Source organism: Chenopodium album, chromosome 10 (assembly GCF_948465745.1).
Source record: "Chenopodium album chromosome 10, dcCheAlbu1.1, whole genome shotgun sequence".
Lineage (NCBI taxonomy): Eukaryota > Viridiplantae > Streptophyta > Magnoliopsida > Caryophyllales > Amaranthaceae > Chenopodium > Chenopodium album.
The window spans coordinates 11700434-11772522 of record NC_137843.1 but is presented as its reverse complement, the minus strand read 5'-3'; the positions used below and the strand labels follow the sequence as shown (position 1 = coordinate 11772522).

The following is a 72089-nucleotide window of genomic DNA, read 5'->3' as shown; positions in this document are numbered from 1 at the left end:
AAAAATGAACACAAAATGTTGTTGCTTATTAATCAACATTTTTTTAAGTTTCATTCTAGGTTCTAGGTGGATGAGAACTCAGGTGGAAAGAGGCTTAGAGCTTCCCTTTCGGTTTCAAGGGATCAATTCTCATCATGCCTTTGTGAATTGTGGCTCTCTAGATAAGTGAAATTATAAAAAATAGGTTCCAAATAAGTTATGTAATCAGGGATAAAACGCAATGCAATTTGGAACTAGACAACAATAGTATGATAGTAATTGAGGCTTTCATTTGTTCACTCATTTTCACTTATTTCAAGATAAAATAAGGTTAGAAAAAAATAAGGTCAATTTAATTCAGATAAATTCATATAAGTGAAAATCATATGAATACAACGCAATATTGATTAGATTGTATTATAATACGTAGTATGTTAAATTGGTAATAATCTAATCCATTGAACAAGCAAAATTTAGGCTTTTGGCTGGGCGTGAAACGCATGTCAAGTACGAAACCGTGGCAAAAACAGATTGGCAAGTAATGAAAAACACGTGATTAATAGAGTAACAATGACTATCAGAAAATCCACCAACCAAATCTCATTGGATCCAAACACAATTAACATATAATTGATTGCTTTGGGTGTCATTAGATCCTCATGACATAAATAATCAACATTTATTTGGCGTCCATATTTCTAATTGAATTGATGTCCAATTAATATATGGTAGGGTAGTGAAGATTAATCCACCAATAAGCTCTACATATAATTATAATTTCTTTGCTCTATAAGATTTAACAACCATCATTCATATTTATATTACGTGAGTACTATTTTTTATATAATGGAAAGGAGGTTAAGCATTGGATATGAGAAAAAAAACGTGTGTAGACCTGGTTCATAATAATATTGTTGTGCATTAAGGACTGTATGCACAAAATTGATAAATAATTGAACATAGTAACCCTAATTTTAACAAAATAACCTTAATCAAAACTTGTGTGACCTTTTAATATTATAGTGAATCTAAGATATGCACGAGTTAGCTGAAGTTATTTTGAACATAATGACCTTAATTTTAATATAGTGATCTTTATTTTATTCAAATTGGCTAGTATATTAAAACTTTCATTAAAAAAAGAAAAAGAAAAATAAAAACAAAAAAATAAAAAAAAACCTCTTATTACCTTTATAATAACACAGTGACTTTTATTTTAATATAAAAACCTTTATTTAACATAGTAACTTTTTTTTAATTAATAAAACGGTCATAGTGTTTTTAATATTAGAGGTCCACATACAATAAATTAATGTGAACCCGATTCATTTAAGATTTTGTAAGAACGACTATGTAATAAAAAAAAAAAAAAGTTACAAATAAATAGAGATGGGAGCTTCCTAGCCAAGGTCATCACTTGTCATGTTGGTGTGGCTCGTGTTTACGGGAGTCATGCATGCTTATAATGTACTTAGAAAAGGTTGTGTCGTGCTTGGCTTGTGCCGATCTTTTCTAAACGAATCCCTTCCATGACTTGATTCATGTATTGTATTGTGACGTATAGCCTATGTCATGTTATCGACTCTCTTAATAATTTAATAATTTTTATGAATTTTTCAAGTATATATAATTTGGTCGACTTGTCATACTTGTCCCAAATTTTAAAAATGATGCTCATATTATCTTATAACCCCAATGGTGTACCCTATGTACCATATTAGATTTGTGACATGCTCGGACGGATTAGATTATATTTGTGTTTTGCTTAATTGACTCTCATATGGGTCCGTCCCATATACCCAACTTTAGTTACAGATTCAGTGAACTGTATTTGGTATAAATTTTTTTTTTTTTTTTTATGTAAATGGTTGTAAAAGTATGCAAGACTAATTAAATTTTACCCTTCGGCTTAGCTCTTAATTCATGAATTGCATGTGTTAAAACTAGAACATTTTACGTAGTAACTTGTAAGATAAATGTGAGCTGACGGCGGGTCCAGCATGAATGCATGATAATAATTCAAGTAGCAACATCATCATATCAGATACTTGGTTCAGTTAATTGGTGTAAAGCCCTAATTAGGTAGAGAAAGAATTTAGTACCGAAGATCTAGATTTTACCAAACCCTATAACTAACATATCTCACCAATCGATTGCCTAGGATTTTATGGGACCCCCTTTTTTTATTTAAAGTACTTCATAGTTCATACAAAAACTTCTACTTGTATAAACTACGTATAAAGTATTAAGAAAATGACCAATAATTATACCAAATGAAGTTTGGTTTGATGCATGGTACATCAAATGCTTGTATCACACATTAGAGACATTTTGGGATGATATTATCCTCACCCTTTAGGTGTATTGGATAGTTTGGATGGTCGAACTGTCTAGTTCCTACCACTTCTCCGAACTCCAAAAAGTAGGGAAAGCAAGTAAGAGGACTATGATAATACTTTTGTTTTTAAATACTTGTAACACTTTTCTAAAATAGAAATATCATAATATTTGCAATACATTATACTTTTCATAATTTATAAACCCCATTTTCAGTGTGTTAAATTAAGTAAGACATAACTTTTGTAAAAAAATAAATAAATAAATAAATAAAAAACTACGAAAAAGTTTGTGTTATAAGTATTACTACTTTTTTTAAAAAAAAATGGAAGAAATATGTAAGTCAAAATGTTCTACTCCATATGAATAAAACAATTTGATTATCTAATTTTAGTAAAAAATGAGGGCCTGTTCTCATTGACTGAAATGAGCTGAACTGAATATTTTATGAGAGCAGGAAATTAGGAGCTGAAATGAACTGAACTTATTAGAGCCGAACTGAACTGAAAATAATCTGATGAGAAAAGGGTCTAAATGGTGAGAAGCATTGATAAGGTAAGGTGACTAAGCTTAGGAAATGCACGGTTATTAAAGTTATGAGAGATCAAGTGCAAAGGGCAAATAACATTGCAAAGAAGTGTCGTAGCACCCTCTCAGACTTGAACACTTCCTTGTAGTTTTTTTGTTTTCATTTGCCATTGTCAAAAAAAGACTAAGGCCCTGTTTGGTAATTAGCGGTTATCTGATTGGTAAGAGCTGGTTGCATTAGCTGTTTTGACTAGCTGATTTATAAGAGCTTTTTATGTAGAGTTGTTTGGTAAAATTAGCTTATTATTTGTAGTTGTTTCTTAGTTGAACATATGAAATGACAATTTGTGACATTGATAAATTTTTTTTTACTTGACTAGGGTAAGAAATTGGGAGGGCAAAAATGTGAATTAGAGTAACTTTTAGGATAAAATAGTCTTTTGACATCCATTACTCAATAAGGTAATCTAAAAAGCTCTATTTTTTAGCTTTTTACAAATTAGCTTATTTGCCTCAATAAGCTCATTTAAAAAGTTCTTTTACCAAATAACTAAAGTAGATGATTTATGTAGTCAAATCTCTAACTTGGTGAAATAAGCTCATTTTTTGTCAAAACTCTAATTACCAAACATGGCCTAAGGGAGTAAGGGGTCGTAAGGTCTAAGGAAGATAAGGGATTTTATGAGGGTCAAAGGTAAGTGTAAAATGGGTTATACGAATATAGTGTTTCAAATCAGAAATGACCACACATAGCTGTCGTAGGACATGTAATCCAGCCTATTTGTGCTCTTTTTGTCCCTCCTCTTTCATTTCCCTAAGGTACCACGTCAATTCTATTATGCTTTCATATTCATGGAGTACTTGTCAAGTTATAATGCAACTAGAACTCATCCATAATAACTTGTGGTGAAATTACATATAGACATATACGGAGTAGAACTTTTTAGTTCCTACGCTATAAAAAACTGCTTCATACGAAAAGATTCCTATATCTCGTAAAAACAAGTGATGTTTTTGAGTGAAAAACAAGAAAATTTACTGATCGATCAAATTGGCTAATAAAGCAAAAGTATTTATCAAAATCTGAAAATTTTACAAAGCGCAAATTATTACTCATATGACGATAAACATTACATATATCTAATTATCTATTGTGAAACAGTACTAGTATAACGAATGATTGCATGATGCCATGGTACGGCCACGGATATGACTAGAGCTGGGCATGGGCCGGGTCAGCACGCGGGCGGCCCGGGCACGGCACGAGGATGGCCCGGCACGGCACGGCCCGACGGCAGGCCCGGCCCGGCACGATGGCACGCCCCTCGTGCCTCGTGCGGGCTGCGGTGAAAAAAAACCCAAAAGTGGCCCGGCACGGCACGAGCCCGGCCAATAGCCCGTGGCACGGCCCGCAGGCACGGCCCGCAGGCACGGCCCGCAGGCACGGCCCGCAGGCACGGCCCGCAGGCACGGCCCGCGGGCTAACGGCTATAAACTGGCGCTGCTCTTGTTTTTTCCCTCCAACGGCCATAAACGGCTATAAACGGCTATAAACGGCTCTATTTTCACCTATAAATACCACCCTCAACTTCCAATTCTTTCCACAACTCAATACTCATCTTCTCATCTCATTCTCTTACTCTCTTACTCTCTTATTCTCATATATTATAATTTATAAATTATAATCTCTTAATATTTCTTAATCTCTTATTCTATTATAAATTTTACATTTTTAATATTATTAGTCTACTACCAAAAAAAAAAAAAAAAATTGTTATATTTACATTCGGGAAATTATAATTTCGGGAAATTATAAATTCGAGAAATTATAAATTTGGGAAAGCATTGAAGCGTCATTGTAAGATCTAACTCAACTTTATTTTAATTTGTTATTGTTATTGTTATTGTTATTATTATTGTTATTATTATTATTATTATTATTATTATTATTATTATTATTATTATTATTATTATTATTATTATTATTATTATTATTATTATTATTGTTGTATACTTGGAACTACTTAATTACATAAAAACTACTTTCTATTTTAGATCCTAGATCAAAGTATGATGGCACATTTATGCTAATTGATATTTACTATGAATGCATGCAACTCGGTGATGGTGTCGAACAATATAAAAATCATGTGAAAGATAAATTTTTTGAGTTATATAGAGTTTATGAATCTAAATATGGAACCGTCACTCATTTTGCCCCTTCTCAAACATCCAAAAGCGTAAGTAAAACGGGCAAAAGTTTGGCGGCCCAAGCTGCTAACATGTTATCTAAGTTTTCAGGTAGTGGATCATCATCAAGGCGAACACAAAGCGATGTTTCGGAGTTGCAAATGTACTTAAACTACGACTTCATGAAAGGCTTGGACGAAGATTCGAGGTTGGGGATGGACATCCTAGATTGGTGGAAATCCCAAAGCACAAAGCATCCAATTTTGGCGGCAATGGCACGTGATATTTTCAGCATCCAAGCCTCCTCCGTTGCCTCGGAACGAGCTTTTAGTGCTTCGGGAAGGGTTCTAGACGATAGAAGAACAAGTTTGAAGCCCGAAACACTAGAAATGTGTGTTTGCTTGAAGGATTGGATGGATGCCCAAGAACGCATCCAAGATCGTACTTTTACGGCCAACGACAACATCGATGGTTCCGATCGTTCTGGTTCAACTAGCTCCTCCGCATTAGCTAGTGAACATGAAGCCGAAGATGAAGACGAAGAAGATAATGAAGACCTTGATTGAAGATTACCAACAACTCGAGAATTAATATTAATTAGCGAAAATTCTAGTATTTCCTATGTACTCTATTAATTAGTGAAAATGTTAGTATTTCCTATGTTGGCTATGTACTCTATTAACATTAGCCGTATAATAAAATAACAAAATAAGTTATTCATCAATTATTGTTAGTTGTACCCTTGTACTTCATATTATCTTTTACTTAATAAATTTTTATGAATGAATTTTTTCAACTTTTAATTTTATGGAATATGTTATATTGTTATTTAATTTTTGTCTAATACTTATATAGTTATATGAATAATATGATATATAGTAAATTATGAATGAACAATAAATATTAATATAATTTAAACAATATTTAATATAACTTAACTCCATAAAAAATTTAATAATTATTAAATTCAAATATTAAATTGTATAATTATTCAATTCAATTTTTTCTTTCATAAAAAAAATTCAAGTTTTTTTAAAGTTTTTTTTAATTTTTTTTTTTAAAAAAAAAAAAGAAAAAAGGGTAAGCCGTGGCCCGTGGGCCGGCACGGTGGCCGGCACGGCCCGCCTCCACCGTGGGCCGGCACGACGGGCGGCCCGGCACGGCACGACCGGCACGGTGGGCCGTGCCGTGCCGTGGACAGGGAAACCTTGAAGGCCGGCACGGCACGGCACGGCCCGCCTCCACCGTGGGCCGGCACGGCCCGGCACGACACTGTTCATGGCCCGCCTAGGCACGGCCCACGGCAGGCCCGGCACGGCCCATGCCCACCACTAGATATGACTATAGGAGTAGTTTCTGACTACACCTTTACTATGAAACTCAAAGTAATTGTACAGTCGTTGAATTTCTTTCCCATGATTCTCATACCATCTCTTTTTTTCTGAATGAAAACCAACAGGACATGGGGGAAGAGATTTGGATAGATTCTTTCCAAAGATGAAGGATTTCTCAACAAGATAATAATCAAAAGTTAGTTGCTTTTTTAATTTTGCCACTTTAAATTCTTTCATGTAGTACAGGGACCAATGGACCATGTACTCATGTAGGGACTTGCGTAGTAGGGCTAATTGGTACGTATTTGTTGAGAGGAAACGCAGCTAATTGGTACGTATTTGTTGAGCAATATTTCTTCCCCTCATTTAAAAGATTATCGCATTTGATTATTAAAATATATGGTCCATGCAACTAGGGAGTATTTGGTTTACTATTTACTAGTTAGTATCACGTGTTTAGTTTTACTCGTGAATGAATGTAACAAGTACGAAGTATTATTTGAAAGAAAAGTACAGAGTATTATTTATTTATTTAATGTCGTGTATAACAGTATAAGTAAAGTATAAGTAACATTCAAGTTAAGTAATTAAGTACCTATCTCAAAATCACATTATAATAAGACATTTTTCTACATATTATAAACTACACTTTCTAAAAATCACGTGGCTAGTTCGGGATCAGGTTATTTTCGGGTCAATGGTTTCGGACATTCAAGTCAACTTTCGGGTTACAGATTGGGTCATTCGGGTCGGGTCAAGATTGTCAGGTCTACCTCTAACTATAACCTATCAATCAAGAAACAAGTTTTATAAGGTGCACCCAATGTTGCTTAGCGTAAATAGAGAGAGTCTGTTCTGTACCATGCACCTCAATGTATATAACCAATTCTATAAAAATGAATAGATAAGTGCACATATCTCTATACGTACATATCGGATGTGTATAAAAATTTCTCATTTTAAAAGCATTAAAACTTTGGAAGCATAAGATTTAAGAGTATCTATCTAGTTTTTTATTTTTTGTTGTTTTTTAAGGCGTGTGCCCATGTTATTGGTCTCATGGACCACTCACTAGTTCACTACGTAACACAAAAGATCGGGGCCGTGTTGTAATGCTAAAGTATACTTTATGTAATACTAATATTATATACGTAGTATTGTATAGTGTAAGAGGGTTGTTTGTAACGAGTCACGACTCACGAGGTTAAGGAAGTAGCTAGAAAACCAACGGCAATAACTGAATTAGCGGGACATCGTTTGCGTTATTTTGCGGCTGCACAGTTCAAGTGCACACTCTCCTACATACCATTGCTGACTCGCTCACCGAGAACCGTCTCTCACCATTGTGCGCCGCAACTTCGGTCGTGCCTATTTCGCGTTTTCTGATATATAAAATCCAAAATATCATATGTTATTCAAAAAATTTAAGATAAGGTAATGATATATGCTTATCTGTCACTTGAACAGGCATTTAAATTTCATGAGGATTACTTTTTTAATTTATAAATTAACTATCACTTAGACGAACACGAGTGCACTAAAGATATCTATATATTTAGGTCAATACTATATCGGATCTAGGTAGAGTGATTTTCAAAATCTCTCTTCCATAATGAAAATCGTTCAAGGTTCACTTGAAATCCTAGATATACTTTTAATATTTCAGGCACATTATTTGTTTCTTGATGCCTTTCGGAAATAAATATTGGAGAATGTAGCTTAAATTAGTCATGTAGCGTATGTTGCTCATTTTAAATATTTTTTAATATAATAATATCAATAAGAATAACATTCAAGTTTAACCTCAAGCCTAATCAATTTTAAATCGGCATTGATTAAATGAACAAGCCCTAATAATCCACTTAATTTTTATCAAAGTTGCAACTAATATATAACGAATGTAGTAAGTTGTTTTCGTTAAATTTATTGGCGAATTAAGTTTTCAAAGCGTTATGATGAAATGAAATGCTCCGTGATATTCCCTCCCAAAAAAAAAGTACTCCGTAATATAAAATTTTACAAACATGTTTGGTTTAAAGATATATATAAATAGATTAAAGTAGTTTTAATATACTTAAATGAGTTTTGATCGAGTTTGAACAAGCATGTAACTGAAGTTAAAGTTGTTCAATTTACTCCGTATTATTTAAGCTTTGTTCAATTATTTAACGAGTTTAAGATAAATTTTTAAGATTATTTGTTAACTTAGCTAATGAGCACTGATCGAGCTTGTTAGCTAGTAATTCGTGAATGATAATCTCATCAAAGGTGGGACGTGATTGAGTGGAGACACCAGACATCCTAGTGAGAGCACCGTCAGCTTTCTGACGTGGATGATGAACTGGCAATTAATCCATAAACGACTCTTCAATTTTCCAAAGAGTACTTTCAATTATGACCGCAAATTAAAGAAAATAGGAGTATAAATACTCTAATTAAATTAATTTAAAGATAAAAAAAGTTAATGAATTATGCACACGTGTTAAGTGTTGTTTGCCACACCATCACCACATGGATATCTGATACCCTGTTCTTTTGCTCTTATCACGTGCGTCGGTGCAAAGTTTGATGCCTTCCCACACCCTCTAATAAAAAAATACTCCTGTATTAAAAAAATAACTAAGGTCATTTTCTGGGGAATATTATAGATTTAGGGCCTGTTCTCTTCCGTTGAAATTCAGTTCAGTTCAGTTCAGTTCAGTTCAGTTCAGTTTAGTTCAGTTCAGTTCAGTTCAGCTCAGTTCAGTTCAGTTCAGTTCAGTTCAGTTCAGTTCAGTTCAGTTCAGCTCTTATGTCTAATGATATTGCTAATGATATAAAGCCAAATTTCATTCTTTTAAGCTCTTATTACAACGACGCAACAAATAATAATAATAATTATTATTATTATTATTATTATTATTATTATTATTATTATTATTATCAATAAATAATAATAATAATAATAATAATTATTATTATTATTATTATTATCAATAAATAATAATAATAATCATGAATAAATAATAATAATAATAATAATAACAATAATACTAATAATAATAATCAATAATTAATTATAATAATAATAATAACAATAATTAATAATAATAATAATAATAATAATAATAATAATATCGATACAATTCATTGTTCAAATGGTTCTATTTTTTTGATACACATTTCTATTGTTAATCTTATTGAGAAAATTAGAGTACTACACAACTTAAACTAATTTTCATAGTCAGTTAGTTCTTCGTCTTCTTCTTGTCCACCAAGCTCCTCCATTACCTCGGCATTCCTCTGAACTGACTCCCATATCTGATCAGTTATTTCTTGTCGGACAATATCCATAGCTGCTTTTCTGCTACATGTAAGTGTTTTGTGTTCTTTTGTCATAATACTATTTTATTTTAAAATTAAATAGTATATGTGTTTAAAATATTTAGAGGTTTCAAGTTTTTAATATATTTTCCATAAATTTATAATTATATTATAAATTTTATAATTATGTCATATGAAATAGTACATTTGTATATACACATAGGTATAGTAATATATAATCAAAGACCACTAATCCGTAGTTAAAAATCACTAATTAATAAGTTCAGTTCAATTCAGTTTAGTTCAGTTCAGTTCAGTTCAGCTCAGTTCAGTTCAGTTCAGTTCAGTTCAGTTCAGTTCAGTTGATTTCAGTCAATCAAAACAGGCCCTTATAATTGGTCATGTTCATGTCCAACTGACTAGACCTTTGAGAGCTTTGACTATGTGGTTCGTTTGGGTTAAGTATTGACGCATACGGTCTATACATATTAGAAACATATAAGATGGTAAAATATATCATTATAATATAATATGTGATAGGTTGTATGTATTTTAGGAGAAAATAATCAACAAGAATAGATGACAAAAAGTACCACTACATGCATAATAGTACACAAAAAGTAATATTAAGACAACTTATACTTTAATGGTACATTATACATACATAATAATATACAAAAATGTACCACTGTATCATAACATCAAATGAAAAAAAAAATTAAAACCCCATAATGCCCTCCTACATGCATAATTAACATATAGGTGCTATGTGTCTATTTGCACTCGTTGGTTTGGAGGATTATTATTGTTGTTGTTGTCGTTGTAATAATTATTATAAGCGATTACGTAGTAACCCATATAAAATTAACGGAGTAATTCTATAGTGTGTAGCCACGCAGTGTGACATATATAAAAGTTAATGTATAGTTATTGTAATAGCAAAGATTTTGGATTCAGGGCCTATTTCGATTTATTAAAAATAATTGAAGTGAACTGAACTGCACTGATTGGGACTGAACTAAACTGAAATTAAGTTAAATAGAACAGACCCACCAGGTTTAGGTATGATCAAGTCATGATAGGGATATTTTCCAATTTGAAGGAAAGATTCTAAAGAATGCTAGCTTTCTTTCAGTTGTTCTATTTTATTGTGTACATTTGTCAATACCTTGGCCAATTCAACTTTAACTCTTAATATTGTTAATTATTATTTAAATTGGGCGGCTAACACACGCAATGCGCGTCATAACAAAACATATTCGAGAAACTCTTTTAATTTGGTCTTATATCAAAACTTTGGTTGTTAGTTGGCAATATTGAGGAAAAGTATTTAAAAAGGAATTTTTAGGAGTATAAATGTCCGAACACTATTTATACTAGGGTAGTCCACGCGCGTGATGCGCGCGGATGGCTAGTTGTTACATTAGGCTCTTTTGGGTTGCGTTTACACTCCACACATAAGTAATGGATTGGTAATGAAACCGTTCGCTATATGTCTTCGGTTATAATGTGAATATATAAAGTGAGACATATCGTCTTATTAATGTTATATACGTAGTATTACGAAATGAATGGAAGAATCCTTTTGGCACATTAGAACAGAAGCATCACAAGTAAAGCTTAAACTTAGCAGACTTTTTTTTGAAAACAAACCTAGCAGACTTTAGATAAATAATTTATAAATAAAATCTTCTTCACATATAATTTGTTTTCTGTGCTCTTGTGTATTAATTGCTTTTGTATCTCATGAGCAATACTATGTTTCTAATCAATGTGTTTCTAATTGTAGCATTGTGAAACACGTCCATAGTTATTATGTGTAATGCAACTACAAAAACGCTTGAAGATGTGAACCGTAAGTTAACAAATATCATAACCATAATAGGCTATTTAATTGTATGACAAAAGAGTAAAAAAGTGATATGAGTCTTTTCAAAAGCAACTATTACAACCGATGACTCATAAGCAAAGTTTAATGTTGCTAGTACGCAATACATGTATAGTCTTTGCCAATGTTTTTGTAAGAAGCCACACCGTGTAAGTATTCATGTTAGTGCAATAGCATAGCTTGCTCAAAGGAAATGGCTTTCAAAGCTCATTTTAGAGCCCAGATTCTATTCAGGTTAGTTGTTGGTGCAATCTAGGAAAACATGGGCTTAGTCGCTAACCTGGTAGCTATTGCTTCAAATTCTAGTCAATCACCCTGTCTAGTAATACAGTAAATGTGTTAAGGGAAAAGACAATGGAGTTAATCAAAGAAGCTACTACTGTTAGACATTTTAGTTCAGGCAACTTTAGCAAGCTTTAGGGTAGATAAGCAAGCGCATATAGTTTATGATATGGCATATATAGAAAATAGATAGTATGTCGAAACTACCTACAACTCTCAATTATACGTTCATATAGAGATTGTAGTAGGTAACTCTAAATGGGTGTTGAAAATGCTAAATGTGACCACTATTTATTTTAGATTATCTTTTTCTAAGATTAATTATCTGGTTACTGATTTGCATAAGTTTGGGTAAGGTAATTTTATAATAAGAAAAGTTTTCTTATGAAAAAGTTATCTAAGTGGTTTGGTCAATTGTTGTATAAGGAATAATTATTTTTGTATTATTTCTGCAAAGAAAGAACGGAAGTTAGAACACAAATGATGCTAATTCTATCTTCATAGAATAATAAACCAAAAATAAAAATAATACTAATGCATATTGCTTACCTGACTCTTCTTCGTGGGGATACTTGTATTTCAGCATTTAGGTAAAAAAAAAAAAATATCCATTTCATAAAAATCAAATATTTCAAACTTTATTATTCCATTTAATTTCTCATTAATTGAGTAGATGTTTCAAATTCATCCATCTAATAGTCTAAAGGTGTTTTGTGAAAAACCAAAAATGAAAATCCTTAATAAATTACAAAATAAGGTAAAAAGGTAAACAAACATTTTGAAGGTCATAAACGTCCGTGCACTATTCATAAGTGTAGTCTTCCACTTTTTATAAGGTAGGGATTTTATAAGGTAGGGATTATAAGGTAGGAAAAAGTTAAAAAATTAAAAGAAAAAAAAAAGAAAAAAAAGAAAAAAAAAAAAAAGGGGCAATTAACATTAATGATAATAAAATTTTAATTTTAGAGGGTATAATTGTCTAAACACTATTTATAAGAGTTATAAATATTACAAACTTTTTAAAAGGTAGGTATGTAGAAACGGATTTGCATGATTCTTTGAAGAAAATATATGATCCAAATAAATGAAAATAGATAAAGTAACATGTACTTCCTTTTTTTTTAGTTGACACCTTTTATTATCAGTTATTACGCTTGTCAACGCATATTTTTAACGATTAATATCTCTAATTATCAACATTATAAAATTATAAAAAGCGAATATTAATAAAATATACATTGCAACGATTCAAACAAGATTCCCACATAAATATGTTTTATCTTATCTATAAACTATAAAAGCGAGTCAAATCGTGTTGTGTAAATAGTGTAAAAGTCAAACGATGTCAACTGAAAAAACGAAAGATGTATAATTTATTACCCATCAAATTATTATTGGTACTACAAATGTTATTATCGATTTTAAGAACATACGTCTATAAATAATTTTAAATTATACTCCATAAGTCTTTTCAATAATGGAGCGATGACTAAAAGTTAAACTTTATTTATGTTAATGAATATGAGCTCATGAGTTTAAATATTGGTACCAACCTTACTTCACTGTAAGGAAACATTAATGACCAATGTGTGCACACGATGTATAATACGACATCGTTTGTCATCTCTAATGAACAAATGTCATGCATGCATTGCAAAAGATTACTGCCTTGAACAAAATATTCAGTCTTGAAAAAACTATCAATGAAAGATTATGTTTGCTACCGATAACAATATCATATGTTAATATGTTACTCCCTCCGTTCTTAAATTACATTTCTATTTCTAACATTTATTCCTTATATAATAAAGAAAAGTAGGAATGTAATGTAGATATGGAGGGAGTACAATATATGGACAACTTTATAGGATGTCGTAGCACAATCTACATGGTTTCTCACTTTCCATAATTTAATTTAATACTGATTAGTAAGTACTTAATTGATTATTTGATTGGTTTAAGGAAGCTTATTGTAAAACAGTTAGGTTCATAAGTGGTTAGTTAGTGATTAGCAAATAAATGGGTTAGTGCGTGCTAAAGCTGATTTATGAGGTTTGAGATTAGATCTCACGTGTTTTCCCTTTATATTCAGGCAAGGATAACAGACATAAGTACGTCGAATTTGGTATATAATAAGATGGAAAAAGATCGAACTTTTGATGAAAATATAATTTATTGTACAATAAACTACGAAGTAACTTTGTACTTCAAAAAAAAAAAAAAAAAACTTTGTGCTCAACCTTGTTTTCTATACTTAGCAACGTAACCCTCCACCCCACATTACACCTATTTCTTTCATGGCTTCATGACCTGAAATTATGAGTTTTAGAGGTAATTAAAGAATGAAGCTAAGGCCAGAAGAAATTGTAAGTTAAATTAATATCGTGTTTAATTGTTCGTTTTTCATGTGAATAAAGGGTAAGAAACTAAGAAATACGATAGCTCGTCATTTACACTATTTGTTATAGAATAATTGATATAGTATCAAACTTAGGTCCCGTTCTTTAGAGTTGTTCTACTTTGCTGAGTCTTGCTCTGCTCAGATCAAATCTGCTATACTCCGCTCTGCTATACTCTGCTCTATTTTCAAATAATAATTAATATTGTATTGATGATAATAATTTATTATTTTAAATAATTATAATAATTATTAATATTAATATTTATTATTCATAATAATAATTAATAATAATAATTATCAATAATAATTAATAATTCAAAATATTAAGAACTAAGATTTAATAATATTATTAACTAGTATAATACTCGTGCGTTGTACGGTGGTGATAAGTAATTTTTCCATATTTATTTTATATATTTTGTTGTTGATATCATTTTAAAATAACTTGGCTTGCTTTAAAAAAAATGGTATATAAATATTTAAAAAAAGCATGTACATAGTCCTTTTTTAAAAATGTTTATTATTTATTGTTGCATTATAATATTTACTACAATGTTATATAAAATTTTCTAAAATAATGGTTAGACAAAATATATTTAAGGTTTCATCATCTATTGAGCTTATATGTTTAGAGTGGAAGCTTAAAAAATGTATATTATTAGCTATCAATATCTAATATTGTTGTATATTGAAAAGAATCAAAAGTAATATTGAGTATACAACAATATTGATGTTATGCCAAAGTCAACTTTGGTATTTTTAGTTTTAAACCTATTTAATCCTAAAATCTAGCAAGTAAAAGGAAAGGGCGAAAAAAATTAAAAAAAATAAATAAACTGATGACATCATAAGTAAATTTGGAGGGAAAATCTTTAATGAGAGCTTGACACGTAGGACACATTAAGGAATGGATGACATCAGCACGTTTTTTTTAGTAATAGTTAATAGAATAGATTAATAATTTATAATAATTATAACAATTCTTTCAAAAAAAATAATAATAATAACTAATAATAACAATTTCTATTTTTTTTTTGAAATAAAAATAATAACAATTTCTACTATTTACCAAGAATAATAATAACAAACAGTTAATATTTTTTTTAGGGAATAGTAATACTTAATTTTTTTTTTTTTTGAAAAGCAATACTTAATATTTTATAATAATTCTAAATACATAATTTTATTTAATAATAATAACCAATGATATAAAAAGAATAAAAAAAACTGCAAAAATAAAATTGTGTGCTTTAAAATATGTGATAACAACGAAGATCAAAGCGACAATGAAGATGATAACAACGAAGATCAAAGCGACAATGAAGATGATGAAAATGATGATCATATGGAAGTAGAATGGTTAGTTCACCACGATGTTAAACTCTTATCTAATTATGTTCCTATTTTGATATGCGGTTGTAATAATTTGAAGTTTTTAAACTATTGTCTTTTATCTTTCTACTATTAACATATGTTAAAGATGGTATACATTTATTTATATTTTCACTCACCTAAATCAATGGTATATGCACTTAATAATAATAATAATAATAATAATAATAATAATAATAATAATAATAATAATAATAATAATAATAATAATAATAATAATAATAATAATAATAATAATAATGCCGAAATCTGCCCTTGCTCTGCTCGGCTATCCTGAAATCTGCTCTTCTCTGCTCTGCTGAAATCTAATCTGCTCTGCTCTTCTCTGCTAACCCCTGCTTTACTATGCTCTGCTCTGCCGCCCAGGAGCTCAAAAGAACAGGGCCTTAGCATACTTACCAAAATGCATTAGTTTAAATATTATTTTGTATAAAGTTTGATAAAATATGAATAAAAATGATTTTAAGGTTATATTATAAAATTTTATATTAATATTTATTAGTGACCTACCAACCTTTTACATGAAAATATTTTAAATGGAGCAGTAGCATTTAGGGCCTGTTCACATTTACTAAACTGAGCTGAATTGAACTGAACTGAGGGTTTGTTCACATTTACTTAATTTCAGTTCAATTCAGTTCAGCTCTAATTAGTTCAATTCAATTCAGTTCAGTTCAGCTCCAATTAGTTCATTTCAGTTCAGTTTAGCTCCAATCAGTTCAGTTCAGTTCAGCTCCTAATCTCCCTTTCTCATAAAATATTCATTTCAGCTCAGCTCTGTTCAGTTCAATTCAACTCCAATCAGTTCAGTTCAATTCAGTTTAGCTCAGTTCCAACCAGTTCAGTTAAGCTCAGTTCAGTAAATGTGAACAGGCCCTGAATAGAGCTAAAATTAATATTTTATGAGAAAAGGAAATTGGGAACTGAACTGAACTGAAATTAAGCTGAAGCGAACAGACCCTTAAATGATCAACTAAGGCTATGTTTTATTCATCTTATTTTTTCTCATCTGATCCGATCTACTTTTTTTTTTTTTTTATTTTTTTTTTTTATAGTCAGATACAATAGTTTGATTGGACCAAACTTTGATCATGTATGTACATTTATGCACAAGTGGGAAAATATCAAATGGAGTCTTATTAGATTTGTATTATATATTTTAATTTCCGAATATGTAATATTAATTTCATAATTTTCATTAGTGAATTAAGAGATACGAAGTATATATTTAGCGATATAAAAAGGTACATAAAAGGATTAAAGTATGATTTGAACAAGCTCTTTCGTTAATTTATTTATTTAGAGATAAACTCTTTTACGTATGTATCTTATTCTTACTCCCTTTTTCTTTCATCTATTTTTATTTTTTTAAGTGCATCACTTTGACTTTTGGACAATTCATATACTAACCTTGACTAAGGGCCTGTTCTCATTGACTGAAATGAGCTGAACTGAACTGAACTGAAATGAATATTTTATGAGAGAAGGAAATTAGGAGTTGAACTGAAGTGAACTGAACTGAAAATAATCTAATGAGAACAGGGCCTAAGTATTACTAATATATAAATGTGATTTATATGTAAAATCCTATTGGATTATTCACAATGCATATTTTCATAAAGAGATGCATATTAACTTTTTTATAACTTTTTTTTAACTAATGGACTATGAAAGATAAAGTTGTGCATTGACATATATGCCAATCAAAGTGATGCACTTAAAAGTAATGGTAGGAATTACAAACATCCACTGATTTTAAAATCCAGAGAGTAGAAGGGGGTGTTTTATTTCAAAGATAAAAACACATGTAAAAATTCCAAATATAGTCTTGATTTGATAATTTGCTAATATTGAACATAAACATGCATAAGAAAAGCTCATTTAATGTTCATACTGTAAATGAATTCAATTGGACAAAGATAGCAAGACATAGCACAAAATCATCTAAAGTTTTGAGTGCTACACATACAAATTTGGATGCATCGTATGTATCCCTTACCCGAAATTGAAAGTCCAAAAATAGACAATTAGGGCACACTAAATAAATAATACAAATCCCAAATAAAACTAATATACTATGAGTATGTACCCCTTCAATATTAATTTACATAAAATTAAGAGCCAAAACAAATTTAGGTTGTTCAACTCAGCTCATTGCACTTGCATATGAACTCAAGCTAATCTTAAAATTTTAAAGTTCAACTTGTCATAAAACTCAACTTGAGTTCGTTAAAATATAATATAACTATATAGCCATGAAAATAAGTACTACCTCCGTTTCATATTATTTGTGACTTTAGGATATTTTATATCTCACAAATAATATCCCAAAATTATACTGTAAATAATATGAAATGAGGGTAGTTTAACTATATTTGTTCTAATTTTTAAGAGTATAATCTCATCACAAGTATTATTCAAAGATTTTACTACTTGATATTAATTTAACAAATATTACTCGAACATGCTCACAAGTTTCTCAAGTCAAACTTTATTGTCCTCATCACATCACAGAGAATTACAATTCAACCAATTTTATTTCACGAACTAGATAGACGACTCAGTAAACCCGGACCGTGAACACCCCTACATGTAAAACAAAATTAGATATCAACCATAAAGATATGGTGTATCTTAAACAAGCAAAAACATTATAAAAAAGCTGCTATAATAAAATGGTGCAAAGACGTGCAATAGGTTAAAACATGGCTAGGTATGTATGTAGATGTAGCTCACACTATTAGCTAAGCTTAGTAGTAAAAATTGGGACCATCACACGACATAATATTCAGAGTTTCAGACTAGCTATATACAGCCCTGCATGCAAATTGCTAAGCCAAAATTGGTCTGTCCAAGACAATTTCAATACGATCAGTCCAAGTTTATATTCAATTTCAATATTGTGGTGAAGCACTAACATCCACGATCATTTATTGATTATATAAATACGTGGTTCTAACATAACCATATTTGAAGAACCATACTCTGTACTCTTATCAATTTGCAATTATCGTTTTGTAAGGACATAGAATTTAATTATAATTCTGTATAAAACGAGTTTTTTGACGTGAGGGATTTATAGTACAAATGCTTATGGACCTTGTGTGTGTACCAATAGACGTGCGTGCGCGTTCATGTACACAAAATACTAGCTAGTGCACGTTCATGTACACAAAATACTAGCTAGTGCAGTACTAGTGCGCCTACTCTGATGTGCTCTTTATATAAGTGATACTCCCTCTATTCTTGAATATTTATAATATTTTTTTTAGTTATTTGTGAATGCTTATAACACTTTTTATTTTAGTATGAGATTGTATATTTTTTCTCCTACAAACAATTAAAATACTCTCATGCATTAACCCATGCATCTGCACATTAATTCAGTCATTTACATGTAATACATGTTCTCAAACTACGTGAAAAATCTAATATTGCATATATTTAGGAATGAAAGGAGTAAAAAATTAAAAAAAGAAAAAAAATATCAAGTAAAGAAGGTTGAGGTATGAAAGTAGTTATTTTAAACTTACGCTTTAACAATCAACACTAAATAACATGCCTGTTTTTCCGTATGAATGTTGTCCTTCTCTTCTTGTCACATTCGACAGGTTTTTCGCCCTTGAATTGTCCCTGCTCATTAATTAGTTTATGTTCTTGCTCATCATCGCCAATTTCTTTGTTTGTTTTTTAATTTTGTATTATGGTTTTTTTTTCCTTCTTCTAGTAAACAAAAAAATTAAAATAAAAATAATAACAAGAACTAGTAGAATAGCTCATATGTATCTACTTACTAATCTGACTAACAACTATTACACCACCTAATTCAGCCAATAAAGACCTTCAAGTATTGTTTGTTGGGTACTATCATAAAGATAAAATTCGATTCCACGTTATGGATACTATCATTAAAATCTCCTCTCCAACAATTTAATATGTTGATTGGACGCCACCTATAAGAACTTTTCATCAACCAATTTCACTGAAATTTACATTGACACACAACTTGTGCTAGATTTCATTAATGATTAAATAAGTCCAACGATTAATAAAATGGATAATTGGACCACTTACAATTTATAAAACCAATAAATTAAGAAAAATGATAAACATACCCCTAAAAAAAGCTATAAAAAAATATATATTAAAGATAAATTAACATTTATTATACCGATTGGTGTATGATTTTGTCATAAATTCCCAACTTAATTCATTTTATCAAGTATATTTATTGCTTATATATAGCCATAAAGGATTACATATATGATTATCCATAAATTAAATAATAATAATAACTCCAAAACTCAATCCTAACTGTTACTGCTACTTTACTTACATCGTAGATTATTCATAGGGTCGGAGAGATTGATAAGTATAAATCAAATCAAAATAAATTGAATCAATTACTATATCAATTAACAAATTAAAAGGTAAAACATGCAAGGAACTTGCAGTTTTTTGACCAGCTGAATTCAAGGCAATGGAATCTCAGCACATAATATTTTGGCAGTTACATAAAAGAATCTCATATTATAAAGTACAACTACTTAACACTTTTACCTTGGTATGGTCCAATATCCAAGCATGGTGTAGTTGTGATTTTGCGAATATATGTTTTGCAATAGTACACTCTTATGATTGTTTTCTGAATGTTTTCAAGGTTTCACATTTTCCAAAATATATTGTCAATCTTATTGAGGGGGTGGAGCTCAATGGGGTGGTGACTGTTGCCTTAGCTAGATAAGGCCAAATTTATCATCTCGAATCTTGTTACTTGCATGATGCTTACTACCAAAATTTTGAGAGTGAGTAAATGTATGGTTTGTAACCAAGATGTAATTAACTAAGGATATGTTCTCTTCAACTTAATTTCAGTTAAGTAAAGTTCAGTTCAGTTCACTTCCTAATTTCCTTCTCTCATAAACAATTCATTTTACCTCACTTCAGTTTAGTTCAACTCCAATCAGTTCAGTTCAGTTCATCTCAGTTTAGTAAATCAGAACATGCCCTAAGTCATCTTGGTGATTATTGTATATGATTTAAAGGTGCAGTGTGAGAAGTTGAAAATAAGAATATTGTTGATTAAATATTCATCTTCATCTCAATGGAAAAATTCTTTTGATGATGATTTGTTCTCAATTTTCAATTTAGTTTTATACCATAATTATTACGAAGGTTTTTAGGTTTTAGGATATAAACGGTCTCATTAATGATAGTATCATATATTAAATATTACCAGTCAGTTTAATTATTTGGTTTGACAGATGTTTCAATGATATAGAATTTTCATGCCTCCAAGATTGAGATCGAGTTTTAGATGTGAATATATAATAATCTTGAAAAAATGGTCTATTCTTTGGTAAATTTTTCACAAAATGAGTGTAGTTGTCCTAGTAAGATTTCTTAGCGTGGCCACATTATTGGCTTTTTTCAGACAATTAGCTCTCGAAACCTAACGGTTAGAAATCTTTGGCTAGCCAGCCGTGGTAGGCCGACTTTGACAGCCATCCTCCTCAGACCAATTTCTTATCTTTAACATACACCTTGAGTCTTTACTGACTAAGGGCTTGTTTTCTTCGGCTTAATTTTAGTTCAGTTTCTAATTTCCTTCTCTCATAAACAATTCAGTTCAGTTCAATTTAATTTCAATCAGTTTAATTCAACTCAGTTTAGTAAATCAGATTAGACTCTAAATATTACTTCAAGTACTCATCACTCAACATACTACCTCCGGTTCACATTACTTGCAACTTTGGGAGGTATTGCGGAAACTTAGGCAAAAGATCATAAACATGATTATTGAAAAACAAGCCCCCAAAAACATTAATCCAACCCACCCAGCTGTACAGAAACCACCACCACTGCCTACCATTGAACCCACCACCTACCACCGAACCTAGCACCACCACCACTACTAAAATTCGGCCAAATTGCGATCGCCTCTAACGGTCGCTGAAAATAGGAAAAACGATCGCTAAAAATAATTGCGACCGCCAACGGTCGTAACGTGGTGGTCGTTATTCACTTGGTTGCAAAAAAACATTATTACGACCGACTGACGGTCGCAGATTTTTTGCGACCGTTTTTATTATTTTCAACTACCGTGTGCGAAACGGTCGCCATAATTGCGACCAGTTTCGTCGGCGGTCGCAAATCTGGAAATTCGCTAAAAGTTTTATAAAAAAATAAAATAAAAAAAACGCTCCCACCCACATCCTGTACTTCATAGCCAGCTCACCCAAACCACCTTTACCCACCACCACTACTCACCCAAACCACCTTTACCGACCCTAAAACACCACCAGACACTTGGAATACACCTTTACTCCCGGTAAACCCCAATCAACCACCACAAAATCTACCCATTAACAAAATTAACAGTTCGAACATAAAAATCAAACAAAATTAAACCCACTAAAATTAACAAAAATCAAATCCAAAAATAATAGAAATAAAACAAAAAAAAATCAACATTAACGAACCACAAAAGTCAAATAAAAAACAACCAAAATCAAATCAACCCAAAAACACAGACATCAAATCAAACCCAAAAAAGCAGACCAAAAACAAACGACAAAAATTAACCAAAATCAACCAAAACGAAACGAAAATCAGCCAAAAACAAAACCAAAAATTAGCCAAAAACAAAGAAACATACCTCAAACCCCAAATTGACTTCGAACTTCACCTCAAATTTGGTTTAATAAGACCAAATTCGACCATGAAAAGTTTAGATCTAGATTTTTTATGGTCGAATTTGACCTTAAAAACCATGAACTAGTTAACACCACCAGCTAACCATCGAACAAGGAGAAATATGGATCGTTAGGGAGAAGTTTCCGAACTCAGCAACACCACTGATGCCGCCGGAGAAAAGGAAATAAACTTGACTGGTTCTGAAACGATCCGGAGATGCGAACAAATATGGAGATGCAAAAATTGGAACGAAAATAGAGAACGAATTTATATTAGAGATGTGAAAATGGAGAACAAAAATGGAGAAGAAGGATAAAGGAAAGAGAAGGAGATGGAGGATCATGAGAAAGGAAAAAGAAGAAAGAGAAAGAAAGAGGAGGAGAGAGGAGAGAAAGAGGAGGGAGAGCGACGTGCGGTGAGTAAAGTGAGGAGAAACTTAGGGTTTGGAGAATAAGGATCGTTTTATACCGTATTCTTTTTTTTAAAATTAAAAACCCCTTTTGCGACCGCCTTTACGACCGTCTATGACAGTCGCAAAAGAGTTATTTTAATTTAGAATTATTTTGAAGTGTTCAAACATCTTTGCAACCGTTTAAAAGGATAAAAATAGTGGCAAATCAGTCGCAAAAACAATCGTAGTATTGCGACCGCGAAAAAAACGGTCGCAAATTTCATATATTGCGACCATTTTCTTGACGGTCGTAGAAAAACGGTCGCAATTTAACTGAATTCTAGTAGTGCACCTACCGCCGCTCCTAGCCCCACCACCACCTACCACCTACCGCCGCTCCTAGCACCACCACCACCACATATCTGCATAGAAACCGCCCACCACCACCAACTACCATTGAACCTAGCAAACTTAGCACTGATCTTCCCTCGAACCTAGGAAGCATTGAACCTAGCACCGATGAACCTAGCAACGCCAAACCCATCACCGACGAACCTAGCAACCATCGAATCCAGCACCGCCGAGCCCAGCAACCCCGAACCCACTAACTTACGAACCCAGCAACCACTGACGACCACCCAACACCTACCAAACCTAATACCGCCGAACCAAGCTACCACCGATCCAAACCCAGCAAGCACAGATCTAAACCCAGCACCCACCGAATCCATCAACCACCGATCTGAACCTAGCACCCTACCTACCACCCACGAATACACCGGTCTGAACCCACCTACCACCAACGATCCACCAATTTGAACCTACCAACATGACAATGGGGTTGGAGGAGGAGAGAGAAAAATAATGGGGAAGAAGATGATGGGTGAAATTAATGAATATTGGAATAGTTTAATTAGGATGTTTAAAAAAAAAGTAGTTTAATTAGGATGTTTTTTTTTAAAAAAAAAAAGTAAGGGTAAATTCGTCATTATGTAGTTAAAAGCTTACTAAAAAGGAAAGAAAAGCAAAAGTTACAAGTAATGTGAACCATCTCTTTTTGGCAAAAGTTGTAAGTAATGTGAACCAAAGGTAGTATTACGGAGAACTTTGTAAAAAAAAAAAAACATATTACGGAGTCATGCTCATTTACATCCTCAAACAATCGTCATTTGCTCATTTATCCCATCCCCTACCAAACGTGTTATCATTAAAAACTTCAATAAATCAAAACCCCAAACAATAATTATTACTCCGTATGGAAATCTAATTGAAGAAGAAAAGAATTAGGAGGGCCGTCAAATTAAATGAAATTTCCTTGACTTAATATTAAAAAAAAAGTACAAACCAGTATTTGACAGCTCCTTAGTACCTCAGTGACAACCGTTACAACCTGCACCCAACTAGGAGAGAGAAGATTACCCCCCAAACTTTGGAGTTTATTATCCATTTATTTCTCAACACGTGGCTTTCTTATTCCTACCACACTCTCACGCTTTTTCACCCCTTGCGCATTTTATCCGACATCTTACTTCTCCCACTAAAATGCGCTTTATTCTTATTTTTTTCTTTAAAAAAAAAAAATTGAAGAAACTTTCTCTTTCAAAGGAGATTCACTACCTTTATTTTCCCTTTTTTAAAAATTTCATTTACCTTTTTATTTATTATTTTAAAGAATTTTAAGGAAAAAAAAAAAAAAAACAGGGGAAGAAAGAATACCCTGTATAAAAACAGAGCAATAGATAAACAGAGGAGAGAGAAAATAAGGAAGGGGGTTTTATGGGTTTATGGTTATGGCGCCACTGATGCTGCAGTTTATAGAGATTCGTGTCGGAAGGGTTAATTTTTCCTTTTTTATTTATTTTTTAAAAAAGGGATTATTTATTATTTTTAAAAATATTTATAAATACTCTGTTATTTCACCTCACTCCCACCTCCTTACTCAAAATTTCGAAACACAAACAAAAAAAACTCATTAATTCAAGAAAACTTGAGGTACCCTGTTCAAAAATCGTTGTTAATTTTAATGGGTATGTTCCCAATTCCTCAAATTGTTGTTCATTTTTGTTTTATGAATCGTAACATAATTGTTATAAAGTTCGGTTTTGATATATGCAACCCTGCACGGGTAACGGGTTTACCCCAAATGAAGGGAAAAGGGGGTATGATACTATGATTGATGTAAAATCCTCTTCGGGTATGGTGTTAAGTTGAGGAAATTAAGACTTTAGTTATAATTTGTTTTTGGGTTAGTGTGAAATTTTTGATTGGGAGTAAGATTCAGTGAATCAGGAGTTTTTTCTATGGTATCTGTGCTTGAATTTACTGGTCTCCTACATCTCCTGCCCCACTCAAAAACCCCACAATATTAGATGAAAGTTTGGCTGAAATTTTTTCATCTTTCCATATTCTAGTAAAAATTAAATTTAATTTATTTTTAAGGTGGGTTAATTATTATGCCTGACATTCTCTCATGTATTATCTGTCTTCTGTTGATTGGTCATTTCCTTCCATTTTTATTCCTGTTTTTGTGAATTTTTTGCTTGAAAGGTGCTTATTTCTGTTTTTTTATTATTTTTTTCAAGTGTTTTATTTTGATTGGTAAATCATAGTTGTAATTATTCTCAGCATAAAGCAATTTTTCTTCTAGAAAATAACTATTTTTCTATTTTGGGATCATATAAATTTGTTATTGATTGGTGGCTTTATTTTGTTTTTTTGGGTTATTTCAGAGTCTAGCATGAGCTTTTCACAAGATACGGATGATGAGTATGAGAAACTCATAAGAAGAATGAACCCACCAAGGTATATTTCCTTCTCTCATTTTCTAAAATATTAATGACTCGTTTGGTAGACGGTAATAAACGAACACGGTTTGATTTTTGGTCATTTGTTTCTCAGGGTGGTGATTGATAATGAAAGTTGCAAGAATGCAACAGTGATACAGGTTGATAGTGCAAATAGGCATGGAATACTTCTTGAAGTTGTTCAAATTCTCACTGATCTTAATCTTGTCATAACCAAAGCTTATATTTCTTCTGATGGTGGATGGTTCATGGATGGTAAAATTTATAAATTATTTGCTAAATTTTTAATGTGAATTAATTTAGCATTATTTTTTTTGTTAACTATTTGTTTGATTTTCTCAAAATCCAGTTTTTAATGTGACTGATCAAGATGGGAACAAAATTACAGATGAAGAAATCATTGATTACATTCAAAAGGTATAATTACATAATTTGCCAATAAATCAATTAATGTGTTTTTTTTTTTTTTTTTTTTTTTTTTTTTTTTTTTTTTGGTGTATTCTTCTTATATTAACTTTAAATTTCTGTGATAATCAGTCTTTAGGCCCTGATTCATCATGTTTTGGAAGATCTGTTGGAGTTCTTTCATCAACAGATTACACTACAATTGAGTTAATTGGGAGAGATAGGCCAGGACTTCTCTCTGAGCTAACTGCTGTACTGTCTCATCTGAAATGCAATGTGGTGAATGCTGAAGTCTGGACTCACAACACGCGAGCTGCAGCCGTGATGCACATAACCGATCAAGGAACCGGTTACGCGATTGATGACTTAGACAGGTTGTCTAGGATCAAGGAACTCCTATGCAATGTGCTTGGCAGTAGTCACTCTAGGGAAGCTAAGACTGAGGTGACTCATGTTGCCACACACGCAGAAAGGCGACTGCATCAGATGCTGTTCGACGATAGAGACTATGAGCAAGTTGGTGATGAGGAGGATGAAGATGAGAGGCAGAGGCCGAATGTAAGTGTTGTCAATTGGTATGACAAAGATTACTCGGTGGTCAGTATTCGTTGCAAGGACAGACCTAAACTTCTCTTTGATACAGTCTGCACGTTGACTGATATGCAATACGTCGTTTTCCATGGTAGTGTGGATGCTGAAGGGCCTGAAGCTTATCAGGTACTTTACCATCTTCTTGAATCTTGATCATTACTGATGCTTATAGAATGCAGTTAGTTTAACAGTATTTTCGACGAATTATATCTGATGTTATTGTTTTCTCACAGGAATACTACATTAGGCATGTTGATGGCTCCCCTGTTAAATCAGAGGCAGAAAGGCAAAGAGTCATCCAATGTCTTGAAGCTGCTATTAAGAGAAGAGTTTCTGAGGTATATACCAATGTTACAGTAACACACTAAATTGTATACTCTTATATGATGTTTTAGTCCAACAAACTAATGACATTACTGCAACAAATTTTCAGGGACTGAAGCTAGAGTTATGCACAACAGACAGGGCTGGACTGTTGTCTGATGTCACTCGAATTTTCCGAGAGAACAGCCTGACAGTAACTCAAGCAGAAGTCACAACAAGAGGAGGCAAAGCAGTTAACATCTTCTATGTACGCGAAGCCTCAGGGTATCCTGTCGATGCCAAGGTGATCGAATCAATAAGGCAAGTGATCGGGCAAACGATTCTAAAAGTGAAGGGAAACAACTCGAAAGAACGGAAACAAAAGGTTGCTCAAGAGTCTCAATCTAAGTTCTTATTCGGAGGTCTCTTCAAGTCTAGATCATTTTGTAATTTCGGCTTGGTTAGGTCCTACTCTTAAAAGCCTTGAAATAGAAATGTACATTGCAAAAAATGTTTAGGCCATTTTAGGTGGACTAACATCATGATTTCAAATTAGGGTAGAAGAGGTTGCCAACTCCTAGTTGGTGTGCCCACTTGTTAGGAACAACTGGTTTCTTAAGTTAAGTTAAGCTTAATTAGTGGCCGTTAAGTAAACATTAATTACTCGCGAAAGAGTAATCAAACTGTAAATAGTAGTCCTTGGTTACTTGCCTCAATTATTCTAATCCTCTGATTATGATTTTAATGATCTCTCTACTAGTTTTATGGTATGATGTTCTCGGTCTTGAATCGAGTTCCGGTATAAGCGGAGTATTAAACGTAAACATGCTTAACTTTGACTAAGACTAAACTTAAATGATAGTGGATTTCCACTAATAATGTGACCAATAATTCCAAGAATGATGCTAAGACATGAATACATAAAATTAGTACAAAAAAAGACAGAAGAAAAAGACCTAAAATAGGTAAAGTGGAAGTTGCAAAGAAGGTTCATATATGCTGCTGCTGGCAAGGATTCCATCAAAGAATTTGTTGAAGAGTAAGCAACCACCAAATTATAATGCACCAATCAAATTTGGCTAATGGAGGGGTCCTTTGTTGGCTGGCGGCTGATTAATGAAACCTATAATATGACTTCTTCAAACTTTAGAACTTTAGTAAATGCTTTTCTAATTATTAATCAACGGTTGGGTTTTGTTTGCAAGCTTTTTCTTGATTGTAACCCTTGTTACTTACTCCCTTAGGGTGGTACACAATTGAGCATTCGAGATTTGCTCGGGTTTATGTTGGGTTTCGTTGTTACTTATTTTATCTAAACTTATGTTATTTGAACAATCTTAATTTAGTGAGTTTAAATTTATTTTAATTTCACTATTTTATAACTTATTCTTTCTAAAAATTCTTTGTTGGAAATTAGTGAATACTTGTATAAGTTTAAATATGATTAACCAAATTAAATAGACCCTTTTAGTTTGTATTATCATATGGTAAATGGTAATTAAAAGACTGGGCAATAATCAAGTACGTTTTGAAAAAAAAAAAATGAATTTAAGAGGCATATATATGTGGATAAGATAATTTTAAGAGCGCAAATCTATGCCAATGACCTTTACTAAGAATATGTTATTTTCACTTGTTTTCGGCTGATTTTTTTTTATTTGGTTTTGCTTTAATTCTTATGCTAATTGTAAATATTAAGAATGTTATGTATTATTATTATTGCTTTTACTTGTAAGAAAAAAGGCTAACTTTTTAATAGCGACATTAATAATAAAGTCATATTCTACTGTTGAGACATTGAGTAGTCGACTAGTGACATTATTACGAGTATATATATAGTATACGTATGGATGTGACTTTAAAAGTTTACAATATTTTTGACATTTGAACCTTTGTAAGACAACCAAGCTAGTGCTAGAAAGATCGAGACACAAAATATACATATATTGGTCATTATTTGTCTTCATCAACTTTATGTAACATTTAAACTATCAACTGTTACACTAATAAGCAATAAAACAGAAATAACTTATCTCTTGATGCGTGAACCAAACTGACAATAGCCGCGTCGTGGAGAACCACTGACCTAAAAGACGATTCCGCGCTACCTCCCGGTGCAGTAGACAATTGCGGTCGCCCTCCAGGATAAGCACGGCGCCGGAGTTTATGTGCACTCACAAACCCGACTGGAACTCAGAATACTTGCCCAGAAAACAGAACAGAAAGAACATGTGTTTAGATAAGTTTAGAGAAGAGAGAAGACTGATTGTGTTGTGTATTTTGGCTAAGAAAACCACCGAATATTTATAGGGTGAAGAGGAAAAACGGAAAGCATGAAAGGTGGGAAGAATCTGGCCAAGAAAATGACCAGATTAATCTAGTCAGTCAACAAACGAGGCAAGAAACAAGGGAGTGAATTAATCAGCTAAAATCAAGGGATTAATGGCTGATTAATTCCCACAACAGTCAGAAAATCCCAACAGTCAAAAAACGGATACTTGGGAATATTCTGTTAACAAGAAAAAGGAAATAAAATTTCTCCAAAAAGATAACAAAGACCCACGCCCGCGCATCGCATTCCCCAAGACCCCAAGTCCCGAGGCCCGAGCCCGACCCGGCTCGGCGCGCGCGCGCGCGTGTGTGTGTGTGGAGTAACACACACCTCCAACTCACTCAACTGAGTAGTGCTAAAGCACTACATTATAAAAACAAGGAAAAACCTTCCTCCCCAATCAATGTGGGACTTTTCCCCTTTCATTTATTTTTCTCTCTCTCTCTCATTTTTCCCAACACTCTTGTTTTATATCAAGAACTTCCAACATCAACAAAATAAAGTGTATTAGATAATTATGGTGTGCAAATGTAAGCAAATAAGCAATGACATAATATAAGGAGATTTGAGTTTCAAACAAGTTTGTAGCTATCCATTTTTTAATGTCATTTTCACACTTAAAGGGGAAATTAATACCATATTACACTTGGCTAGGAAAAAAAGAAGGAAAAAAAATATTCCAAAACTTCAAAAAGTTATCCACTAATAATTTCATCATAATATCCAAAATTTTATTGTGAAAATAACTTACTTTCAGTCTCATAACTATAGAGCTCCACTTGATTCTTACCATATAAAGCTCCCTTGAGCTTATGGATATGGTTATTTGTTTGATTTTGATACATAAAGTGGGAAGATTTCGTGGTCCCTCAAATTTCAAATTTTTTTGGTAAGTGATCTTTATTATTCACTAGAGTCCATACCTAAAACAAGTATTTTATAGAATTTGAACTTTTATATGATGATTTTGTTACCTTTTTTGGTTTTGTGTAATTGATGTTAACCAAAACCTTGTGGCAAGTGGAGCAAATTTTTGGGAAACAAACAACTCTTTTGCATAAGGTGAAAGGATATGGTAATTTCAAACATTCAATCTAAAAATCAAGGCAAAAATCAACAAGTTATAATTAAAAGTGACATGAATTTGTGCTAATACTCAAAAATTTGAAAGTTCTTTAAAATATTACAAGTGGCAATGAGTCTTGTATTACTTTAAAATCATAAGTCATAGTATATATTAAATGAAATTTAAAAATTGTTTATTACTAAATTTTACCCAAGAAAATGGGATAATTTCTAACAAATTTGAAGTTTGAAAAGGTAGGTAATTGGGCGAATTTGCTTATGGTAATATTTTTCAGTCAATGGATTTTACTTATATGATTTCTATAGCATGCTTGTACATATCTAATTTCTCTATTGTCTAGTCATAATGCATACCAATACTTATGTATGGTTAGTGGTCATAATTTAATGAATACCATTGGTCAATTAGTATGGTTAGTGCCATGTGGGGTGCTGCCACGTCGCCTGTCTCCTTCTTATCATCCTATGTGTGTATTCTCACCAAAACAAAATGATAGTCAAATATGGATGGATGGCTTCAACATGCCGCAAAATGCATCAACGTTTTTGATTACTGTATCAAAATTATGTGGCAGCCAGACTTTACAAGTATAATATAAAGTGATGTGATAAGTCTTAGGTGGGCCTATAGCCTGCGATGGTGGAAATTTTGACCTTTTAGGATTTAGCTTAATAGAACTTTTCAAAATCAATTGATAATATGTGAAATAGTTTATCAGATTTATAAGTGAATTATCTTTTCCTTCATTTATAATGCGTGACATTATTTTCAATACAAGAGAGTAATGTTTGTGTTTGTGTGCCTTGTGTGGTTATGTATGTGATTGTTTGATTTGAATTACATATGTGGCTAGAATCCAAACAATGGAATCTTGGTTGTTTCACTTATTTTATTAAATTCAAAAAAAGTAAATTGTAGGCTTATTGTTTTTATTGGTGTTTAGATTAGTTGTTCGACTAACTAGATATTTAAATGTTTGCTAAAACTTAGGGCTACTATAGATGATTTGATTCTTATTTGAGGTGAAGTGGATAAATAGAAGTATCAATTTATCACGGATAGAACGATGTTTACCACAAAATATATCGCCAATAATATTAATTTATTACTTTTTTACTTGGGACTATAGTGGTTAGAAAAGAAATTGAAACATTTTAATCAATCAAAAGAAATTTGTAGTTGATATATATTTTGGTTAATATTAGAAATTCATAATTCATAGAAAGAAAATTTACAGCAATATCTCAAATCTAAGAAGATACTATGTAAATTTTACGTATTTTCTCAATCAATAAAAATTGAAATTCCGAATTTTTAAGTATTCTATATATGGTGCAATTGCTTATGAACAATCAATGTAATTGAAATAATTAGCTAGAAACTTCTCTGCTGGTGCTTGACACTACTCCAAATTTATATACGTCTTATATCACATGATATATTGATGTGCTTTCGAGTAGTTAAGCCAACTACTCGAAGTTTCAAGAAATCCTGGCAATATTGCATGCTTTTAAAGCTTGAAAGGTATGGCCAGAAAACAAAAGACACATTTAATTATGATTGTTTTACATTTTGAAAACAATCTCTTTACACTTCATTGCTTATTTTTGGAGTAACAAACAATCCCTATACACTTACAACATGTGTCTGTGTCGAATTGGATCAGACTTGTTGAGTGTTAAAACCTAATACATGTACATAATATTTGACATAGCAAATTTTTAGAAGTTTTAGATTGTGTATTGTTGTACAAATCATATATATACCCACACGGCCATACATACCTTGAAATATTCGATAATGTACAACTGTACAATACAGAGTACGTACTCAATATAAATTTGTTCATATAATGAAATCAATTGAAGGCTAAAGATTCATCATTCAACTATTGTAGCGAATAAATTGGGACATTGATATGATCATATAAAGCAAAAATCAGAAAATGAAAAAAAAATCCATGATATTTTTAAGAGAAGGGGGGCAAATGGTCCATATATGTTGGGTTATATCACACAGCTAGATCTAAACTCCACTTTATACTGCATTCCCATTCCTCACTTATTGTGGGAAAAAGGGAAAAAAAAAATTAATTATTTTGATTTTGGAGTTTTGTTTTTTGATTTATTTAATTTTATTTTTATTTAAATAAGGTGTGGGTGAAAGTTTCCAGTAGTGATTCTACAAAACCACAAAAAGATCAGGTTAGCAGAGGATGTTTATAGGCCTACAATTAACTTTTTCTGGAATTTGCATTTCTTGTTGCTTTGCCATTTAAATCCCCACAAAATTAAATTAATTGTTTTTGGGTCCAATTTTCAGTATAATTTGGGTAAATTTTAAATTTTATTGCAATGCACATGAAGGCATCACTCTCTGTCTTTATATCTTTGTAATTTTGTCACAATTTTCTGACAAACATAGTCTTACACTCTTACCACATAAAATCTTGACGTACATACCATGTGTTGTGCTGTTGTGCGATTTTGAGTTGTGCAAAAATATGTACGAGTATTTCATGTATTGATCTTGATCACCCAAGTGTTAGTCTGTTAGAGACACATTTAAGGGCCTATTTACTTTAGCTTAATTTCAATTCAGTTTAGTTTCAATTAGTTCAGCTCTTAATTTCTTTCTCTCATAAAATATTCATTTCAGCTATATTCAGTTCAGCTCCAATCAGTTCAGTTCAATTCAGTTCAGTTCAACTCAGCTCCAATCACTTCAGTTCAGTTCAGTTCAATTCAATTCAGTTCAGTTCAGTAAATGTGAACATGCCCTAAATCGTTAATGTCATAAACTTGGACACTATAAAGTCAAGTGACCTGTCGATTTGGACAAAAACAGAGGCGAAGGTAGGATTTCAATTTGGACGTGTGATTTTGACATGCATTTCCAAATTAATATCTTTTTTTTTACACGATTTCCAAATTAATATCGCTTTAGGAAATATTTTAAATGTTTAGCTAATGTACCAGAGACATTTGTTAACAAGATCCTTTTTTATACTCTGTATAAGTTTTTATTTGCACAAACTTTTAATGGATAATCATACAAAGAACTAGAGGTCTAGAGGTGATCAAGGTTAGCCCGATCCGTTGGCCCGACCCGATTTTGAGCGGGTTTTGGATAGAATTTTCCGGCCTGAAAAATTAATTTGTTTGGGCTGTTTTGGGAATATGTTTTTATGCATATTTAATTGATTTTTTAGGCCCGTCTCGAAAACCCCGCACGGCCAACCATTTTGGGCGGGTTTGGGCACAAAAAATCCGGCCCAAAGCTTGGCCTGAGAAGTGGGCATAATTTTTTAGCTTCGTCCCTCTTCGAACCCGCCCCGTCCAATAATCACCTCTAAAAAAACTTACATATGATTATTCAGTTTATTCTCAATCCATTTCATCACTTACCCGTTGTTACATATACTGTAGTGTAATCTTGATGAACCGACCACTTCTTTATTTTACATTTTCTTTCCCTATCTATGAATATATATACACAAATATAACCGAAGTGTCTACATAACATACGTAACAAAAATAAAGTATTCGACAAAAAAGTCGGTCGATAGGAGAAAAATGGTAGGCAACATAGCATTAATAAGGATTGATTTAGAATGCGATGCCGCCACCTTTGTCGCGAGATCTTGACCATTGCTAAATTAATTTTATCACTAGCTTTGGTAGAAATGTTTGATGGAGAGAGGGAAGTGGGTTAAGAAAACCATGCATTGTTGTAGGAATTTAATGACAAGGCCATATACTTCAAATTGCTAGATTTCCCATGTGATAACTTGCGGTTTTGCTTCGTCATTAACATGCTAGAAAATGAGTTTTGCTCAAAAATACATTTTGAGCTAAATGTACATCCGTTGAAGCATAACCTTTCCAAACAACATATTACAAATGTGAGTATTCCATACTTATAAAAATAGAGATCGCGGAGAATTAATGGAATTGCCTCAACTTATAAAGTGAATTCCCTACGATAGCACGTGCAGCCTAGACTCATACTTGACAACATTTGAATTGAAAGTACATACATTTTTCTATGATTAAAGTTAACTTCAACCTTGTTCTTTGATTTAGAATTCTCTGAAATTTATTTCAATTAAGGTCGTTTTATTTCAATTCAGTTTAAAAGAATGAGACCTTCAACATATAATGAATGCACATATATAGACTATTGTTCAGATCACTCAAACTCGCCTTCTTATTTGTAAGAGCCTTTTCATTGTTTGTTTTATTTTATGTTGTATACGTAGGGCGTGTTCGGCAGTAGCTTTTAGTAGTTTGACCAAGTCAAATCACTACTTAACAAAAAATTATGAGTGTTTGGCAATGTAGTGATTAGGGTAGCTTTTAGCGGAGAAGTAGCTTTATCAAAAGCTAGAAAAATTAGCTTTTAAAGAGGTAACTGTTGATAGTTTAATCTACAATTTTAGAAAAAAAAATATTGATTTTTATATGTAGCAGTTAGTTAATTGCTACTTTATTGAACACCCAAACTTGAATTGTCTATCTTCACAGCTAACAGCATGTTAACAGCTAATAGCTATCTATACAGCTAATCGCTACCTTCACAACTATAATTTGCCGAGCACACCCGTAGTATACATGGACTATATAATGAATTTTACAAGTAATCCTTCATTTTATTATCCTCATTATCAGAATTCTTGCTTTACTTGAAAAGGCCTTAGCTTCGCATTGATTGCTTTACTAGAAAATTGCTTCAAGGGATTTTCAATCATTATCAATCTTTGTAGACGTAATCGTTTTATGAAGTCATAAATTCATATATGTTCGTCAAATATGGTAATATTGACCAGCTATGTATACATTTGGGCGAACAGAGTGTATATATTACAGTATTAATAAAATGATCATCTAATCACATTAAATAAGCCATAAGATTATTAAACAAAGGTGATATTTTTTTTCTTGTTTTGGGGGGATGCATGTTAATTGTCATGTGGGTAGAGCAGACTATGTCACTGAATATCATGTTCTTGCACATTTATAGAATAAGCACTGATTCCTTCCCTTATCACATGAAAATGGAATAGTAAGATATAAAATTACAAAAGAAATTAAAAATCAGTGTTACAGAGTATTTTAGGTACTATGTGAAAAGGTGTCAATTCGAATGTTTAATTAGATCAGATTTGATTAGATCAAATTAGGTCTACATATATATATTTTAAATCGAGTCAGTATATTAAATTATCGTATTTATCATACAAGTCAACATTTAAATTTGATTTTTAAAGTCGATTTTGAATCAAAACGGTTAGGTCAGTTTTTGATGCCTACATCTACCATACAATACACCCCAATATTTTATGAAATGATTGAAATCTATGAAGCAAATTATACAAGTATTACTGCTTATAATTAAAATATTAATAATTCATTGTATACGTGCCAACTTTTCTTTGGTTTAATTTGCCTAACCAGTCAGAACACCCATCTTTTTCCTCCATCTCTTCATTCACCTTTACTATTATTATCACATCCTTAAACAATCCATGCATCACATGCTTCTTGTTACCTTTTAATGTCACTCCAAATTTATACTACTACTATTAATATCTATTCATCTTCAAACATAAAAATGTTGTAATACTTATTATATCACTAATCTTTTATTAGATTTCGTAATTTAAAGTTGGGATTAATATTGGAAGATCGATGGGATCATCAGAAAAAGAAGTCTCATCATCATTTCCAGGGTTCAAAAAATATGATCCTAAGGAGGAGTACGAGCCAATTAGAAGGGCATTGAGTAGGTTACAACGGCGAGCGCCTCGGCCTCTTCAGCTTAAACCTTCTGTATCATTCAAATCTGAGGGTACTCCAAAACTATTGTTTGGATCATCGTCGTTGTCGTCGTCGTCAGCTGTTGGTACAACATCTTCTTTGAGTTCATATTATCAGAATAAGGATCCTATCCCTCTTCTTTCTCCCCTAGTTTCTCCTTCTTTTGCTGAAAAATCTCGTTAATTTGGAAGTATTGTTGTAACTTAATTTCATGTTTGCTAATTTAATAATGTAATTATTAATATTATGGACAATTTTGTTATCTTAATAAATTAGTATATCATGATCAATTTTTGCATATCTTTAATTAAATTATTCTTGTTTTTGAGCTTCTTAAATTAGTGCTTTTGTTAATTTGTTTTGAGTAACTACTTTGAATAGATCATTACATGATGAAATCTTGAATTTTGTGGCCGAAATTGAAGTTGATTTTTTGTAAATGATCATAAAATGATCAATGTTTTACTTTTACATACGTGATGTATGCTAATTAAATTTGTCAAATTTTATATTTTCTTGCGTTGACTTTCAACGGTCCAAGTTTTGGTATTACCATTGAGAAGAGAGATTGGACCACAACAGCACATCGTTGATTAATTAGATTATGGTGTTAAATATGATCTAATATAAACAATGCATAGACTATATAGAGTACTTCTCAATTATGTTTATGGCCTACCAAGTGATTTATGCATTATTATTGTTATTATTGTATAACGTATATTCTTTGGTTGAGGTTAAACTATATAATGAGGAATTATTTGATCATAAACTACGAGTATATATATATATATATGATTTATTCTCTATAATTTGGTGCATCACTCTAGGTCTCTAGCTAGCCAACAGGTGAACAAGGGAACATCTGTACAATTTAGTCTGAAACAATGTGAAATTAAATCTTAATCAACAAAAATACACCTATTGTTGGAGTAAATAAAGGAAAGGTAAGTCGTCAATTAAGTTAAAATGTATAATACTCAGAAGCTAAGGACTACGTGTTCCGGTGAGGTTTATAATAGCTATATAACTAAAATAAATTCTTATAATGAAAATAAAACTTAAAAGCATAGATGGATAGATGAAGAAGTAACGAGGAATTGTGGACAATTACAAAATAATGAGCTTAAAAAAATGGGCTTAAAACATCGAAGAATATCAATTGGGCTTTGAAAAATTGGGCCACTAAAACTATTACAGTCCAGCACGTCTATTATTTCAGATCAACTTCTCCACGACCAGAGAGCCAGAGACTAAACCATCATCACCAAATTGGCGATTTTGCATAATTCATTACCTTTTTGGCCTTTATCGTCCTTATTTTTGCCAAATTTTGCTGAACTTTTATATATATCTAGGTTTTATGTATCAATTTGACAGAGATCTATGCATTGATTGTGGAATCAATTGATGGCGGAACCGAAATTCAATGGCGGAATTAAACGGAAATTAATTTGCCGATTTACTTTACGGAGGAATCGTAATATCAATGGCGGTATCATAATCAAACGATTCATACGTGCTTCAATCTTCTTCGAAACAGCAAATAATTCTCAAAACTTCTGAAAATTGCTTATACATCAAAATGGCTTTAGTTTTTAATTGAAAACTTCAGTCTCATAGTTATTGCTATGGCAAATTTATATTTTTCTTGCAAATTAGATTGGCGCAAATTTTAGATTTTTGTTACAGAATATCAAATTTCTAAAATTTTTGGTAAAAATATACTGTAATATACACTTTTTATTATTTTCTTTATACATTTTTTTTGTTAATTAAAAAGGGTAAATTCGAGATTAAGTCCCTAACCCTAAACCCAAAACCTAAAACCCTAACCCTAAACCCTAAATCCTAAATCCTAAACCGTAACCCTACACCCTAAACCTTAAAACCTAACCCTAACCCTAAACCCTAAACTCTAAACCGACTTAAACCCTAAAACTAACCTTAAGCCGTAAACCCTAACCCTAACCATTAACCTAAACCTAACCCTAAACCCCATACCCCTAAACCCTATACTCATAAACCTGACCCTAAACCCTAACCTTAACCCCTTAACCCTAACCCCATCTAAACCGTAAACCTTCATCCCTAACGCTAACCCTGGAATTGGTAAATGCTTAGATTTGTTTCAATTTTTTTATTTTTTATTTCAAATAGATAAATAGAGTAAAAAGGTTCTTCAGACAAACTAAATTAGGAAACCAATATATTGTCCTTGCTCTCTTGATATTTGTCCCTTTTTTTTTAGTATTTTTTTTTAAAAAAAAATTTATTTATCATGTATAACATAGATGTTTTTTTTTTATTTTTTATTATTTTTTTTATCTATTTATGTTTTATTTTTTATTTTTTTTTAAAAAGAAACATAAATATTTTTACAAAAATTTCCACATATTATGACTATATATTTTCTTAGAGCAACTCCAATGGTTGTAGCTAGAGACTTGCTTGCAATATTAATAATCCCTAGCTACTAGGTTGACTATTGGAGCTAGAAAATGCAATTAGGTTGGTCAAGCAAATTAGCTTTGCTTGGGAAAAAAACTTGCTAAAGTAAAACAAATTAGAATAAATAAAATAAAAGTTAAAAATATAAATTAAGGACGTGTGGTTAATTTTAATAGTAAGCTAATTAGCTAGCCATTGAGGCTCAAATTAGCTAAACTGACAATTAGATTAAAAGCTTATATGGCATGGCAAGTTAATTCAACAATTAGCTTGCCATTGGAGTTGCTTTTAGCTATTCCGTATAAATCATCAATGATATTCAAAGTAAAGAAAATGAATGATATAAAAGTCAAATTGTTGCAAGTATAAAAAATTGGAGCAAATGCTTTCTTATTTGGTGTTGTATTTATCTAATATACTCATATATATACTTGTATTTGTATTAGGATATTATATTGTATTTAAAAAAAATACTTCGTATTGTATAATAACGATGAGAAGGGCCATAGGCCAATTTATGGGCCGAGCCTAGCGGACTACTACATGGGCCATTTCGTACTTTCTATGTATGGGCTCTTTGGCCGGAACGTACTTAAATTGCCTATGTTCCAAATTACGAGGTCCAGTGCAAAATATATTGGGCCGGGCCAACAGTGTGCTCGTGTTGGGTTTTATGGGCCAGTTCGGGCCATTCGTGTCCCGCGGCAAAATCCAATGAAAAAATTTCCGTTCGAAACATTTTCATTTTTTTATTTTTTTTATTTTTTATATAATCCCACTACTATTTTACCACTCATGAGTCATGACTCACCTTTCTATCGTTATTTTATTTTATTTTTATTTTTATTTTAATTTAATCCCTAAACTTCTACGTCACTTCCAAAACGCCTCTTTCTCTTTCCTCTTCTGGTTATGGCGACCACCATATTTCTTCCCCAATTTCAAATTTAACAATCAACCTCATCCAATTTCCCCTTTCTTTTTCTCTCTTCTACTTTCTCTCTTCCATTCTTTAGATTCATGGTTTTTCGATTGATTTCGGGAATAAACTTGTGAATTGCGATTCTTCATTACGGGTAATTTTTTAATTGTTTGATTCTTTTCTCTAATTAGAGTTTTGATTTGATGTATATTTGTTTGGAATTTTGATTTTTCTTTTGATTTTCGTGTTTTGAAATTGGGGATTGAAGCTGTTTGTTTGACTTAGTCGTAATTTACGATTTTAGGGTTTCAAGTTGAATAATTTTTTGCCAGAATTTGTGTTAAACTTGGGTTTTCTTCTGATGTTAGTTTTGTGATTTTTTTCATCGATTTAACTACAGTTTTTGCTAATACTGTTAAGTGTATTTTGTATTATGTGATGATACTCCGTATATTTGGGTATCTGTGAGATTGTTGGTGATGTTAGAACTTAGAAAACAGTGTGTGCGTTTGTGTGTGTTTACGAATGAGGCAATTGGAGTAAGAGATCAACAGTGACAAGAATTGTATTTAGTTGTCGAATTCTGTGTTTGTCAATTTGGCCTTTGGACTGTCAAATTGTGACATTGTTGGTGATGTTGGAATTAGAAATTACAGTAATTGGTATGTGTGCGCGCGTGTGCGTGCATGCGTGTGTTTATGAATAGGGTAAATGGAGTTAGAGATTAATGGTGATACAAATTGTAATTAGTTGTCGAATTTTATGTTTGTCAAATTGTTAGATTGTTGGTGAGATGTTAACACTTAGAAAATACCATAGCTGGCATTTGTGTGCTTGTGTGCGTGCATGCGTGTGTTTATGAATTGGGTAAATGGAGTAAGAGATTAACAGTGATATGAATTGTAATTAGTTGTCGGTTTTCTATGATTGTCAAATTGGCCTTTAGATTGTGAAATTGTGTTTGGAATCTGCCACTGATGTTGCCAAGTTGTTGGCGTTGATGTGTAAATTATAGATAAGCTTTGGACAACATGGTTATGTCTTTTTTGTTGTGTTTCTTAGGAAGACAAATGGGAGCTCCTCAGGCTGTCAGTGACCATTATATGCCTAATTCGTGTTTCAATAAAAGAATTTTGAAAGAATGCACGAGTAGGAAAAGGGAAAACATTGTCCTTATTGAAGTTGATGATATTAGTGAGGTTATCATCCTCGACGATGTGCCTGAGTCTTTCCAAAAAAAATTCAGGAAAAGACCAAAGCATGTAATTAGCATTGATGATGATGATGATGATGGTGGTGGTGGTGAAAGCAGGGATGGGGCTTGTCATACACATAGTGATGCAACTTCAAGCAATAGATGCTTCCCAGCAGAAGCAGCTGATCCTTCAACGAGTCATTATGTTAATGAGGATGTTAATGAAGGAAACACTCCTCCTGTAAAGCTCTCTAAGTCCAAGCGAACTTACTCTGGAAAAAGTATCCCTAGAAATCGGTATGTACTTGGTCCTGATTCTGAAGGGGGCTGTTCATCTGAAAGTGACTGCTCCGACTGTGAGTTGATGGAAGGATCTTCGAATAAGCTTCGTGAACAGTGGGAGAAGGCCTCGTTAAGAAGAAGGCGTAACTCTAGCCGTGCTCCTAATTTTGAAGATGAAGCTGGTACTTCAGCACCCACGCATGCTGTTTATGATAATGCTGACCCCCCTGGTCAGCAAAGCAATGCGAGAAATTGTTCTGTTCGTCAAGGCGGTGATGGTGTATTTGCTGGTTCATCTCAGAAAGTTTCCAACGAAAGTGAGTCTTCAGAGCAGGATTATCATCCTATGGATATGGATGGACAATTTCCTAGGACTCGCGACGATTGTATTGATTCTAGTTTTGATGATTTAGAAAGAAGTGGTTCTTTGACCCCTGAAAGTCCTGTTCACCATACAGCTGAACATTGTACAGTTAAAACTCCGGAGTCTGTGAGTGGTTTGATGTCTGCTAATGGAAAAAATGCTGAAGATTTGAAGTTTCCTGGGCTGGGTTGTGATGGTAATTTGACAAATAAAGTGTTTAGCAAAGATTATTCTTCTGCTGTAACTAAGGGACCCTCTCAAGATGGTATGAATGATCATGTTGCTTTGTCTAATGGACAACAAGGTGCAGAAATCGTTTGTATGCAATCAGATCACAATGCTAGCTGTGAAAATGAAGTAGTGTCTTCTTCTGACCAGAATAACATAATTACTGATAGACAGAAGATAAAGGAGACTGATGAGTACAAGCTTGCGATGGAGGAAGAACTTGCAGCTAGGCAGCAGCAGTTGTTGATTCAGGTATGCTCATCGTAAACATTTAATTTTTGGAACTATCAGTGATTACGTATGACAAGGGTGTGAACCATTGAGTAGGATTAATGGATGAACTGAAAAAAATCTGACTTCTGTTGAGTAACTGCGCAGGTTTGTTTGATTTGGTTAATATATTAATGAAGGGTATGCTATATGTAGCCCTTAGGGCTATGAATAAGCATTTAATATTTTTCCTAATTTGGTATTAGTTTAGGAATTCATGAATAAATCACTCGCAAATTAGTGTAATTCATGTTATTTTTTTTCTCCATATTTAGCTCCTTAAATGTAGCTCTAAGGGCTATGTATAGCATTTGCATTAGTGAATTAGGTATAATATAATTCCATTATTCATTGAGCTGGGTTATATTATGTCTCCAGATCTACTAGGCTGTTAAGCATTTTTATGGCTATTTTTTTATTGAACAATGATACTTTTTGTGATGGAGAAGAATCTGAATCATTGATGACTGTGGTGGTCTATGAAAAATCTTGTATGTGCCAGTCATAACCTTCTCAGTCAGCTTTAAGCAAGGATGTAGGTTTTTGAGTTTCATCTTTTTCAGAAATTCGTCTCGAATTCGCCATTGTATGTTCCATAATGTTAGTGGTGAGGAATTTGTAGTTTAAGTGTCAAGATATATTAAAGGTTTGCAGTGATATGATTGTAATATTGTATTGTAGGGGTTCTTTAACAGCTTTTTAAGAATTAGTGCTCCATTAGTGAAAATGGAGACTTTCATCTTTCCTTAGATTTCTTGGTGAGGGCTTATTTATTTTGAAATGGTTTGTAGATCTTAATGTCATTTCTATGATTGAAATCTATGGAGAGTTTTATTGAATTTTATTAGTAACTTATTGGTATAGGCCAACAAAATACAGGTTTCGTATTAGGATTTGTTGGACCTATTTGACCCTTTTCCTCTATTGTTTTTGTATGCAAGTTTTTTTTTTTTTTATTTTTTATTTTATAATATATATATATATATATATATATATATATATATATATATATATATATATATATATATATATATATATATATATATATATATATATATATATATATATATATATATGTGGAAGTTTCCATATGGCTATATCCGATTACGCCCCACCCCAGCTATAAAAGCTATGATCAAGGCCACCCTTTGAGGTCTGCTTTATGTTTTTCATAAATTTGTAGTGAATTCGGTGCACATTAGAAGTTTAGGGATTGTCAACATTTTGAAACGGCTCAACATTTTTGTTCTCTTATTCATGTTGCCAGCATCACATCGGGTCGGGGTGTCTGATTTATTAATCTTGAATGTTGGCATATGAATCAACGAAACTCATGTCTAATTTTTGGAAACAATTAATAAAAGCGCCATTTCTCCTTGACGTGACGTTTTAAGAGAGGAATTGTAGTGGATAATTGTTGATTGAAGCTGAATAGAAAAAAGTGTAGTAAGATTAGTTTATTGTTATAGGGTAAGTTGGAAATAACTATAGTGGAATTGCTGAATTAGATAGGTTTTATCATCTAAAAGTGAATATAAGTTAGTGGATGATGAATCCTACTCAAATGAGAAATGAGGTTTTAAATTTGGGATAAGAATTTTGGGATATATGGTCTTTTGTCTAGGGATGGAGGGAACACTATGCCTTAAAAACCCAGATCTTCAATACCATCTAAACGTTTACTCCAAACCCAAGAAAGTGATAGATTTGAGTAAAATCTCATATAATCATATTGTTTCTCTTTTCCATGTCAACCCACCATTTCTTTGTGCAGGGCTGTTTTTCCCAGGCCACCTTACCTGGAATAAAGTGCCTAAGATTTTAATGAACATACGAAGTATCAGTATGTCCATGTGATGATAATTTTTGTGTTGGCAATTGTGGGCCAATGCTCTAGGAAGTCTCCCATCAATGCATCGTGTACCTCTTTTTGACGAGCTGAAGTGCTGAACTCAGTTGATTGTATAAACTTTAGTTTGTTGCATAGAAATTGGGTTGAGAAGACAAATTTATAAGGGAGGGGAAAAGAGATTTACTGTGAGTAGGGGAAAAAGAGAGAACGAAGCAGGAAGCAGGGGGCTTTGCGTATTTATTTTATAATCCAATAACTGGCAAGGCTTGTTCATGTGTTTGATTCCAAATCAAGTCCAATGCCTAAAGCTGATTGCTTAACTAAATAATGACCTGGTGGGTTGAGTATTGTTTGGTTTAGTTTGTTTTTTATAATCTCCGCTTGTTTTTTCTACCTCACCTGGAAATGGTGTTTATGGCATTAATAATTTTAAATAAGATATTATAGCAAAAATATTCTTGGACAGCTAATGTGGATACATGAGCTTCATTGTTTTGGAAAAATTCTCATACTTTCTCTGTTTTTTATTTTTATTTTTTTATTACTTGCTCTGTTTGCTCTTGGACATGGAGTTTTAGGAGGAATAGTAGAAAGTATATACAAGTATTATTTTATTATGGAAATGGGGTTGGTTGAAGAATAAAAAATCTAGAAAAGTTAAAGTGAGAGTATAAGTAGGGAGGAGAGAGAATATGAAAAATACGAAGTATAAAAATATGATGTGAGAGGACCACTAATGGGGAGAAAAATACGGAGTAGTAAAATGTTGTTAATAAGTTTCCAAGAAAGGGAAATGGAGCAAATAATAAAATACAGCCGCAAAGGAAATTGGAACAAGTGATTAAATACAGAGGGAGTAGTATAGTTCGTGCTGAAATATTTTTTCGAGCTGAGAGAATGTATTGTGTTTTGATGGATGTAAAATTGTAAATGATGGAGGAAAATATTTGGAAACCATACATATATATATATCTTAACAATGTTCCAACTCTAGTATACACACAATATATATATATATATATATATATATATATATATATATATATATATATATATATATATATATATATATATATATATATAGGGGAGAGATCCGGTAAGAATCTCTCTTTTTATCAGAACCCTTTCTTATGTAAGAATACCTTATGTTCTAAACTTTTTCCTATGTTCTAAATTTTTTTCAGCTTATGTTCTAAAGTTTTTTCTATATTCTAACTTTTTTCTACTTATGTTCCAAATTGTTTCCTACTCCGTATGCTCTAAATTTTTTTTAAGCTTTCTAAATTTGTTTCTATGTTCTAAATTATTTTTTCAGCATATGTTCTAAATTATTTTTTCAGCTTACCTGAGCTATAAATTATTTTTTCAACTTATGTTCTAAATTATTTTTCTTATATTCTAAATTTTTGTTTGCTTATGTTCTAAATTTTTGCTATCTTCTAAATTTTTTTTTCTTATGTTGTAAATTTTTTTTTTGGCTTATGTTTTAAAATTTTTCCAATGTTCTAAATTTTTTTCCATGTTCTAAATTTTTTTTTTCTATCTTTAAAACATGAAATACTCAAAATTACAGAAATGCCATTACTAAAGGATCATTTTAGATGGTTAGTTTAAAACTAATAAACGGTTGAGATTGGTTCTTTTATAAGATTGGATTCTTATATAAAGGAGGGTTCTTACATAAGCCTTCCTCTCTCTTTTTACATATATATATATATATATATATATTATTATTATTATTATTATTATTATTAGAGCCAGTGATCAAATATTTTTTTCCGTAGAGAGGCATTAATGGGTTCAAATTTTTGTTTCTTTGTCCTACATAGACTCCTTGTTTTTCACTCTAAACAATTCTACATTAGAGCAATTCCATTTTTTTTTGTTGATCTCCACATGCTACGTCGTAACATAGCTCTTCGCCTCTTCTCTAGTTCCTTTTCTCATTATGTTCCATGCATACGTACTTTGTACTAGTATGTTTGAAGAAATCCTTACTGATTTTTTTTAAAAATGATTTTTTTTTTTAAAAAATTTCTCTACAATTCTTTTATTTAGGAGCCTTTTTTTCTTTCCTGTCACCTGTTAATTAATTTTTTTTAAATTGGCCCCTGTTCTCATGTATTTGTTGCCAATTTATGCATATTTTATTTTACCTAATACCAGCTGCTTCTTTAAATCTGTACTGTAAATGGTGCATGAAATGGGTGCTTGTTTATTTCCTTAGGCTGAGGAAGCACGGAGGCTAAGGAATAGAAAAAAGGCAGATATGCGCATAATGATGAATGAAAGAAGACAAAAGCAGCGTGTGGAGGAAATTCGGCAGACACGGAGAAAGGTATGCTTTCTTTTTCTTGGATTGCAGATTAGACAATTAATTGTGGTCGCTGGAATGTTTTTCTACATAGCTTGAGCACTGCAATGTTCGCCTTAGTTTATGTCGGATGAGCTTGTGGTTCATTGCATTTGTTGGGTCAAATGTGTTCCTCTTGTTTTGTAATACTACTTTGTACTATCATGGTACTTTTCTACGGAGTCCTTATTTTATCCTTAATTAAATTATTTCTTTGCAGGATGAGGAGAACTTGAACCTGAAAGAAAAACATCGTGTGGAGATAAAGAAGGAACTGCATAGAATTGAGGCTATGTGCAGTGACATGGCCTCACTACTTCGGTGTTTAGGCATCCATGTTGGTGGTAGTCTGTACCCTTCTCCAAACGAGGTAATGTTTCTTTTTTGAGTTTTTTCTTTCTAAACTCTTGAATTACCTTACTATAGATTTCGTGCCCTGCTTCTTGTCCATATTCAATCTGTAATCTCATGAAGAACATAATGATATGTTGTCAGGTCCAAGCTGCGTATAAACGAGCTTGTTTAAAATTCCACCCGGATAGGATGTCAACAACTGACTTGCGACAGCAAGTTGAAGCCGAAGAAAAGTTCAAGCTGATATCTAACATGAAGGATAAATTTTGGCAAAATAGATGACACATAGCTTAGGTAACCTAGAATATAGGGGGGAAAAGAATAGGATTTGGGATTACCTTCGGTTATTATGAATTGTTGGTTTGCTATTTATTGATGTTGGCTCGTCTTAGTTGTTGCCATCCTTTTTGCAAGTCCTAAATCCTAATGTCTATCTGTCGTATTTTTTCCCTGTAGATCAGTACTTCGTTGCTTTCATGGTAGGCTTGAATGAAAAGCAGTATATGTATTTTTTCATATATATATATATATTTTTCATGTAAAGTTAATACTTCCTCCATTTCATTATAATCGCAACACTTGAATTGAACACATTATTAAATACTCCGTACTAGAGGAAGTGTGGACAAAATATAAATAAAGTAGGTTTGAAAAGTTGTATTTTACAGGAAGTAATATTTATCCTATTTGGTGAAATGGAGAAAACATATGATTTAAAAAATCAATTAGTCTTTTATCATATGAATACATACTGTACAATAATAGATCTATGGTATTAAATGTGCATATTTTATAACTGAGTGTGCAAATAAAATTTATCAGAGATTTGATGTCTATATACTACGTATTTTTTTTTGTACATAATTTTTTTTATTTTTCTACAGACTTGGAAAAAAAGCTAGGTCAATATTGAATTTGTACACATACTATTCTCATCCTTTTCATTTAAGAATAATACTTGATTATTGGGCCTTTGGACCATTTAACCGGACAGGCTGGTGCGGCCAAGAATGCAACCCTTGGACTAACTGAACCTTGGACCAATGGACCTAGGCTTGGACTTGATACACCCCAAATGTGGTAGCTATTTGGCCTTCCAAGCAAATTTGTTTTGCATTTCAGTCAATCTCAAGAAAAAGGTATAGGATTCTTAGGGGAAATTTTTAATACACAACGTGGCCAAACACTAATAAAATACTCCTTTAGTAGTACTATAAGTAAATGCTAATTAGCACCAATTCAACATCCAAAAATCAACCAAAACTCTCAAACAATCAACCAAAACTCTGAAAATTAAAAAGATGAGCAATAATCAATGGTCAATTTTACGTGGGAGTACATATGGAAAAATGTACACACTTAATTTTGATGGATCGCATAATAATCAAGCTAACAAATCTGGAGCTGGTTGTGTTATAAGAGACAAACCAAGGAGAATTGGTTGTTGCAGCTGCTTATAATCTTACTCAAACTTATCCCGAATATTGCAACGTTGCTATTGTTGAAGCTGTTGCTCTTTGTAACGGGTTGAAGTTGGCGAAAGAACGTAACCTCAACCTCAATCTCATTAAAGGGGATAGTACGGAGGTCATTGATCTTGTGTTGGACCGTAGTCGAAGGCCATCTAGACCGCCGTTAAGCGGGATCATTCAACAGATTGTTGGTATGATCGATTGCTTTTCTCAAAAGATCGTGATTATTGATAGAGAAGCTAATCAAGTTGCGGATAAGTTGGCGTCTTGGGGGTGTAACAGGCTTCAAGAGGGGGGTCGTAAGATCTATACCACCTATTTTGATCTTCCTCCTCAGGTCTGTTGATCTCTTAATTGACTGTTTTGCCTCTTCTTATGTTAATAATTTTGATGCCAACGTTTGTATGGTTAACTTATGTTTTATTTTAATCACGCTGTTCTTATTGTTAATCAGTTCAAACTATGCAAAAATCAACTTTAAAATAAATTCAGGCGACATCAAATTTTTTTGATCATATTAATTTGAGAGATTTAGACCAGATCAAATCATATCAAACCACTAAAAACGAAGAAAAAAAAGTCTTATCAGAAGGTATTAAGTCAAAGTAATTAACATAAAAGTTTTCCATTCGTTTAATTACTTTAACAATACCATTCTCTTTTGCATTTTATCTGGTCTTATAAAAGTTTGATTTTTGGAAACTTTACACAATATAGTTTTTTTCTTTCTATAATATCTCAATTAACTACAAGTCATATCATCAACACATAAAGAGTAAATTTTTAAAATAATGAAGTTGAGAAAATAGATAATATTGTTTTTTTTTTTTTTTTTTTTTTTTTTTTTTTTCACAGGAAATAGATGATAGATGATATTGTTAAAGGACCAACTTAACCAAAAGATTAAGTTGATGCTTTGTGTTACGTTGATTCTAATACCATGTTAAATGACCAACTCAACCAATAATTTAACCTGATAGTTAAGGCCCAGGAATATGTTTTATAATCTATCAGATATTATATACGAGATACTCTGTATGAAGTACATACACACCTAAATATAATTAGTTCAACAAATTCATAAGTGCAGTAGTTGAATGTAAATCTTGAATCAAGTATATTTATTTTGATAGAGTATATAAACCAATCTTGGTCTTTAACTCTTAGCTTAACCTTTTGGTTGGTTGCGATGATCTCTTAACACATATCTTTGCTCATTTAATGGTAATAGGTGGCTGAGCTTATAAGGCAAGAAAAATCATTCAGCAACATAAGAGAAGAGGAGGATGATGGAGAGGGGAGTAGCTTGGCCGAAAGCATCGGTATGGCTGGAGCCGCGGTGGCTGGAGTAGCAATGTTAGCATGGGGAATGTACAAGCTCGTGGCCGGTGAAAGCTCTTCAGATAAAGACGAACACAAGAATAGAGCAAAAGCACCTCAACCAAGGGAATTTATTAGAACCCTTGATTATGCATCTAATAAAATGTCTCTAAATAATGATTACTATACCCTTCATTATAGTGGCAGTGATATAAATCAGCACCAAAACGGAGGTGCAGGATGCATAATTCGAAACAGACATGGGAAGCTTGTAATATCAGCAACTTACAACCTTAATCATCTTTACCCTGATCAATATAATATTGCTGTAGCAGAAGCAATAGCTTGGAGTGAAGGTTTGAAGTTGGCCGAAACCAAAAGGCTTAAACTTAATCGCATAATAGGTGATAATAAGGAGGTCATTGATCGTGTTCGTGGCCTAGAAAAGAAGGCCCCTAAAGTCCCTTTGTTGAGTGAAATCGTGGGTGAGATTCGAGAGGCTTTGGAAAAGCATTCGATTAGCCCATGGACTCAGGTTGAACTCATTGGAAGAGATGAAAACAAAGTGGCTAATGAATTGGCATCCTTGGGATCTAAACTCGGGTTTTCAGAGAAAATGAGTTATGGTAGTGATAACGTTCTTCCCTTTAAGTTAGCCCAATTAATCTGTGAAGATGAAGTAAATATTAGGGGAAAAAACTTACTCATGTAACGTTCTTTATATATTTGTGTTGCGTTGTGTGTTTAAGGTGCAGGGCACATACTTGATGCTCTGTCTTTAAAGGGTGTATCCTAGTTGACTGAAGCTAAGATACACTAAAGTAATGGGGTGCTACAAATAAATAATTTCTGCATGTATTAGAGTTAATTATGAGTGAGTGTGTTATGAACTTGCATATAATTTATATGAAGTAATAAATAAAAGTTGGTTGTCCTTGCTTGAAGCCTTGAATGAAAGTATGAACTATGAAATATCACAAGGAATATTTGGCCTTCTGATGTATATAACAACTTTGGAGGGATGACATAATATTATAGGTATGTTGATTGAGACAGACTACAATAATGTAAGTTGAGGTCATTGTAAAGAGACTTCCAAACATTTATACATTTTAATACTCGTACTTCAAAGATATATATTTAAAGATTTGAGAGATTAATTTGGCCTGACATAGATTGCACAACCACAGTTTCATAACCCAAATTGTACATTTAACTGAATTGACTCATCACAGATACAAATAGATAGACTTGAAAATGAATATGGTCAAAATTGATGCATATTTCATTATAGTTAATGGGCAACAAATCTAAAAGTGACTCAACCCGAATTTATTACCAGATCCAACCTACACGACCTAAACCAAATTACTTGTTACTTGGAAATGACCAGACTTGTATTTGAATTGAATGATTGTTTACCACTTCTAGATAAGTCAAACAACTTGCCTAGTCATTGGCCTTTCAATTAAACAAGAAAATGAGCGTAAAATAATCTCGGGTTTATCCAAGCAAATATTATAGAGACTTATTTATTATGTATAGGCCTTGATGTTGGCAATTCAATATGCTGCACATCAAATAAAATTGCAGCAGAATTTCAATAAGTTGGACACTGTGAAGGATCAATTTCCTATGGTTCATTTGCTTTAATTCATCTTATTAATTGGAATCTGAAGCATATTACAAATGTAACTCATCACCCACACAACATTTTCTCTCATTTACATCTTTCATGTTGATATATTGATATCAGAATTCCTAATAAATAGCAAAAAACCACCTAGTTTTATTGGCACCTCAAATATATCACATCTCACATTAAATTATTTTGCATCTCTTGTTCATCTGTAAGGTAAGTAAAATACTATCAGCCATTCAGCCTCCTTTTTGAATACTATATGTTTGGGTCCAATTTAGTCCAATTGGACCAAGTCCATAAATGATCCAATTAAAAGCCCAAGGTCAAGGTTCAACTCTCCATTTGTGCTAAAGTCAAGGTCAGTCAAACGTGGCAAGTCAATTGGGTTTAGGCCCACTCTTCCAATATGTGCAAAGGTATAAAAGCCATCAATTCCACCATTTTACATTCATACACATATAGCCTCAAGCAATTAATTCTCTTGCATAGCTATTTCCCTACACATTGTACTGACTTCAGCATCGGAGGGGCCTTCCTCGGCACAACCCCCGACGCCAGTTTACGTGTGTTTCCTGTGCAGGAAACCCTCGGCCCAACATCATTCGGACCGAGCCCAATCTTCACCACTTCTCAGGACCTTCGGAAAGGTCCCATTGTTTTACCCGAAATAATTTGGCGCCGTCTGTGGGGACGACTTTCAAAAAATCTTTAAGCCAATCTCATTCATTCTGCCGTAATCTTAGTGTCAATGGCTAAGAACCGCAAGAACAAGAACGACGGTGCTTCTCCTTCGAAGAAGCGCCGAAAGTCACTTGGTGGGGGGCCCTTGGACCACCCTACTCTTAGTCCATCTCCTCCGCGGGACCGGAGCCCCTCCGGGGAGCTCAGTTCCGGGGGCAATCAAGGGAGAGAACCCTTTCTCCCATAATTCGATCTAATCATCAACCGAGTCCACCTCGATCGAACGAGGACAATCAGTCTATTCATAGGACTCATTCTCATACTCGGAGTATTCATTCTTGCTCTCGCTCTCAGCCGAGAACACCCCAGACGGGGCCCAACTCGGAGGAGGTAGTGAGAGCCCTAGCGGTCCTCATGGATGCCATGAAGGCCCAGAACATGCCACCTCAACGGGACCGAACTCCTCCGCAAACCAGGCATCAGCGGAGAACACTCGGTCAGGAAGGGGGGAAACCCTTATCCTTTAGGGAATTGACAGAATGGGAAGAGGAAACCTGGAGAACCGAAAGAGAAAGAAACAGGAATCCTCATTTCTTCAAGGAACCTACTACCCAGCTTACCTTGAGCAAAACAAACAGGAGCAGCAGTTCTGCCTCTCGGCCAGAAACTGTTCGCCGAAGCGCTCTTGACCGTCTCGGCGACAGGGAGCGGAGTGTGCACAGCCGCCTCTCCTTTCCTGCAGCCGAAGCCCATACCTCCCAGCCAGGGACGAAAACCACTTCTACCTCTCTGAGAGGGCGGAGCGTGGTCCCTTCGGCTAGGAATAAAGGCAAGGCCGTGATGCTTCCTTCCAGTTCTCCATTCGAGCAATGGATATTGGAAGACCATGTGCCGACGGTTAAAATCCCGTCGCACATTACCTATGATGGGACTTCGGATCCGAAGGACCATATTGCCTCATACGAGACACACATGCACCTCTGCCCCAGGTCCGAAGCGACCTGGTGCAAATATTTTCCCACCACTCTCAAGGGGGTCGCACAAGCGTGGATCTCCAAGGGAGTAAAGGAAGGCTCGATAACTGGGTGGGACGATCAGTCCGCCAAGTTCAAGAGCAAGTTTTCTACGGCAAATCGTAGGGAGAAGACTAATGCAGAACTTATGGGTCTGTAGCAGGGGGAGGCCGAAAGCCTCCGCGACTATATGACTCGCTTCAGCAACGAGTCATCTAGCATTTCCCAGCTGGACCAAGGGCTAGCAGTTTTCGCCCTTCAGCACGGTCTCAGAACTGGACCGTTCTCCGACTTCATGGTCATGAACTCACCTCGGACCTTAGAGGAGGCTTTGAATGCTTCGGATAAGTTCATCCGAGCTGAAGAGTGGAACAAAACAAAAACCCAACCTCAATTTGGGGGAGGGAAGCAAAAACAACAATCACCTTCTGACCTTGGCCATCAGACGAAAGCCTCGAAACAATCTTCGGCCAGCGAGTCGAAGAAGGAAATATCTGCTCCTTTCACGGGCAAATACGAGTCTTACACTCCGCTCGCTCTTCCGCGCGCTAAGATTTACAGCGTGACGAAGGGGGAGCAGATTTACAGAAAGCCGAGACCACTCCCCGAGTGGTATCAACGAAAAAATAAGAATCAGTGGTGTGAGTTCCATGAATCACCGGGACACAACACTGAGGAATGTATCCAGCTGAAGGACCAAATAGAGGACATGGTTCGAAAGGGGTACTTGAAAAAATATATCGCGGATCACCGCGAGAAAAAAGAGGCTGAGAAATCCGAAAAGGATTCTCGGCAGGAAATTGACTTCCCCCGAAAGAATAGCAAAACTGCGGTGGGAAAATTCCCTCCAATTCATGCTATCTCGGGAGGAGTATGCTCTCGGAGGGAGCACAAGAGTCACCTTAAGGCTCTGACCCATCAGGTGAATCACTCTGATATTCGGCCACCCCAGTCACCGGTGCCGAACATGACGTTCACTTCCGCTGACTGCCGGGGGGTGACGTACCCTCACGAGGACCCGTTGGTGATCATCGCCACGGTGGCCAACCACGACGTCAGCAAAGTTCTGGTTGACGGTGGTAGCGGAGAAAATATTTTGTTCCGAAAGGCCTACAATCAAATCAAGCAAAGCCCAAACACCTCACGCCGGTACCCTACCCGGTATCCGGATTCAATGGCGCTTCAACTTACCCAGATGGAAAGGTGACCCTTCCTGTCACCATCGGCTGCGACGAAGCAGCTAGGAACGTCATGACTGAATTTTTGGTCATCGATGCTCCTTCAGTGTACAATGTGATCATGGGGAGACCCATCATTCACGAGATCCAAGGGGTAGTCTCAACATATCATCAACTGATGATTTACGTTTCAGACGCCGGCTATCCCGAAAGGATTGAGGGCAGCCAAAAGGAAGCCCGAAGGTGCAACTACCTCAAGCCATCCACTAGTCGTTCGGAGGACGACGATGAGGATGAGGAGGAGAAAGAAAGAGATCCAAGTGCGAAGAAGCCGAAAGGCCTAAGTGCTTCGGCCAAGGGTTTGTGCCCAAAGAAAAAGGGCCAGAAAAAGAAAAGGCTAGTTCTTCATCTGAGCCGAAAGACTCAGAGGGCCAGCCGAAGAAGAAAAAGTTTGGGACGCCTGCTGACATAGACAGCAGGCCAGATTGTGAAGAGTCCTGCCCAACAACAATGGAGCTGGACCAGCAGACTGAAACTATTGAGTTGACCGAAGGGGATGCCGGAAAATATGCTACAATCGGGATGGATCTCGATCCAAACACCCGCGTTGAACTTATCCAGCTCCTTCGGGACAACCGAGATGTGTTTGCTTTCTCGGCAGCTGACATGCCCGGGATAAGTCCAGACCTAGTCTCTCATAAGCTTAACGTCGACCCAGCGTGTCGGCTAGTTAAGCATAAGAAGCGGAATTACTCCGCAAATAAGAACTGAGACATCGCAGCCGAAGTCAAAAAGCTGCTGGATGCAGGCTTCATCGAACCCTGTCAGTATCCAGAATGGCTAGCAAATGTGGTGATGGTTCAGAAGGCCAATGGCGCCTGGAGAATGTGCGTTGACTTCACGGACCTAAATAAGGCTTGTCCGAAGGATTTTTATCCCTTGCCGAGGATCGATCAGCTAGTCGACTCGACAAGTGGCCATGCCTTGCTTAGTTTCATGGACGCATTCTCGGGGTACCATCAGATCTTCATGCACCTCGACGACTGAGCAAAAACGACATTCGTGACAAACGCCTGGGTGTACAATTACAAAATGATGCCCTTCGAATTGAAAAATGCGGGGGCAGCTTATCAAAGGCTGGTGTATCAGGTTTTTGCCGATCAAAAAGGCCGAAACATGGAAGTTTACGTTGACGATTCAATCGTCAAAAGCAAAAAAGATGAGGACCATGTTAAGGACCTGGCCGAAACCTTCGCCACCTTAAGAAAACATCAAATGAAGTTGAATCCGAAGAAGTGTGTCTTCGGTGTGAAGTCAGGGAAATTCCTTGGGTTCACGGTCAGCAAAAGGGGGATTGATGCCAATCCCGCCAAAGTCCAGGCAGCGCTCGATCTTCCCGAGCCGAAAACAAAGAGGGACGTTCAGCGGCTCACCGGAAGAATGGCAACCCTCTCGAGATTCATCTCTAGAGCCTCGGATAAGGGGTTACCTTTCTTCAAAGCCCTGAAACTCCCAAAGACAAAAGAGCTCGTTTGGGGAGACGAACAAAAAGAAGCCTTCAAACAGCTTCGGGAGCATCTGGCTCAACTCCCAACACTGTCTAGTCCAGTAGAGGGAGAATCTTTGTACCTGTACGTGGCTGTTAGCCCAGCCACCATCAGTGTAGTGCTGCTGAGGAAAGAAAATAAAATTCAGCAACCGATCTACTTCGTCAGCCACACTCTGACGGATGCCGAGACTCGCTACCCTCTGCTCGAAAAAGTTGCCTTTGCAGTGGTGGTAGTTGCTCGAAAGCTGAGGCCCTACTTTGATTGCCATCAAATAGTGGTCTTAACTGATCAACCTCTGGAAAAAGTCCTCGGCAAAGTTGAAAAATCTGGTAGGTTGGCCAAGTGGGCTTTCGAGCTCACTGAGTTCAGCATCTGCTACCAACCGGGAGCAGCCATCAGGGCTCAAGCTCTAGCGGACTTCCTGGCCGAATGCTCGTACCAAGAGACGGTAGATGATAAAAAGAAAATCTGGACCGTATTTACGGATGGATCATCCACCATAAGTGGTTCGGGGGCAGGGGTAGTAATAACCTCTCCCGAAGGCAAATCCTTCGAGTATGCGCTGAAATTTTCGTTCAAGGCTTCAAACAACGAAGCTGAATATGAAGTAGCAATTGCCGGTCTAGAACTGTGCATCTCTCTGGAAGCCGAACATGTCTGTCTTAAGACAGATTCTCAGCTAGTTGCGTATCAGATCGGTGGCAGCTACGAGGCCAAAGAGCCCTCAATGGTAGCCTATCTCGCCAAGATCAAATCAGTCATTGCAAAGCTGAGAACTTTTGAAGTTCAGCTGATCCCAAGGGGTCAGAATGCTCAAGCCGACGCACTCTCCAAACTTGCCAGTTCAACTCTCACTGAGCTGAACAGATCTGTGTATGTGGAAATGCGCCGAGAAAGAAGTGTCGACGAAGCACCTGAGGTGTGTTGCGCCGACCCAGAACCTAGCTGGATGGATCCCATCCTATCTTACAAGCTTCGGGGGGAAATTCCCAAAGACAAAATTTTGGCCTCCAAACTGAAGCGAACCAGCTCAAGGTTCATCGTCTTCAGGGGAGAGCTTCTGAAAAAATCCTTCTCAGCCCCACTACTGAAATGCGTGGGCCCAACTGATGCAGATTACATCCTTCGAGAGATCCACCTTGGCATCTGTGGGAACCACATTGGGGGAAGAACCTTAGCCTACAAGGCACCGAGGGCCGGATATTACTGGCCCACCATGATCTCGGATGCTAAGGAACCGGTCAGAAAGTGTGAAAAATGTCAAAAATTCGCACCAGTTATCCATCAGCCAGCCATGAACCTTCAGCCAATCCTTAATCCGCTTCCATTTGCTCAATGGGGATTGGATATTTTGGGACCCTTTCTAGATGCACCGTACCAAAAAAGATGGTTGATAGTAGGCATCGACTATTTCAGCAAATGGATTGAGGCTGAAGCAGCTTCAAATATCACAGAGCAAACTGTCAGAAAATTTATCTGGCAGAACATCATTACTCGCTTCGGTATTCCTAGGGTTTTTGTCTTCGATCATGGGAGGCAATTTGATAATTTGCCGCTGAGGCGACATACAGATCAGTTCGGCATTAAGTTGGCATATTCAACAGTGTGTCATCCACAAAATAATGGCCAAGCCGAAGCTGCAAATAAACAGATCCTCAATGCTTTGAAGAAAAGGGTTGAAGATCAAAAGTCCAAGTGGATAGAGGAACTCCCAGGAACTCTCTGGTCACTTCGGACGACCGAAAAAGAGGCTACGGGCTATTCACCTTTTGAGTTGGTGTATGGTGCCGAAGCAGTTCTTCCGGTAGAAATCGGTTCTGAAAGTTTACGAGTGCACCACTTCTCGGCTGAGAATGAGCAACTTATGAAGGAATCTCTTGATTTCCTTGACGAAGTAAGAGACTCAGCTCGAGATAGGATGGCTGTTTACAAGAAGAGTATTAGCAAGTTTTACAATCGAAGAGTCCATGCGAGGCCTCTCAAAATTGGAGACCTCGTCCTTCGAAATGCTGCTGCAGTTCAGAAAAGTCGAATCCATGGGAAACTTTCAGCTGCTTGGGAGGGACCCTATGAAATTTATGATGAGCTTCAGCCAGGGACATACCGACTTCGGCAGTTAGATGGAATTGAGCTGAAAAATCATTGGAATGCTGATGTACTTAAGAAATATCTCGTGTAAATCCTTCGGGGCAGAGCGACCTTTGTAAGTACATTTTGAGTTATTAATGAAAGGCCTCAGAGCCACCATTTCTATAAATATTTGCAATTGTTTGTTCTTTCAATTTTTCCTTATTCTATCTACTCTTTAAGGGTTTTTATTCAACCTTGTCTGAAACCTTCGCCTTCAGGGCACCGGGTTTCAGATTGCTGACAAACTCGTCTTTTAAAGAACTCTGGTCTTTTAGCTGAAGTGAAAACTTCAGCAAGACTTGTTCTCCAAGACAATGAGTCCATGGACAAATCTGGGATATTTCCTTAGCTGAGCCTGGTATCCCATAGGGCCATTATTTGAAACATTGCCTTAAGGTGGCCTTGTGTTTCAGATATCCATTCTTTCAGATAGACGCGAAACCAAGAATAAATAGCAAAACTGTTAGAAATTTTTACTTAGCTTCGTCTGAAAGAAAAAGAAAACAAAACCCAACTTAGAAATCCAAAGAACAAGCCTTCAGATTTCTAGGGGGGCAAGAGGCACTACAAGTGCAAACTGTCTTCAGCTAATTAATCTTCAAGCCGAAAGCTTTGTACTTAGCAAATTTTGCGAAAATTTCAAAATTCAGAAAAACAAGCATGCAAATTAAGGCAAAGAAATTGGAGAAAAGCATTGGATAATTGAGAAAAGTGCTCGGGAAACGAGCTACAAGTTCGAGTGTTCTAAAACATAAAATAAAGCATCGGCAGCCGCCCACAAGCGGAAAATTACAGCTGCCGAAGTACGTACAAATACAAAAACTAACAGTTTGTACATCAAGGCAAGCTGAAGCAAAACAAAGGCAAAAATTCAGAAGCGGCAAGTCAGAAATTAAGCACAAGTTGATCTGCAAGATTCTGAAGACGACTGCCCGAGTCCCTAGGCTTCAGCTGAAGGATCATGCTTCTCAGTGGCGCTGGGCTCTGTGCTGGCCTCGGTTCCAGCTGTTGAATGTGCAGGCTGAGTTTTAGCTTGGGCTTCTCTCTCTTGGTTCTCAGCTTCTTCAGCCTCAGCAGCCTCAAGATCCTCAGCTTGGAGACGATTCTCCAAGTCCACTTCAACCTGACTGGCAAACAACATATGAGGATGCTTCGGATCCTCAGCCCAAAGCTCGCACTGATAAAAGTCTAGCTCAGGCGCCAGATGAAGAGCCAATCTTCGGGCCACTTTGTACCCTTGGTGGAAGGCCGTGGCATACTGATCTTCAGTGTACTTCCTCACGGCCAACAGCATCAGCGAGCTGCTTCTGGACACCTTCAAGGGCTTGCTGAGAAGCGGCTTGCTGATCGACTAACTTTTGTTTGGCTTCATCCAAATCCAGCTGAACTCTGCTTGCAGCAGCGTTGGTGTTGTTTAGTTGGTTCTGAACTAAGCCAATAGTAGTCTCTGCTTGACACAGCTCTTCAATCTTGGCCTTCAACTGGCCCTCCAAATCTTCAATTCTCAGGCTTTGATATTCAGCAGTGGTGTTAACCTGAGAAATTTGGGCGTCCTTGGCTTGCATTGCCTCTTCGACATTCTTTTCTTTAGCCTCAAGGACCTCAACCCTTGACTGCAGCTCTTGAATCTAAAGGGCAGCTCTGTTGTTAACCTCCTCAGCAACTCGGCGCTCAACAGCCGCCCTGAAGCTAGGAATGTCAACGGCCCCATACTCATTGATCAGCTGCTCCCCTTCAAGAAGGGTGGGGAAGATCTCATTCTGCATAGCATCGCAGAACTTTTTGAGGGCCTCAGCAGCCTGTCCCTCGTATTTTTGAGCTTCAGCCTGTCTCTCTTCAGCAACCTTTACCCTCTCCTCAGCTAAGGATGCTTCAGCCTGAGCAATTTCCAGCTTGTCCTGGAGATCATCTATCAGCTCTACAGTGAGAGTCTGATTGTGCACAAACTGGAAATAGAGGCACAAGTCAGTAAAAAAAAGAGAGAGAGAAAGAAGACAGTAAAGGCAAGACAGAAAAATTTACCTGCATCATCAGCAGTTGGTTGGATCTAGCAGGGTCAGGAACCCTTCTGCTGGATTCTCCCATCCTAGCAGTGGCCTTCAGCGACCACGACCTTGCTCTATCTACTTCAGACATGCCGGCAAAATTGCCAAAGTAGGCAGTAGCTCCCTCTCTGTTCTGGCCCCAAATGATGTCCCAGATGTGCTCGGAAATTGGGATACGGGGGGCCGAGAATCCCATTTCTTCAGGCCTGAATGTCTGAAAGGAGGGAATTGAAGACGAAGGCACCTCAGCATTCTGGTCCTCCGTCTCTTCAGCAGATTCATCCAGGTTGATTGTTTCAACCACTGGATGCTCCTCTGGCTGCGTCAGAAGAGCGTCAGCAGCTTGCTGAATCTCCGCAGCAAATCCTTCAGCAGTGGCAGCATTTTTCATGTTCTCGGCTGCCACTGTCTCTTCAGCTACCCCTGTAGTAGCTGGCTCCTTCTCAGTGGAGAGGTCGGAAGCGCTCTCCCGATTCAGCACCTCCCCCTGAACCGCCTCCTTCGGCTCATGAGTCCTTTGATCCACCTCCATCTCTCGTGTTTCTGGAGGGGGAGTTTTTGGTGGAGATGGGACTCTCGGTGGTGGCTGAACTGGGGGTGGAGGACCCCTTGAGCTTCTTACACCTTGAGCCCCGCCTCGACCAGGGGTAGGGTCCCTAATAACAACCCCCGGCATAGGCCTCAGCTCGAAGTCACCGGGACCCACGACAGCGGGACCCGTTCTTCTTCTCTTTCGGCGGACGAGAGGCTGATCGTCCATGTCCTCTGAGTCCAAGGATTCGCTGTCCGAAAGGTTTTCGGGACGGGCTGGAGCTTTGCCCTCTCTCCTTCTGCTTCCTCCAGGCTGCTGAATTGGGCGGGCAAGAAAGGATTGAGTTAGAAGGAAGCTGAAGAGTTAAAAGCAAAAAAAAAAAAAAAAAAAAAAAAAAAAAAAAAAAACCCTACCAAGGCCTCTTCTTCTGCCTCGGCTCTGGCAGCTGCTTCGTCTTCAGCAGCCTTGGAGGTCCCCTCACCTCCTTCGCAGGATTCGATGGCACGGGCAACCTCTTCAGCTGTCCGAGCAGCCTCCTCCTCTTTGGGAAGTAAGCGATACCAAGGGTCACGCTTCTTCCACCAGGGTTTCTGCCTCTGATAGAGTGCAACAACCTCAATCTGGAGGTGAAAATGGTCCAGGTGTGCCTCCTTGTATTTCGGATCAGTGATGGGAGGAACCGAGTTGGTGATGGTCCTCTCAACGTTGACGCCGAGACGCCTATAGTTGACTCTTGCGGTGGCCTCGTTCAGCTCTGAACACCCAAATGAGCAGAAGTTAGTTCAGCAAAATAAAAATGCTGGACAACTCCAAAGAAAAAGTGCAAATCAAAAACAGAAAAAGAGAAAAGAGAAGGCCTCGGCCCCAGCCGAAGGATCTTACCGTCTCTAAACTTTCGGCTGAGGCCGACAGCAGCAAGCATATTCTCTTGGAAGACATAGTGGTTGTCCGGGAGCCAAGTCTCCGGGACAAATCTCATTCGGCCGACCCCTCCAGGGTTATCCCTCTTCCCGAAGATGTTGGCCTGATTGGGATGAAAGTCTCTTTGGCCATCATTTTCCAAAGGGCCCAGACTCGACATGTCTGGGTCAGGCTCGGAGAGATACCGAGGAGCGCTGAAGACGAAGGGGTGGCCTGGATCTGTGGGTGCCCTAACCCAAATCCATTTCCCTCTCCAGTCCTTGTCTAAAGAGTCGTTCGGCCACATTGTTAGGTACTGGGGGTGGGACTCGATCCGATACCACCCAGCACCATGCTCGCCATACCTGCTTTGAGTATTCGGCACCAGCCGATGGAGCTTTTTAAAGCAGTGCAGGTTCGGCGTGTATTTGAAGAACTTACAAACCCATAAGTAAGTCATCACCCTTCGGATGCTGACAAGGGTCAATTGGCACAGAGAAATCCTGTAGTGAATCAGAAGATCTCTGACGAACTCATCCAAAGGGAAACGCAGCCCGTACTGAAGCTGCCTTGTGTACACCCCCACATACCCAGGGGGTGGACGATGAATCCTGTCTGATGCCGTAGGCATTCGGCACCAGTATCCATCGGCTTCAAGAATGCCGTAGTGCAACTCAATTTGTTCGGCGAACCGATACACTTCGGCGTGCCTAACCCACCAAAAGTAAGGCCTGTTCCTCATCATCGCCGAGATCACTTCGGGGTTCTCCCACTCCTCAAAGCCGGGGAGTATATCCCAAAGCATGGCAGGGACTTCTTCATCCTGCCCAGAGACGTTCGACTCCCCCGTTCCCTCAGGAGGCGCCGAAGAAATCGGGGTTGCTCTAATCCCCTCCGCAGGGTCAGGTCTTGCCCTTTCCCCATTCCATGTTTCAATCCGGTCCCTCGGATCCGGAATTTGTCGCGCTCGTCGCGGCTGGCGTGATCTACCCTCACACCTCTCACCATTGTCGGATTTTCGAAGAGAAAAGTCGAGAAAAGGGGGATGTGTTCAAATTCTAAGAAAATCAAACAAAATCAAGGAAAATTACCTTAATTTGAGGCGGAATTTGTCGATCTACAAGTTCGGAGAGACGAATTTTAGTTTTAAAGCTCAATTCTCAGGGAATCAATGAAGTTTTGATGCGGGTTCTGGGGTTTTTCGCGAGTTTGAGTTCGTGTTTGTGAAGAAATGAGGAGAAATAGTGCGCCCCGTTCGTTTTATTTCCAGAAATGGGAATTTTGGGAGTCCGCGCTTTAATTTTCTCTTAAATCCCTCATTAAGTAACCGTTAAACACATTCCCTCCTAATTAACTACCCATTATCCGTCCAACTTCCTCAATTATCCGTTCAACGGCAGTTACTTCATTAATTGCGGTTAAAATTCAAATTTTTTGGATTAATTAAATCATTTACTTCCCTCCTTTTTTCTGGATTAATTAAACCCGACCTGTCATCCTTCCAAATCGGGTCTGGGGGGCAAGTTGTTTGGGTCCAATTTAATCCAATTGGGCCCAGTCCATAAATGATCCAATTAAAAGCCCAAGGTCAAGGTTCAACTCTCCATTTGTGCTAAAGTCAAGGTCAGTCAAACGTGGCAAGTCAATTGGGCTTAGGCCCACTCTTCCAATATGTGCAAAGGTATAAAAGCCATCAATTCCACCATTTTACATTCATACACATATAGCCTCAAGCAATTAATTCTCTTGCATAGCTATTTCCCTACACATTGTACTGACTTCGGCATCGGAGGGGCCTTCCTCGGCACAACCCCCGAGGCCAGTTTACGTGTGTTTGCTGTGCAGGAAACCCTCGGCCCAGCATCATTCGGACCGAGCCCAATCTTCACCACTTCTCAGGACCTTCGGAAAGGTCCTATTGTTTTACCCGAAACACTATAGAAGTTTAAAATGTATTTTTTATGAAATGCTTAATTTATTTGTATGATGTTTTCTTTGATTTGCTCTATATAGGAGTTTGAATCTTTTGCTTCACATTTTATGTATCGTGTATGTGCTACTTTTGTCCATTAGTCGCTATCGGTACTTTTTAAATTTTATCTGTTAATAATTTAAGATATTAATGGTTGAAGTAATGAAGTGACAAGCTAAGCATGCAAAATCAAAGTGTTACATGCATATCATAATAAAACAAAGTGATTATTAAACATAAAGCCTTGTTTAACATTTTCCAAATTTTGACCTCAATAAGTTTAGTGTAACCTTCTTCATGTAACAAAGAGAGTAATGAAGCTAACATTTTTAAAAATTTGATTTAATTCAATCTAGCTCTCTATGCTCGGCATGTTAGGTCAATCTTGTATGAGACGGTCTCACAATATGTCTCATTTAAATTATTATATTCAAGTCTATCTCCATTTCAATTATTTCAACGTCTTTGTCCAATTATGGTATTAATAGGTGGGTGAACTTATTAAGCAAGAGATGTCAGGTAGCAGCAACGAAGTTGTGGGTGAAGGAGAAGAGAGTAGCATTACGGTAAAAAAACGTCGGCATGGCCGGGGCAGCGGTTGCAGGATTAGGAATGTTAGCATGGGGCGTGTTGAAGCTAATGTTTGGCAAAAGCCTCTTTAATCAACAAGAACACAAGAATAAGAAATTACGCATCTAATTGCCCAAGAAATAATGCTAAGAGTCGATGCAAGGAAGCAGGACATTTAAGGTTTAGTGGTTTGAAGAAGAAAATATCCATTTAATTAGGGTTGAAGCTCTATACATAAAGCTAGCTTAGATTAAAGCATAGATTAGAGCAGATTAGAGAAGGGAAAAGGATGTTGAATATTGATGTAAATTTTCATCATTTTTTTTTCTCTTTCTGGGATAGAGCATATCTATCTTATGCTTGTATCCTTTATAATTGCTACAAAGTCTACAATAATAGAAGATATCTAAGAACAAATGGAGTAATTTTTACACATATATAACTAATTGAAGATATTCATGTTACAACACCTGTTTTGAAAATTGTAGAATGTCAAATTTTGCCTACACTTATATTGAATAACCCTTATCAAATCTAAACAAAACTTATTTTGCCTACACTTATATTAAGAACTTATTTTTCTTAAAGTATTAAATAAAAAGAAGGTAAAACTAAATATGCCCGATCCAACACTAAGTTACGGAGCAGTAGATTTAATTTAATTTTATTAAGTATGAATGTATGATAGATACGAGTATATAAATATATTGAATTGAATAGTGATGGTCCCTTACCATTTATGATAGTGTGTCAATTATTCTAAAACAGTTTTAAAAAAAAAAAAAAAGGTATCAATATTATTTACAAAACATAAGGATTACTAAAGTGTCCTTACAAGTATTTGACAAGTCTACTTCAAATTGTTTAATATCCAACGTGGGGGTGTGTAAACTTGGTGGATTGAGAATTTGACCATTATTCTAGCCTCCTTGAATGTTCCAAGCCTTATTATACAAAAAAGAAGTAAGAAACTCTTTTGCCACTCCTATTAAATATTAATGACTAATTGATACATACTATAAATCATATAATCGACCCTTCATTAGATGGAAAAATAAAGCATGGCAGAACATGTCCTCTTCAAACTAAAACAATATGTCTCATCCTTACCATCTTCACCAAATGACTTGTTAAACATGATCCTCCTCCAAGTGAATGAATGGCTCAACTTTCTCCAAGTGCTCCTCATCGCCCTACTCGACAAGGTCTGCTCGTCGGAAACCCGGGCTAGGTGGCTAGCTTTGGCTACGCCTACACCTTTTATGATAGCCGGGCTTGGTCTTTTACTTCTATGGTCATGTTGTGGTTCCAAAAAATTGTCGAAGATGATGAAGGCTCCTGGTATGGGTGGCAAAGTAATTTCAAGATCTTCCTTTGAAGGGAAACCTAAATCTTATTTCAAAGATCTTCGTGCTCGTAAGCGTGCTTAGACCAAACATTAGAACTTCCTTTGTCCCCTAATGTTTAATTTGCTTCGTTTATTGCTTATTGAGGGAAAATTGAATTATGTTGTTGGATCTTGTTGAATTTGTCGTAGCATGTATTTTAATTTAGATTTATAATATGAAATGAGTATAATTGTTTAAATCAAGTTTTATATTTTAAGTATTGCTTCTTGTTTGTCATGCCACAAATGATGTATTAGGCAAAGAATGTATGGTATTCTGTATCCACGCCAAATCTTAGCTTTCAGCCAAATTTGCTAATGTGTTTTTCTTTTCAACCGAGTAAGGGTGGCCGGATGACGTCATCTCCGTTACCATCTTTCAATCTTTCTAATATCTATACCTTTATTTTTGTTGCCAATCACGACAACCTCTCAAATTTAAAGTCGGCCTAGTCAAGTCTAAAATGTGTGGGCCTAATATGAGACACGATTTACAACCATTTAATTACATGTACATCTGTACACTTCAGCTTAATTTCAATTCAGTTCAGTTTCGCTCCAATCAGTTCAGTTCAGTTCACTTCAGTCAGCTTCAATCAGTTCAGTCAGCTCCAATTTCATATAGACCTGTTCACTTCAGCTTAATTTCAGTTCAGTTTATTTTAGTTCAGTTCAGATCCAATCAGTTCAGTTCAGTTTAGTCAGCTCCAATCAGTTCACTTCAGCTTAATTTCATGTAGACCTGTTCACTTCAGCTTAATTTCAGTTCAGTTCAGATCCAATCAGTTCAGTTCAGTTTAGTCAGTTCCAATCAGTTCACTTCAGCTTAATTTCATGTAGACCTGTTCACTTCAGCTTAATTTCAGTTAAGTTCATTTCAGTTCAGTTCAGCTCCAATCAATTCAGTTTAGTCAGCTCTTAATTTCCTTTTCTCATAAAATATTCATTTCATCTTTATTTAGTTCAGTAAATATGAATAGACCCGTAGTCATATACAAATTAAAAGTAGTAGAATTTTGTGAGAAGTTGGAAAATGTTTTTTTTTTTTGACAACCAAGAAAACAAAGAAAAAAGAAACGTTGGAAAAATGTTACTTCCTAGTTCCTACAGAGATCTACTAATCTCATCACATAAAAAAATCACTTACCTAATCTTTTGTAATGCAGCTTCATGGAAACTACTAATCCGTACTAATCACTTACCTAATCAATGGTAGCATTTGAATAAATAAAACATAGTCACTTTATCCTGGATTGTTATACTTTTGCTTTGTTATCTCTTGTAATTGAGCTTTCCGCCTTTCGCTTTGATGATGCCATAGAACTTTTTACACGTTTCATTACTTTGTATGCAAGTGTCAATTTAAATGTCCGGGTCCGGTTTGATGAGGTCAAGATGGGTATGGAATATCTTAAGTTTGAGTAAAAGTCATAAATTAATTCGAAAAATCATTAAATTTTTTTATTTATTAAAATCTAGTATAAATTTCACAGGTATCAATTCGGATGTCTAGCTCAAATTCGATAAGGTCGGCTCAAATCTGATCTATTAATCTTCTAGTGGTCATTTTTCAAAAGTCTACTGTGAAGTGTGAATTTTTATTTTTATTTTTTTTTTAAAAAAGACATTTTTCCAATAAATGTAGTATAATTTATTGTTAGCCAATTTTTTAGAAATAAAAATGGAATAGAAAATTATTCTAAAACATTATTAAAAGAAGGCAAAAGCTAATGAGCGCCCTCGGGGCGTTAGATAAGAGAATTAAAGTGCAAATATTAGAGTAGAATTAACATTAATTACACCGAACGACGCGTGATTTTGTCATGCATTCCTAACTTAATACCATTTCAACCAATATAATTACTCCTTATCTAACGCCCCGGGGTGCCCGTTAGCAACATCCTTAAAAGAAATGAGAAGAATATTTTAAAATACGCGAAAATAAAACAGAAAACTTTTGTGATTGAGAGGGGGTAATTTAAAATATTCTAAGGTATTGTTTGATTGACATGGCTTCTCTCATGCAATTGCGTAACATTGAAGTTAAAGTCCCACATTCAATTCTAAGCATTGCATAAGTTTGTTTGGTTTAAAACAAAGAATTTACAAATCATGGTAATTTTGAGTTATTAAGTAAAAGGGGTTGGTAGTTTAATTCATACATTTTTTAGGTATTGAAAATTCCCTTAAATTTGCATTCCTACATATTCCAATATTTAGAGTCAATCAAACAAACTCTCATATCAAAATCTTCATGATCTTTCACCCAAATTTTTTATGTTCAAACAAACAAGGCCTAATAAAAGAAATAAAAATAGGTTACAAGTAACTAATTAGTTTGAGGTGTTCCTTCAAAAAAAAAAATTTAGTTTGAGGTGGAATGAGTGAAAGAAATTTCTAACGTCTAGTCAGCGTCATTATGATTGAATCAATCTTAAAAATGTTGTAGACGTCATTATTGTGTTTTATTGTTTATGGAGTCATTCACTTAAAAATTAAAATTAAGGATTAAGTAATTTAACTATCATTAAAAAAATAAAAAATAAAAAAAAAAAAATCTTACTCCTCAGTCCTACTCATCATGGTACGAAAAAGCAATATTCACAGAAGCTTTATTCGGCTTGTCGGCACACTGAGTATCTTACTATCGAAGTCTACCATTAGTCTACTCTTATCCTTGAATCATGCAAATCCTTAATTGATCTTCTTTACTACTATTTCAATCTTCACTTATTAACTAGTATATTTTAATTTTCATTATTAAATTAGTATTATATTTAATTAAAAAAATTAAAATTAATGTGAACAAACTTTTACCAAAATATAGTTATTTTTTTCTTGTTTCATGTCTTTACAAAAAAAAATTTCATCGAATATCACGTGAAAGAGTTATTTAGTACTTTTAAAATTATGTCAAATAAATGATTTTAATAACGTTCGATAATTAGCGTTTGATTATCTTAACGGTTGGTAATTTTTAGTGACCGTTTATAAAATCATTCGTTAATATTTTATTTTACCAATTGATTTGACGCCCCTCGGTAATATTGATCGCGAAAAAAACATTTTCTTGTAATGGTCTTTGTTTGCATGTGTAATTTTAAATTTTCAAAGACAAAATCGATGTATCCTTTTTGTTTCTTACTTTTAATCAAAGAAGTATTTATAAATTAAAAAAAAATTCTCAAAAAGATTGCGTTTTTTAAGTATTTATATGTTGCTAAAACACATACTTAGTTGTATATCCTTCTACAGAAGGTAAAAGATTTTTACTTATTCTACACGGTTAATTATGACAATTACTATTGTATATAATAATTTCCTAAAATATAAAAGTTTTATAAAAGGATTTTTTTTTAAAAAAAAAAAATAAGGATACCATAAATTGACACGTGTCGTTGTTGGTGTGTCTTTTAGTATATAACTAGCTTAAGTCCCGTGCAACGCACGGTTGTTACTAACTTCATATTGTAACAAATTGCAATGCTAATTCAATAATACTTTACGTAAATAAAGGTATACAATTTATTTTTTTTTAAATAAAGTTTAAGGTCTATAAATTTTTTTTATTAAAAAAAATGAAAATTTTGATTAATAATTGTGCTATTATATATTAATACAAATATATATAGTATATGCATATATAAGGTTCTTAGATGAATTTTCTCTTTTAAATTGAAATAAAGTTCAAAAATAGTAAAGTGAAACAAAAAAAAATAAAAAAAGATAATATTATATGAATCTTCAATAGTGGTATTATTTTGATAATGGAAAGAATATTGCTTGTTGTCAATCAGGAAAGAATATATCATGGGTTATAAATAGTTTTCTTGAAGTTTTTGGAGAAAGGAAAAAAAAAAAAAGGAAAAATGGAGGGAAAATTTTTAACCAGTAAATGACATGCGTCATTTCTGATTTTGCTTTTAGTATAAAGTTATTGATTGATACTTTACGTAAATAAAGGTATACAATTTCTTTTTTAAAAAATAAAGTTTAAGGTTTGTAAATTTTTTTTATTAAAAAAAATGAAAATTTTGATTAATATTTGTGCTATTACATATATTAATACGAATATATATAGTATATGCATATATAAGGTTCTAAAATGAATTTTCTCTTTTAAATTGAAATAAAGTTCAAAAATAGTAAAGTGAAACAAAAAAAAAAATTGATAATATTATATGAATCTTCGATAGTGGTATTATTTTGATAATGGAAAGAATATTGTTGTCAATCGGGAAAGAATATATTATGGGTTATAAATAGGTTTCTTGAAGTTTTTGGAGAAAGGAAAAAAAAAAAGGAAAAATGGAGGGAAAATTTTTAACCAGTAAATGACATGTGTCATTTTTGGTTTTGCTTTTAGTATTAAGTTATTGATTGATTATTGATTGATTGATTGATTGATGATTCATGATTTGACTATTATTTCACACAACTCAAATACAACACTACCTACTTCATTTATAAATGGATTTTAATTTATTTTTTAATTAATTTTATGTAAATTGCATTAATTTATTTAACAATAAAGATAAAAAGATCAATACCTAAAGTTCGTCCTAATTGACCATTAGGGAAGGTTGAAAAACTTGTTTATTTAATATTTTTTATTTTTTCATGCAGGGTTCGCTCTTTATCCTGTTTTTTAAACCTAAATTACATAGTTATTTTTTCTTGTTTTTTTTTTTCATCTAATGATGAATGTATCTCACTAACAAGGCTATTTTTTTCATCGTATTTTTGTTTGCCTGCTATGATTTAAATTATTTTTTTTCCAGATATGATCTAAGTTGGTCTGATTGTTTGATTTAACTAATTAATTTTTAACGTTATATGTATGCCAATTCATAAACAAATTTTTTATTTCAGATGCGGTCTTAGAGTATTAGATTTGTATTGTTGTGTTCTTGTGTATTTTCCAAATGTGTGATGAGTTGCATAACTTTTGTTATTATGGAATCAAAGATATGTAGGGGATAATATAAAAAAGCACAAATAAAATAATAAGGTTTTATTCAAACTTATTTGTTTATTAAGACCATAAATAAGTAATAACATGATCGAATTGAATAAGTTCCTTTTTTTTTTTTTTTTTAAATACCACATATTATATTTTAGATTCTTTTTTTTTTGAGGGGATTATATTTTAGATTCTATTTCAGAGATTTTACTCCATATATTATAGTGGCTACTTTCAAAAGAAAAAAAATTTTGTAAAAAGAAGAAAAGGTAAAAAAATGTAGAAGATTCTTAGATACGAAGTGTTAAGGTGGGCGCACATTAATAAATTGCTCTTCTAGAGTTCTAGTACTCATAGTACTATAGTAAATGCTACTTTAGCACCAATTCAGCATTCTCAAAAAAAGGAAAAAAAAAAAAAAAAAAAAAAAAAAACCAAAACTCTCAAAAAATGTACACACTTAATTTTGATGGATCACATAATAATCAAGCTAACAAATCTGGTGCTGGCTGTGTTATAAGGGATAGCCGAGGAGAATTGGTTGTTGCTGCTGCCTATAATCTTACTCAAACTTATTCCGAATATTGCAACATTGCTATTGTTGAAGCTGTTGCTCTACTTAACGGGTTGAAGTTGGCCAAAGAACGTAACCTCAACCTTAATCTCATTAAAGGGGATAGTACGGAGGTCATTGATCATGTCTTGGACCGTAGTCGAAGGCCATCTAGGCCACCTTTAAGCGGGATCATTCAACAGATTATTGGAATGATCGATGGTCAGAATATCGTGATCACTGACAGAGAAGCTAATCAAGTTGCGGATAAGTTGGCGTCTTGGGGGTGTAACAGGCTTCAAGAGTGGGATCGTAAGATCTATACCACCTATGCTGATCTTCCTCCTCAGGTGTGTTGATCTTCCTCTTCTTTAGTTAATAATTTTTTTTGGTATGAAATTTGTCAAAGTTTTAGTATAGTTATAATATAATGGTACACAGGTGGCGGAGCTTATAAGGCATGAGAAATCTTCATTCAGCAGCATAAGAGAAGAGGATGACAGAGACGACGGGAATAGGTTGGCAGGAAACGTCATTAACTTAGGGGCCGCGCTTGTTGGAGCAGTAGCGTGGAGACTATGTATTGACGAAGAGAATAAGGGTGGTAGTCCTGCTGCTGCTGCTGTATCACTGCTACTCTGCTTTGCTATTCTATGGTATATGTACAAGCTCGTGTCGTCTTTACTATGGTATATGTACAAGCTCGTGTCTGGTGAAAGCTCTTCAGAAAGTTATGATCACTGTACGTACCCTTCATTACAGTGGATCCGACAGGCATCAACTCCGAAACGGGGGTGCAGGCTGTATAATTAGAAATGAACAAGGAAACCTTGTAATCGCAGCAGCTTACAACCTTGATCATACCAAAGAATATAATGTTGCTATAGCTGAAGCAATTGCTTGGAGGAACGGGTTGAAGTTGGCCAAAACCAAAAACGTTAAACTAGATCGTATAAATGGTGATAATGAGGAGATCATTTTGCGCGTGCTTGGCCTAGAGCCGAGGGCTCCTGGTTTCTCTTCCTTGAATGAGATTATCGACGAGATTCAAAAGACTCTACGTGAACTATCGATTAACCCTAGATCCCAGGTCCAACGCATTGGAAAAAAAGACAACAAAACAACTAATGTATTGGCATTTTCGGGGTCTGAACTTGGGTTGCATAAGGAAAAGAGTTATGTCAAGGAAGAAGATCTTCCTTCTAAGGTAACCCAGTCATTCCACCAAGATAAAAGAATTTGGAACAATGGTGTCATGGACGGTGTTGACTATACATGGTACTAGTTTATATGTGTCAATAATGTGTGTATTGTACCCTGGACTTTCGTACAATATGTAGCAAAGCTTTGACGTCTGAATTGTTTAGTAATATAATGTACTAGTCTATTATGTGTTTTGTGTCACCTTTCGTGTTCCAATGTGTGTATGGTACACCCTACACCGGACTTTGGCTTTGTTGGCATGGTGTAAAGCTATGCCTTTAAAGGTGTTCAGTTGATTAAGTAAGATTAAATATTTAAGGGGTCGGACTTACTTTGATAATGTAAATACCATATTCTAATTACAAAAATTAGGCCCTAAAATATTTAAAATATTATTTTTTAATGACTTTTTAAAGGCTTAATGTTACTAAGTTCTATGTAGTATTACTAAAAATATTTCGATGAGACAATAAACAAAAAACAATCATTTAAAAATTATCATCCTTCTAACATTCTTGGAAAAAAATTGTCAAATACTAGTATTATATCTTCATAATAAATTGTTTCCAAAATTTTATTCCAATTCTCTGGTTGATGGACATTAGAATTTAGAATTGAGAATAGATTACTCCTCTAATTTTGCCT

The 72089-nt window shown here is 34.7% G+C and overlaps 4 protein-coding genes across 5 annotated transcripts; all 4 read left to right on the top strand.

Moving 5' to 3' along the window:
• Positions 1 to 24475: 24475 nt before the first annotated feature.
• LOC145562250 (ACT domain-containing protein ACR4-like) lies at positions 24476 to 27557 on the top strand. 2 transcript variants are annotated; one of them, XM_081622463.1, is made up of 7 exons: positions 24476 to 24713; positions 25451 to 25523; positions 25620 to 25780; positions 25875 to 25942; positions 26063 to 26647; positions 26755 to 26859; positions 26955 to 27557. In XM_081622463.1, the coding sequence occupies exons 2-7, from the start codon at positions 25459 to 25461 to the stop codon at positions 27300 to 27302; spliced, it is 1332 nt and encodes a 443-aa protein (XP_081478589.1). In that variant the 5' UTR covers positions 24476 to 24713; positions 25451 to 25458; the 3' UTR covers positions 27303 to 27557. The 2 variants fall into 2 exon arrangements, with proteins under 2 accessions (XP_081478589.1, XP_081478588.1); XM_081622462.1 differs by having other exon boundaries at positions 24476 to 24748.
• An 11789-nt stretch (positions 27558 to 39346) lies between these two features.
• On the top strand, positions 39347 to 46853 carry LOC145563567 (uncharacterized). Its single transcript, XM_081624014.1, has 5 exons — positions 39347 to 39589; positions 40498 to 41756; positions 45854 to 45964; positions 46200 to 46349; positions 46475 to 46853. The coding sequence occupies exons 2-5, from the start codon at positions 40506 to 40508 to the stop codon at positions 46613 to 46615; spliced, it is 1653 nt and encodes a 550-aa protein (XP_081480140.1). The 5' UTR covers positions 39347 to 39589; positions 40498 to 40505; the 3' UTR covers positions 46616 to 46853.
• Positions 46854 to 47599: 746 nt separating this feature from the next.
• On the top strand, positions 47600 to 50016 carry LOC145563566 (uncharacterized). Its single transcript, XM_081624013.1, has 2 exons — positions 47600 to 48142; positions 49037 to 50016. The coding sequence occupies exons 1-2, from the start codon at positions 47999 to 48001 to the stop codon at positions 49835 to 49837; spliced, it is 945 nt and encodes a 314-aa protein (XP_081480139.1). The 5' UTR covers positions 47600 to 47998; the 3' UTR covers positions 49838 to 50016.
• A 19933-nt stretch (positions 50017 to 69949) lies between these two features.
• On the top strand, positions 69950 to 71645 carry LOC145563565 (uncharacterized). The gene is made up of 2 exons (XM_081624011.1): positions 69950 to 70591; positions 70683 to 71645. Exons 1-2 carry the CDS (start codon positions 70139 to 70141, stop codon positions 71052 to 71054), a joined length of 825 nt encoding a protein of 274 aa, XP_081480137.1. The 5' UTR covers positions 69950 to 70138; the 3' UTR covers positions 71055 to 71645.
• The last annotated feature ends 444 nt before the right edge of the window (positions 71646 to 72089 follow it).

Coding starts and splice junctions, on each gene's coding strand:
- LOC145562250 (XM_081622462.1), top strand. Junction 25,781..25,874: donor TGGTGGATGGTTCATGGATG/GTAAAATTTATA, acceptor CTCAAAATCCAG/TTTTTAATGTGACTGATCAA. Junction 25,943..26,062: donor TCATTGATTACATTCAAAAG/GTATAATTACAT, acceptor TGTGATAATCAG/TCTTTAGGCCCTGATTCATC.
- LOC145563565 (XM_081624011.1), top strand. CDS start 70,139: ATGTACACACTTAATTTTGATGGATCACATAATAATCAAGCTAACAAA. Junction 70,592..70,682: donor ATGCTGATCTTCCTCCTCAG/GTGTGTTGATCT, acceptor AATGGTACACAG/GTGGCGGAGCTTATAAGGCA.
- LOC145563567 (XM_081624014.1), top strand. CDS start 40,506: ATGGGAGCTCCTCAGGCTGTCAGTGACCATTATATGCCTAATTCGTGT. Junction 45,965..46,199: donor TTCGGCAGACACGGAGAAAG/GTATGCTTTCTT, acceptor ATTTCTTTGCAG/GATGAGGAGAACTTGAACCT. Junction 46,350..46,474: donor TGTACCCTTCTCCAAACGAG/GTAATGTTTCTT, acceptor ATATGTTGTCAG/GTCCAAGCTGCGTATAAACG.
- LOC145563566 (XM_081624013.1), top strand. CDS start 47,999: ATGATCGATTGCTTTTCTCAAAAGATCGTGATTATTGATAGAGAAGCT. Junction 48,143..49,036: donor ATTTTGATCTTCCTCCTCAG/GTCTGTTGATCT, acceptor TAATGGTAATAG/GTGGCTGAGCTTATAAGGCA.